The sequence below is a fragment of the Squalius cephalus genome (genome assembly GCF_949319135.1).
Source record: "Squalius cephalus genome assembly, chromosome: 2".
NCBI lineage: Eukaryota > Metazoa > Chordata > Actinopteri > Cypriniformes > Leuciscidae > Squalius > Squalius cephalus.
In genome coordinates this window covers 5,991,696-6,063,784 of record NC_137123.1, presented here as the reverse complement: position 1 = coordinate 6,063,784, position 72,089 = coordinate 5,991,696, and the positions used below count along the sequence as shown (strand labels likewise).

At 36.9% G+C, this 72,089-nt stretch overlaps 4 protein-coding genes and 1 long non-coding RNA gene across 6 annotated transcripts in view; 4 read left to right on the top strand and 1 right to left on the bottom strand.

The window, feature by feature from the left end:
- Positions 1-8,866, top strand: part of LOC307154461 (protein NLRC3-like) — a 143,138-nt gene extending 134,272 nt beyond the window's left edge. Inside the window, exons 9-10 of the mRNA XM_079864429.1 lie at positions 5,441-6,327; positions 8,112-8,866. Coding sequence (XP_079720555.1) covers positions 5,441-5,967 — 527 coding nt within the window. The 3' untranslated portion in view covers positions 5,968-6,327; positions 8,112-8,866. The remainder of the gene's footprint in view (positions 1-5,440; positions 6,328-8,111) is intronic.
- A 3,198-nt stretch (positions 8,867-12,064) lies between these two features.
- On the bottom strand, positions 12,065-16,042 carry LOC307154549 (caspase b-like). 2 transcript variants are annotated; one of them, XR_013820369.1, is made up of 3 exons: positions 15,425-16,042; positions 13,822-14,098; positions 12,065-13,538 (listed from the first exon to the last, which is right to left on the bottom strand). XR_013820369.1 is itself a non-coding variant. In XM_079864565.1 (3 exons), the coding sequence occupies exons 2-3, from the start codon at positions 14,087-14,089 to the stop codon at positions 13,392-13,394; spliced, it is 312 nt and encodes a 103-aa protein (XP_079720691.1). In that variant the 5' UTR covers positions 14,090-14,098; positions 15,425-15,491; the 3' UTR covers positions 12,179-13,391. The 2 variants fall into 2 exon arrangements, 1 of the variants encoding a protein (XP_079720691.1); XM_079864565.1 differs by having other exon boundaries at positions 12,179-13,538; positions 13,925-14,098; positions 15,425-15,491.
- Positions 16,043-28,085: 12,043 nt separating this feature from the next.
- LOC307154459 (protein NLRC3-like) lies at positions 28,086-39,130 on the top strand. The gene is made up of 8 exons (XM_079864423.1): positions 28,086-28,185; positions 29,369-29,563; positions 31,290-31,406; positions 31,631-33,505; positions 34,725-34,898; positions 34,992-35,165; positions 37,267-37,313; positions 37,388-39,130. The coding sequence occupies exons 2-8, from the start codon at positions 29,412-29,414 to the stop codon at positions 37,915-37,917; spliced, it is 3,069 nt and encodes a 1,022-aa protein (XP_079720549.1). The 5' UTR covers positions 28,086-28,185; positions 29,369-29,411; the 3' UTR covers positions 37,918-39,130.
- Positions 39,131-42,776: 3,646 nt separating this feature from the next.
- On the top strand, positions 42,777-51,552 carry LOC307154518 (E3 ubiquitin-protein ligase TRIM35-like). The gene is made up of 8 exons (XM_079864529.1): positions 42,777-42,822; positions 42,977-43,030; positions 43,759-44,187; positions 44,329-44,424; positions 47,456-47,677; positions 47,874-47,896; positions 47,985-48,103; positions 48,176-51,552. Exons 3-8 carry the CDS (start codon positions 43,801-43,803, stop codon positions 48,583-48,585), a joined length of 1,257 nt encoding a protein of 418 aa, XP_079720655.1. The 5' UTR covers positions 42,777-42,822; positions 42,977-43,030; positions 43,759-43,800; the 3' UTR covers positions 48,586-51,552.
- A 13,379-nt stretch (positions 51,553-64,931) lies between these two features.
- LOC307154558 lies at positions 64,932-68,253 on the top strand. Its single transcript, XR_013820376.1, has 2 exons — positions 64,932-65,391; positions 67,864-68,253. It is a non-coding gene; the product is annotated as an uncharacterized lncRNA (long non-coding RNA).
- The last annotated feature ends 3,836 nt before the right edge of the window (positions 68,254-72,089 follow it).

The window sequence follows — 72,089 nt, the reverse complement described above, 5'->3', positions numbered from 1 at the left end:
TAGAGAAGATCTGTGTGGAGGAGTGGGCCAAAATCCCTCCTGCAGTGTGTGCAAACCTGGTGAAAAACTACAGGAAACGTTTGACCTCTGTAATTGCAAACAAAGGCTACTGTACCAAATATTAACATTGATTTTCTCAGGTGTTCAAATACTTATTTGCAGCTGTATCATACAAATAAATAGTTAACCCTCTGAGGTCGGCAAACGCGCCGGCGCGTTTTGCTGGATTTTCTTCACATTGTAGCACTATAAACTTAAATTACTCCGTCATTTGTTCATACAGAAAAAAGAAATATAAAAAAAGAACCTGTGATATATGTCCACTTACAATCAAATCAAAACATTGTGCTTTTTTAAAATAAAGAAAATAAACAGGGTGTGCGTTCTGCCTCTCCGTCACGGTGAACTTTTTTTTCTTGAGCACGTCTATAAACTGAAACAAAACTCAGCGAATACTTGTCACACATTTATGAGCCATATACCTTTATAAACATTTAAGTGTGTACTTTTAAATGATCGGATTCAAACTGAAAACAAATATTCTCTGTTTAAGTAATTTGTATAAAATCAACAAGATGTCCAGCTTCTCAAACGCTTCCTAATTATTTTTAATTTGAACACGCCCACTCGCGCAAAAGATATTCACATGCAAATCTCCACATGGAACGCGATCGCGCTCATTACCTCAAAAACAAAACACCAAAATACTTCACAAGTCTCTGCTTTTCGTCGAGTTTGAAAGGCGCACCGTGAGCTTACATTGGATTTAGGCTACCTCAGAAGAAGAAGAACGCGATTTGAAGACAAGAAAGATGTAAGGTAAGAAATTCTTAGTTTGTTATTGTTGCATAAATTTCACATTGCAGTTGAACTGTTGCTAGATATATGGTGAATATTATAGTACCCGTGTTTACTGTTACCATGTTTGTGGATATCTGCTCAAATGTATATATGTACTGTATATGGTAACCATAATGTTTTATATTTGAGCGCGATCGCGTTTGAATGCATCATATTTTGGATCGCGATCGCGTTTGAAAAGCACCAAACGGCTTCATGTTTTTACTATTATCTCATTTCATATCATCATAACGAATGGAAACATTTGAAGTAACATGATAATCAATATATTTTTCTCTAGCTTAGTTGTTACTGAAATATTTTGGAAGATTTATAGGCTGCTATTGTTATTATTATTTTATGCAGCACTGCGCATAGCCTATGCCTACAAGGCACAACAAACCTGGTGTTCATTATATTATATATTGTTGGAAACATTTATGTGTGTGTGTGTGTGTGTGTGTATTTTGTGAATTTTAAAAAGCAATTTTAACCAGAAAAATCTAAAATGTCTTCCCAAAATCGTGCAGGCCTTTCTCTTGATATCAGTATGTTCACTTTTTTTTTTCTTTCAGGGCCCAGATGCCACTCCTGCTGACTTCAACATTCACATGAGTCTCTGTACATGAACATGGTAAAGTGAAAATCAAACACCTTGGAAATTAAAGGTATGTACAATGTTTTTAGGAATGGCACAAAGGTCTCTGTCTTTGAATAATTGTTTTCAATGAGTGCTTTTTTGTCATTTGTTGTGTATCTTTGGATTATGTTGTGTTGTAAATAAATCCAAAAAATCTAAAAGCCATTCTGTTTTAAATCTCCTCATTCTTTGTGCAAGGTTGCTCAGAATGATAGGGCCTGATAGCTCCTAATAGGGCCATTAGGGGAGGGTCTTTGTCTTTCTCAGGTGTGAAAAGCTTACATATTAATGAGCTCATAAAGCTTTTTCACACAAAACACGTCGTAAAATTTTTAAATCAATATACTTTCTTATCTGAATGAGCAGTCAGGGTGATTTTCACATAGTTTTAGAGCAAATATTCTAGGCTACGTGATACAATTTTCAAAAGTCTTGTGAAGAAATAATCAGTTTGGTTTTCATGACCTTATTTCAGTGAGAATTTTTTTTTGTAATTTCACAAACCACGCATAAATGTCATTATCTCAAAACAACAAACTTTTACACACATGCTGCTGATATATTATTGTAGCAGAGTTTGTGCTGAATACAGTGTAATTAGACTTTAGCCATGAAAATGTCACAAGTAACAGAAATAAGCACAAATGTCAGAGCATGTCAGAACACCTCCAGGGCCCAGAAAACAGCTCAGACCCCAGAGGGTTAAAAAATCATACATTGTGATTTCTGGATTTTTTTTTTTTTAGATTATGTCTCTCACAGTGGACATGCACCTACGATGACAATTTCAGACCCCTCCATGATTTCTAAGTGGGAGAACTTGCAAAATAGCAGGGTGTTCAAATACTTATTTTCCTCACTGTATAAGCTGTGTGAATCGTAGTATGTATTCCTTAGTTTGCATTTATTAAAACCCAATATTCCTGATTGATTCTGTCTGTCTGCTCATGTTACGAAGTCAATGAAAATGTTCGATCTTAAGCTACAAAGCTGATTTGTTACTTTTCAGTAACCTAAATTTTATAAGGACAGGAGAATGGTTTCATGGCCAGAAACTATTCTTCCTAAAATTAGAAGAAAGTGATAACTTTGAGAAGTTGATAAGTTAATCTTACGGCCGTTTTGCTGGACAAACAACTGTTTGATAATTACATTAATTTCCATTAAGGGTTATCTCATAATCGATCTGAAATAGGATTATTGATATATGAATGAGGAATTATAATTCGTTGTGATTGATTATTCATATATATATATATATATATATATATATATATATATCGATCCATTTTCAACTTCGAATAATTTTAATGTAACTGTAATATGCCATATATTAATCATATTCATGATTAATTATTGAAATTCCCTATAGATCATTTGAGCTAATGCTAATGTACTACCCAGTGCGGTTACACAAGACTGTAGTGATGTTACGTTCGTGAACGAATCTTTTAGGTGAACGAATCGTTCTCGTTCACGTAATCCATTGACTCGTATATTTCTCATTCACTGAAATTCCTACGATCGGTCATTCCTGTTTTCAACCTGTCAAGAATGACTAATTAAACCAATAGCGTTCGAGTATGAGATGTGACGGAGCATGTGATTTGTTGGATGTAGTGAACGAATACGCCCTTCACCGACTGTGACCGAGTTGCCGAGTCTGAACGAGAGAGAGACATCTTCTCGTGAACGAACTGGTACATGTCGTTCGTGAACGAAAAGAACCAGTTGTTTGAACGATAATGATGGCGAACCGATAGAGCTGGCTTTGTGTAGTCAGCATATTTGCATCAAAGAAGGAAATTTACACTTTACCATTGTAATGAAAACAGTTTAATAACGCAAACATGGTTAAATATAGGCTAACAAAGACTAATTAACATTGTCATTTTGTACTTGACTGTTTACTTGATTTAAATTTACACTTCTCTTTACCTGCTTTTCTTTTCTTTTGTTTGTGTGTTTTAGACTTAGTTTTGTGGTATTTTGCACTTTGAAAAATTTACTTTACTACTTGTGTTCATTTTGTATTATCAAAAATGAATTAATTACGTTTTATTCATGTCATATGCACTTCTCTAAAAACTAAGACAAACCAAAAAATATGACAGTATTGGTTAGGTCTCATTTGCGTAACGTCAGCAAATAACATTTCAGTTCGGGCTGTGAAGGGGCATGTAATTGATTGGATCTACTGAACGAATATGCCCATCACTGACCGAGATCGCTCTGTTTTGAGTCTGAACGAGAGAGAGATCTCGTTCGTGAACGAATTGATCAAACTGGTACATTTCATTCGTGAATGAGAGTACTGGGTAGATCGGTCATTTAGCATGTGATTCAATCTCATTTAAAGCGCAGTTAATGTGCGTATAATTGTTTATCATATTTAACATACATAACATAACTCAACGTTTAATATAATCACAGATTTATGAATGTGTATGTCTGACCAAACAATTTAAATGTTAATTATGCAAGAAAACCTTGGTTTGGTCATCTGAACCTCTTATTTAGACTTATTTTATTAATTTAGTAAATAAGGCACAAATTTTAACAAAGCCAAATCAGTTTTTTTGTAACAAGTAAATACGTTTGTTAAAACATATCATAAAATACACTCTTTTTCGCCACCTGCTGCAGTATTTATGTAATAGGAAGAAATTGTCACTGAACGAATCAGTGAACGAATCTGAACGAATCATTTTGGTGAACGAACTGAAAATGAACGAGTCTCTGGAAAGAATCAAAATTTCCACCACTACAAGACTGACACCAGGAACAGACTGTCACTTGATGGCTCCCTGTGAGTGATGGGAAGTTCGGATCATTTTACTGACTCGCTTGTTCTACCTCGTTCATTAAAATGAACAAATCTTTTTTCGAGTCATTTTGTTCATTTAAGGATCTTTAAATGTTATACTTTTAACAACCAAATTCCCCGAACACATCCACCTACGCAGTCTTTATCATATTCTGAATTAAGAAATCATTATAATGCAGTCAAAAATCATTTACAGGGAACATAAATAATTACTTTACCTTCCCAGTCTTTCGTTCATTAGTCACGTGACAGACGCAATGAACGTTCATGAACGGATTGAACCCTGCTTCAGACACGAGCCTCCTGCAGAGGTGGTGAAGCAGGCCAGCACTGTGGCATAGGCTGCAATAGGCCTAATGTGTGAAACTTGTGTGTTGTGGTTTTCTGGGGAGGTGGAGTAACTATTATGTGTCCCTTTTGTGTTGAGAATTTTTTTTTGTTTTGATGTTGTTGTTTTACATGTTTGTTATTTAATCACCTCTATCTTTATTTTTTTTATTACATGGCTTGGCTGAATTCCAATGTAGAATGCGGTCTGTTATTTCTTGATAACACACCAATGCTAAGTATAACACACCGCTGCTAAGTATAACACACCGTTGCCATGAAAAACAGCGCGTTGTTATGGACGCAGGATTCTGAGACTATTTTCTTTATCGGAAGCAATACAATCATTTTTTAAATCGATAAACTCCTTTTTAAATCAATATTTTGTGTCAAATTATTGATTTATTTGGTGGGTAGCCATGTAATAAGCGGGATAATGTAGTAGAATGAGGCAGTTGTTATAGCGAATGTCGGGGTCCCGATCAGCCTGTCGGGGTTGTATTCGCTAACAACCGCCTCGCTCTACATTATCCCTTACATAGTGCAATCAATAAATTAATTGTACATTTTGAAAAAAAACTTTTTCCATTCTATGAGTTTTTTTTTTTTTTTTTCTTCGTTTTTTTTTCTTCATAAATCAGGGTTTATACTAAGTAAACAAGGACTGACATTTTTTAAATTAGGGTTAGGGTTACGCGCGCGCACTGATGTCTCATAGTCTCACTCCAGCCAAAGTCCCAAAGTTGGCAACCCTGCACAGAGTCTAAAATTGTCCTTCACTCTTTAATCTCTCTTCTTGTCTTCAGATGCCTGTAATCTCACACTGGATCCAAACACAGCACACACTCAACTCATCCTGTCTGAGAACAACAGAAAGGCAACATGTGTAAAAGAGCAGCAGCCGTATCCTGATCATCCAGACAGATTTGAGCACAATGAGCAGGTTCTGTGTGGAGAGAGTCTGACTGGACGCTGTTACTGGGAGGCTGAATGGAGCGGAAATAAGGCAGATATAGCAGTGGCCTATGAAGGAATCAGCAGGACAGAAAAGAATGACAGTTGGTTTGGATACAGTGACAAATCCTGGAGTCTCTTCTGCACTGATAATGTATTCACTGTCTGGCACAATAATGTGAACAATACCATACCTGCCCCATCACCCTTGTCTAACAGAGTAGGAGTGTATGTGGATGAGTCGGCCGGCACTCTGTCTTTCTACAGCGTCTCTGACACACACACACTCACACACTTACTCACAATCAACACCACATTTACTGAACCCCTCTATGCTGGGTTTAGGGTTTATGACTCAGTGTCTCTGTGTCCAATTTAACAACCTACTGTGAGAGTCAACTGAGACATCACAAGAAAACTTCTTTCTTGGATAAAACATTATACACACTTTAATTCTGGTTTCTTAGGGTCTTGAACATTGAAGTTTTGTTGCTTTTTGTGTAAAGGCTTTTAGGGTCATGTACATACTAATGTACTAATGTGAAATCTGTCTCCGTATGTTTATTTGACTTCAGAAGTGGCCAATCACGTGACTAACATTCACTCATCTGGCTTCAGCAGCGCAGGGATTGGGAATCCATTTACGAGTGCTGCAATATTGCATATACTACTGAAAATAATGTGAGGCAGCTTTTATCAACAACTATATTCATTTTGAAGGTACACAGCAAAATCCCCAGTGTTAAATTAACACTCCTCAGTGTTTATATGTGTCCACACTACAGGGTGTTAAAAATTAACACTGAACAGTGTTGAAGTTAATGAGATAATTAAGTTAACACTGAAGCAGTGTTGAAGTTAATGAGATAATTAAGTGATTAATTAAGTGATGATTGGCTATTAGTGGTGACACCTGATGTTAATAAGCAGAATCATTGAAGGAAAGAGAAAAAACAATAACAGAAAAAAGAGAAACACAAGAACTACTGACTTCGAGTCATTACACATTGTTGCACTTATTATTACCAGTTTGACTTTATTTCTGTCGTACATCGACAAAAGTTCTTGAGATTCAACAGAAGTTTAGACGGTAATGTTTTATGGAATTTTTCTTTTCAAGTTACCATTATGATGGTCAGTGTTTGCTTTAGTTGGGCTCTTGACCCTTTTCATTTTTTAACATGTGTTTTTCTCTGGTTGTTACAACTCTGTGTTTGTAAAGCACATTTGTTACTTCAAGAGAAAACATGACCTGCTCACAATATGTTTTGATGATAATGATATTATCATCATGTAGTGACCTGATTCACTGATGTCATTCAGAGTCTACATCTTTGACTATATTATTGATGTCTCATTTTAGTATTGGTGGTTGTAGCTCTGAGATTCTACAGTTTGAGATCCAACAGCAATATGAAAAATTTTGAAGATACTTTGAGCAAAGAAGTTATTGTGTTAAAACACACAGACATCAAGTATCAGCATATGAGTCTCAACAATGGTGACAATAAACAAACTAGTGACAAACAGATCAACTCTGAACATCACAAAACAAGCTACTAAAGTCAGAACAAAACAATAGCAAAATAAAAGCCAACAGAAAAAACAATGAAACTTACAGGACAATTCAGCTGCATAATTTATTCATGCTGCAATGCATGATGTCAGCCATTGATGCGTTCTGATTGGTGGCTCCCATCATGCACTGCAACATTAAGCATTTGTTTGATTGTCACCATTGTTGAGATTCATATGTAGATTCTTGATGTCTGTGTGTGATTTTAAATCATTCAGATCTTTAAAACATTGCTGGAAGTAACTACTGTAGTGAAAAATTAATAAAACAATTAGATAATCAGTTTATAATGCTGGGTGACATCATTGAATCAGGTCACTAGTAATTACATCATTGAAACATAACCAGGGCTGAATTTCCAAAAGCATCTTAAGACTAACTTGATCACAGACCAACTGCAACAAATGGTCTGTAAGATCAAATTAGGCTTGCGATGTTTTCAGGAAACACAGCCCAAATCATAGTTTCTCTTGCCACAACACATATGCTCTATAAACACAGAGTTGGAGCAACCAGAGAACTACTACTGTTTAATAATAAAGTGTCAAGAGCCCAACTAAAGCAACCACTGACCACCATAATGGTGACATGAAACGAAACATTCCATAAAACATTACCATCTAAACTTCTGTTAAATCTAAATAAGACCGTGTGTAGATGTATGACAGAAATAAAGTCAAACTGGTAATAATAAGTGCAATAATGGCTCGAAGTCAGTAGTTCTTGTGTTTCTCTTTTTTCTGTTCTTGTTTCTCTTTCCTTCAGTGAGTCTGCTTGTTATCATCAGGTGTCACCACCAATGGCCAATCATCACTTAATTAATCACTTAATTATCTCATTAACTTCAACACTGCTTCAGTGTTAACTTAATTAACTCATTAACTTCAACACTGTTCAGTGTTAATTTTTAACACCCTGTAGTGTGGACACATATAAACACTGAGGAGTGTTAATTTAACACTGGGGATTTTGCTGTGTATATACATTAAACTTGACTTTTTGTTAACTACCGTTACGTAAGTTGGCTACAAGGAAAGAAAACTCCATAATAAGCTAGAAGAAAATATATAATTATGTTATATTTATGACTATTTGTGTTGCTAAATTATGTTTTGTTTTCATATGTGAAAACCAATTGCCATTGAAACCTAAAAAAAAGTAAAGCAAGCACCTTAAAATTGTTGAATTATATAAACATTGAATGAGATGAATGAATGAGATTCACAAGACATGTCCACTGAATAATTTCCTGGCATCTGTAATTGTCTTTTTCACCCCTTCTTCTTCTTTTTATTTTTACCTCTCATGAGAATATTTTGGTGCAAAGATTGCACATTTCTTTATTTTGTTGTTTGAAGGCAGAATTCAACTGACTTAATGTAAGCATCTTTATAGGAATTCACACAATCAGGAATTGTGTGTGATGATGGTAACAAAACATTCCCACGTGGATTTAGAATTGGGTTCAAGATTGCTTAACTTATAACATGTGAATTAACCCTAACGTTGCATTGACCCATTAAACTGTTTTGGAAGTGGCCTCTGTCTGAGCGATGCTTTATGCACCACAATGGACCTTCTTTACTTTTTAAATTTTGGAAAATATATTTTTTAGCATATTAATCTATTAATTTCAGGTGCCTGTGACTCTTGACTGAGAAAACCACGAATGTGTAACAAAGCAAAATAAATCCAATAACATTTCATGAAAACTCCTTGTGTGTTCAGATGTGTTTTATTCAATGTTTAAATTATTTGCATACATCAACTGTGGGAAAAGATGAAGGACTTCTGCCTTTACTGTGAGTATGACTTGTTCATTCCTGTAAAACTGCTTAGTTTATCAACATAAGTGACTATTCCCTGTTCTTTTCAGAACATGTGACCCTGAATCCAAGTAAATTATCAAGAACTCTCTACAGATCTTTTTTTTTTAAGGGGTCATGTACTGGATTGTTTTATTATTGTATAATGTTGCATGGGGTGCCCTTATAATGTTAGTATGATTTTTACATCAAAAATTGTCATAATTTATAAATAAAAGCCATTTTTCCAAGCCTGATTTCAGCTTCAGATTTGAATGCTCTGTTTTAAGGGGCGTGTCTGCTGTGAGACTGCAATGCAAACGCCCACTGCTGTGATTGGCTGACATGCTTGCATATGAAATAGCTAGTATTATATGAACTCTCTCGAAAACTTTTACTACGTTTTTACTAGTACAGCTAACGAGATTAACAAATCGTGAAAAGTATCGTTTAAAGCATTATACTTAAATCTATTCCATCACATGAAAGGTTGCAGCATGATGAGCACTGACTGAGCAGATGAAAGACAGTCTGTTGATCGCGTGAATAAAGATCTTATCATTGCAACGCAATTTTTGCACTCTCACAAATGCTTACACCAAATCACAATGCAAACACGATGTGAATACACAGTAAGAGCTTCGTTGCGTAGTGTAACAGTGTCATTATTTCATCACGAGTTTGGTAAGTGTCCAGATAAGCTCTCGCGGCTCGCGCTGTGCTGTTTGATTGACAGCTTGGGCGATTGGAAAGGGATCGTTCTTTGATCGCTTTCTGTATATAATTTAATAACAGTTTAAAAAGGATTATTTTCATAATACTACGAGAAATGATGAAGTTGATCGTTTAGTCACTGATGCATTTACAGTATTGAACGATTTTAAGAGAAATATCTGAACTTGAATAATTACACCGAAATCACTGATCGCAGATCAGGCATTAGAATACACATGGTTACTTGCATGTTGCTGGCAGATCCGTGTCGGGAAATTGTGATTGACTGATTTAATAAAGTTTAACCATGCTGGAATCCGAAGGAAGCTTATGCAGACTGTCTTCTTCCACAAACAGGCACTGCACAATATTTAGTAAATCTTTATTGCTTGGAAGTAGCTCGATCCGGTTTAGCATTTATCATGTCGTCCTATGTTATTTAGCATGTTTGGGCGAATCGGTGGGCGGGGCTAAACAGGCCGTGTTGAAGTAGGCGTTGATCTTCTTTTGTGGAGGCGGTGTTTTATCCTCTTTGACGTCATAGTTCCCCACTTTGAAAAATGAGTCGTTTGCTGAGCCTGATGTCTATAAAAGCTTTTATTGGACTAACAAGGTAGTTTTCAGTTCTGAAACTTACAGGATATTATTATAGTATGATGATCTCTTATATGTCAAAAGCTCAAGGAAACTTTGATTTCTCAGTTCATCACCCCTTTAAGTTACTAGAAGTGTGTGTGTGTGTGTTTGTGTGTGTGTGTGTGTGTGTGTGTGTGTGTGTGCATACAGAGCATGTCACTCATCAGTGTGTTTGTAGTTTGTTCATGTGAGCTGCATGTTCTCATTCTCATATGAATGATTGTTCAGAGTAATGTAATTATATATTGTCTCCTGCAGGGGGAACTAAGGCTTCAGTCAATAATAAAACAATAAATCAAATAAAACAAAATAAAGTCTTGAACAAATCATAACTATCAATTAATTAACCCTTCTTCAGACTGAGCAGAGATTGAGGAATTAAAAATATATATTGTATTTATTTCTCACATGTATGGGATCATTTTAAGCTTGACGATGGTCTCTATTATTCACTGCCATTATATGCACACATGCATTACATTTGCATTACATTACACACATGCAAGTACATTTACTTGAAAAATTATACTTTTGTTGTTCCAAAAAGAAAGAAGGGCTTACGACATTAGAGCAACACCAGGGTGAGTAAATGATCTAACCATTTCACTCTAAAACAGCTCTTTAAAGGTGCTCACTTTACTCACTATAGGCCTATTCACACAGGATTAGTATTATCTGGGGACCTCGTGTGATTTAGAAATTACCCCCCACATCTGAATTTTGTGTGTGGGATAAACGAAGCCTGTGATTTTACTCGAATTTACTGACTCCCATATATGATGTCAATAGGCTATTGTCTGGAAATGTCTTGTCGTGCTGTATGATATAACATAAACAGAATAATGTTCCTTACCTTATGCTGTTACACATGTCATCCATCTCCATCTAATCATTCTTTTTGTTTTTGCTCTTCTGATGATTTCCAGCTTTCTCTTTCTGCAAATTGTATAGTTTTATGGTGTAGGCTATAGCGATATGACCCAGCACCCAAAATACTATCAAAACACTCAGCCTCCATTCTTCACGGAAGATGGATAAAAAACGCACAGGAAACAAAAACCTTGAAAAATAAACGACCCCGCCAAATCACAGAGATGCCGATTCGCACGGGACTAGGGCTCTCAAGTTTTGAAGACAGGCAAGAGTGACAATTTTTTCATTGGTTGTTGCGTTAAATCTTACCCAGATACAATAGTGCTATTTTCTGATTGCTATTGTGTAGTAGCCCCTTTCTTTTTTTGATTGGCTGATAAGTGGCAGGCTCGACTAAGAATTTCAGGGAAGACGCGCTTGAATCCTGCTGGTTTCATAATGAGAGCGGCGCGGCCAGAGAAGTTTTGGGCTCTGCGCATATTAAATATATTATAAATAGTTTTTTCTGCGTGAGAAATACAATGTGTGGCGGGAGTGCGCGACAAAAGACCGAAATGAGTGACTGTCACGCTCAATGCGTGACACTTGAGAGCCCTAGCTGGGACTAATACTATCCCAGGACCTCGGTGTTCGCCGAAATATTTCCGGTCATTTGCGGGGGAATTTTTACTTTACAAATCACAGACATGGCCGATTCGCACGGGATTAAGATCACAGACAACCTCCGCAATTATTACAAATGATTAGAGGTCACCAGGTAATACTAATCCCGTGCGAATAGGGCTTTTGTCCTCATGCAGAAGGTTTAAAACTCAAACTGATCCTCAGAAAGCTGTAAAAGTATACACACACACACACACACACACACACATAATTTGTAGGGGATCTGATTGGCTGCTGCTGGTCTGGAGGTGATCCAGATAAGAGCAGAGGGAAGAAGCTCTCCTTTAATGAGCTTTGACATCAACACACCCACTGATGAAGTCTCAGTCACATCAGAACATTTCTGAGCATCTTTATTACACCAGAGAGCCACTAATACAGACACAAAATACCAGCCCATTAGCAGAAAAAAAATGTTATTAAAGATCATTAATCATTACTCCATCACTACTGTTGATCGAATACAATTTATTTTGATTTGAATACTACAGATATTTTATAATCAGAAAAACAAAGCCTTCCAAGATAGCAAGCAAAGTACTTTATGATGCTGAAAACTGTATCACCTGATCATCTTTGTTTCTGTCTTTCTTTGCAACAAATTATACGTTTCAGTAAACACTGTTACAAAGACCACAAACTCACATAAAAAGCCAAAAGTCAAAGTGACTAACTTAAGCAAATGCTGATCACCATAATGATGACCACACATTTTCAATACAACATCAACATTTAAACCTCAATAAGATTATCAATAAGTTAATTCTCAATAAGAACTTCTGTAGACGTCTGACAGAAATAAAGTCAGTAATAAGTGAAGCTGGTAATGCTGTTTGTGGAGTTGTTTAATCCTCCTCTGCTGAGATCTTCACAGATTTAATGTATTTTATTTGTAGTTGATTTCAGGCTGTCTTTAAAGTCAGTTGTAGTTGTGCTTCATTTCCTGAGAGTGCAAGCATTATGTTGAAACAATGCGGTTAACATTTACATATTAACATTGATTTAACATTGCTTCAATGGTTGCTTGCTATGTTTTTTTTTTTTTTTCATAAATCACTCTCGTTTGCACAGAAACTCACACACTCCGAATATATAGAAATAATGATCCATCAGTTATCTATATTTATCAATCCCCAAACAAAGCATTCACAGCATAACATGCTAAATGAGTAAATGTAAAAAACATAATCATTCATCATCCTCTACCATTAATGATTGGTGTTTAATTTCAACATCCAACACCACATTTTGAAAATAATTATAACAAATAAAAACAACAACATTAAAATGTAACTGCTCAAACAATAATATGTCACCCATTATACGCAATCAGTAAAAATCATAGTTTTATCAAACTAAATTATAAGATCTCATCAGGCATCACGTTAGGAGACTCCCTTGACTTTATTTATTTATGGCTCTATTACGGTAGATGTGACTGTACTTTATCCTCACTGAATTTTAATTTAACTGCAAGACTTAATATTATTGTGGCAGATTGTTGATTAGACCGTGTTTATGTTTTAAAGTCCTTGTTTAGAGATGAAGAAGGGCTGGAGATGGAGTCACGACCCTCATAGATCTCCCAGAAGCCTCTAAGCACCTCACAGTAGCGGAGCCGTCGTCCAAAGACAGACCGTCCCATGTGATCGAGAGAAACTCTTCCTTATCGACCAGAACCCGCTTGAAGAAGAGAGAAAAGAGAGGATGTTTGTTTTATATGAGACAAGCAAATACAGACATCAAAACATACAAAAATATTACATACAGCAATGAGTATAATAAATAATATAGTATATTTAATACCAGAACAAAATACATTTTCATTATATAAAACACAAGCTTGAAAACAATGATCTGACTTGTCAACCGATCTCACAGGTAAATGTTTTTTTTTTTTTTTTGTCTGCATGGAGTCACTACGATATACTTCAGAGAGCAGTACTAAATCATAAACCAGTATTACCTTCCTGAAGTTTCAAATCAAGTTTTTTTGCGAGAGAATTTTGGTTGATGTTCAACAGCACTTGTACTGCAACAGTCCCAGCATTAGTACTGTACTTCTCTACCATGCGATCCACGACATCCTGGCGATCCACGTTCTCCAGCCTTGCCTGAGGAATAGGCTCGATGTCTGATCCTACACCGTTCCACAGGTGCCAGATGAACCGCTTGAAATCTGCATTCACAATCTCCTCAAGAGCGTCCAGAATCAGTTTTTTAGTGGCATCCATTTTCTGTCACTAGGAGAAAAAAAACAGTCTTGATTCAGGAACTATAATTCATTAACTATGCTCTTTAAAGCAGTTCACATAACAAACAAAACTACTGATAATAGTTCACGATGCAGTTACACTCCACTCACAAAACCTGTTCCTTTCAGAAAAGTAGATGAAAGTTGGAGAGCAGGAATTATAAGTGGAGGTTAGGTGAACTCTGAGTTGTAAATTACTAGTGAAAAGAAGTTTACGGAGGATCAGGCCACACATTGACCTCTTAGATCAGTAGATTTCAAACTTATACAATCTGCATGGTTTGCAATGTTGTGTGAAAGGGCTATTTTTAAAAAACTTGTTTTCATATTTCTTTCTCAGTTCAAAATACTTTTGGATGCATCAAGTGAGTGACGACACTTTTTACTGTCAGTCATTTACTGTACATTAAAGGTCAATGTATCCACTGAATCCACTGCTTAATAATAAGGTCAGTTTAACCAATCAGAATGAGCTAGAGAAGAAATTACTTAAATACACAAATTTGACAGAAAATTGTGTACAAATATAACAATTTGCCTACATCAAACAGCTTTCAGTATCTCTTTATTACGTCATGAGGCTTGTTTGTGTACAACAGGTGAAGAGAAACTTTAAAATTGAGTCAAAATATCGAAGAAATACAAATGAATGAACGGCAGGATCAAATAACTATGGTTAACTATGGTTCAAGTCACCTTTAAAAAGCAACCTTTAATTACTTCCCTTCATGTCCTATAGTGATTGAAACATGTCAATCAAACACCTTGTGAAACTTTTAATTGGGTTGATATAATCTCTATATATTTATGAAAACACAACGATAGGTACAGTTGAATTTTATTTAAAGTAAATTATCAAGTACTCTCAGTTATTTTTTAGTCACTAGAACTCTTGTGTAAGTGAACTATAATAACTTAGCATTTGTCAGTATAAAATACTATTCCTATTTCACAATCACTGTTTTTTAAAGTAAATCTAACTCTAAGATTTTGCTGTGTTGCGACATCTTTGACCTACATGATCAAAGTCTTCCTTGCGAGCGCAGAAACAAGACTACGGCACAAATATTGCAACATTCAGTCTTTTAATTATTAAAGAGGTGAATGTTTAAAGTCGAAAGAATGCCATAAATAGGATTTACAGTTAAAAGAAAGTAAGACTAATTGTTGCAGACTTGCTATATTTAATAGGCAACTTTTTGTCTGAGGCATTTAGAATGTCATCTTATTCTCTCAACATCTCTAAGAAATTATATATATATATCAGATATTGAAAACATTTGATAAAGTCAATTATATGGAATTATTTACTTACATCTCTGGTTGAACTAAATTTCGTGTAGAGTCTGTCTGCACTTCCTTGTGCTTCGTTTAAGTGTTTCGCTTTCTCTTAAGGTGTTTCCAGAAATACTTCTTTTTTTTTTTGTTCCTTTCTGTCTCGCCCACGCTCGAGAGTTCAAGCTTTTAAAAAAAATTTCACCTTTTTCCTACAGTACGTCCCATAACGCTTTGCACACATTTTTGTAACAAACTGCAAACAATCATCATTGCTACCCAGTCAACAATTTGATCTCACAGTGGACGTTCCACTAGAAACAAACATTGATGTATTGTTTTAATTTATTACTGTGAAGCTGCTTTGATACAACCTATGTTGTGAAAAGCGCTATATAAATAAACTTGACTTGACTTGACTTGATCTCTCTTTGTGTCTAAATATCACGGCAGTTCAAATGTTTGTGTCTTATTATTCATTTAAAATCCTTCATAGATGATGATGACACTGCTGGATCTCATACTGTATAATCACAGGGCAATTATAACTTAAAATATAAAATGAACAACACCACACAAAGACTGCATACTGAATCTAGGTGATGATTATGTTGTTATCATCAATAACAAACCAACATCATCTGGATACATTTGTATCAGGGATGTGCATGTTTTTCTTACTTCTTATTTTTCTTCAACCCATTATCATTTTAATCGTGATCCACCTTTCTAACTCTAACTCCTCCTCTCTCATAAACATAAGGTTTAAGGTGTTTAGGATCAACATAATTAAACATAAATTCCAGATGTTTACTTTACAAATCTTCAGCTTCAAGTTCCACCCAACTGAGACCTGTAGGCTGACTGGTTAGACATATAGACTGGAATAATTATTCGGCAAGTATGTCTTGGTTTAACTTGGTTCTTGGGTCCACAGAGTTTAATGAAAAAAGGTAGAAATAAAAATAGAACTGCTATATGAGGTAACAATATTCATAGAAATTTACGTGTATGCCTACATTAAACTGACAAATAGAGCACTAGAGAAAAAATGTCCAACTGTTTTAAAGAGTTATTTACATACATTTTCTCTGATCATTTCACATATAAGAAGTCATTGTTCTACAAAACATACTACAAGATTCAGGAAAACCTTGTTAGTCTAAAAAAAGTCCCCAATATTACAAGAAAAACAAGACTGTTTCTACAGGATCAGTTCAACGCCTACTTCTTCATCATCGCCTCTTTGGCTCCGCCCCCTGACACGTGAAAAGACAAGCAGGAAAAACAAGATCACTGGACAAAAAGATGTATGATGGCTTTTGATACCTCCAACTAGGGTTGCCAACTGTATTTTCGGCCTAATTTATTTGTCCCGTACGGGACCTGCCTTGTCTCGATCTAACCACTGACTGATACAACAGCAACGCAACACTTGAGAATGATCACGACACCGGTGATCATCCAATCACAGCCCACACTCACGCGCATCAGATCATACGAATAACAAACTCTAAATTGAGAATTAATTATTCATTTGGGACAAATCATTGTTTGATTTGCGAACAGAATCCTCTGCTGTCTGGTCGCTCCCTGTTCGATCCGGACTCACGCTAACGGCTAATCCCTTTCACTGTCCGGCCGGATTTTGATTTCGATTGATCAGTTTTGGTGAATTCAAACAACGTGATTATTGTTCATGAGTCCAACATCCAGCCACGCAAGAAAACATGAAATCTTCCTGAGGGAATAATATGCTGATGTGATTTACTGCCCAAGAAACATTTCTGATTATTATTAATGTTTTTTTTTTATTTATTTTTTTAAGTCAGGATTCTTTGATGAATAGAAGGTTCAAAGTAGCCTGGGAAAACCCAGACGAACTTCCGGCAAATTTAGATTTGCTCTGCAAGTCAGTCTGGCCAAAAGCCCATTCAAGCCCATTTCCAATCTTTCCAAATCTTGGCACCAATCACAAACGTTGAGGCGGGCTTTACACGATGACGATCGATCTTATTGGTTTTAGATCTATCCAATTGCGCCTAGAGGCATTTGAGCGATGTCCGTTGGTGACGCCCCTTCCCCAGACCCACTCTCGGTTACGACTGAGAAGGGTCTGGTGTCATCCAGGCTAGGTTCAAAGTAGATTTATCAGAAATAAAAAAGATTTTGTAACATTATAAATGTATTACTGTCACTTTTGATTACTTTAATGCGTCCTTGCTGAATAAAAGTAGGCTATTACTTTCTTTAATTTCTTTAAAATGTAGTGGGTAATGTTACAAAAGCTTTCTATTTCAGATAAATGCTATTATTTTTAACTATGGTTTGTGTGTAATGTGGCTTTTTTGTGTGAGCTTAACCCTTTCACACGTAAGTTTAAAATATTCTGGCTGACCCCCCAGCAGGGTTGCCAGGTGCCAGCAAGGTTTTCCAGCCCAAAACCTCGTCAAAAACCGCCCAATTTTTTGTGTGGCTTGTTTCTCGTTTAAACACATTAAAATCATTAACAAGCTTTAAAATGACCCATTTAGAAACAATATTCAATCAAATGAACGCAAAAGTAGGCTACTGACCTCAATCAGACTATTCTACTAAACTATAAGCTTATATTACGGAAAATAATGCGATCAACTTATCGATGAGTCTCTTTATTGTCAATAAAAGTCACTTGGAAAAAAAGCATTCAGTAACATAAAAACAGTGGATATATGGACATAAAAAATAACCCACTTTTTACATTTCAGTTATTTCAAATGGCAACATAAAACATGCATATTAGGGCTTGGAGAAATAAAATCGATTTTTTTTTTTTTTGTGATTTTAAAATCGATTTTTTTTATTACAGATATTAATTCAAATTAAATTGCTTTTTTTTTGATGAGGTTGACCGAAGTTAGCCACATTCGTTTCAACAGAGGATGAAATGTGTCGTTACAGAGCTGCACCATTCTTTAAAAGTCTGTAATCTCGATTCAAACACTCACCTTTGACAAAATCATATCGTAACATTCAAATCTGTGTTGGCGTGCGTGCGTCACTTTAAGGTAGTGGGAGGGAGTGTTGTGAGGTTAGGGGGAACGTCAGCCAGAGTTGTAGTGTGTGTGTGCGTGTGTGAGTGAGTGAGACTGCTGCCTGCTGAACATTGGGTCGCAGGAATAAGGATCTGAAGTGCCGGTGTTTCGGGAACAAAAACCCGCCGAACTGATCCGAAACCAGCCCAACTTTTATCCACCCGCCCAAACCCATTTTTAGGTAAACCTATGGCGTCATTTTTTAGTCAAATGTTATGAGCGTGTAAGACATGCTCACGAGCACATTATGTTATTTCACACGCGCAAAAATGAACCTTCAGCTGGCATGATAAAAGTACTCGCGCACAAATTCAACAACCGAGAGGTGTACAGGTAGCTGCGAGCGAGCGCCTGGCATACTCTCATAGGTTAACTCTGCTTGTACAGTGGAATCCTGCTCGCGCGCAGCGGGCTTCTGCTCGCGGAGTGCTGTTTTGCTCGCGCAGTGGATTTCTGCTCGCTCAGCTGATTTCTGCTCGCTCGAGTCTACATGACTTTTGACAATTTGGGGGCGGAAACCAAGGAGGGCACTGACCCTCTTATGATTGGTCACTTTCATCATGGAAAATCTTTGGAAATCCTAACCCCGCCCACCTTCAGACGCAGCGCGAGTCACTCAGCTCGCTCTGCTACTCCGGCTATCTCTGTATATTTTAGACAACGAAATATGTGATAAAACACCTTACTAACTATTTTCGTTTTCATTTAAAGAAATCTTAAACATGATAGCCACACAAATGTGGTTCATGCAACGCGTATTGATTATATTCACTGCACATAACGTTTGCCTATTTATAAAAACAAAACAAAATATAAAACACAAACCTGCCTCTTTTCGTTTTAAATATAATATAAAAACATTAAACATTTTAATATGGCCCAGGCAATATGTGCATTTGTACTAAACAACAGATTTTGCAGTAAACAACATTAGGCTACAGTTTTAAAAAATTTAAATACAATTATTAGCCTACAATTTAAAATGACAAAACTCAACCCAGTCTCTTTTTGTTAAATTTCAGTTTTATCAATATTAGCCATGATAAAAGTATAAGTAAAAGGTATAAGAAGCTATACAAATAAAGCAAACAATTCAGTCAAACATACAAAGTCAGCGCTCTAGTCTAACCATACAACGATGACCGGGCGCTCGGCGCTCATGTACCCCGCCTGGAACAGCCTTTCCTCGGCTATAGTCGTTCTGACGTTCGCCGCTTTCGCTGGCGTCTCTGTAGTGGTTAAACATGAGATATAATTCGTCTTGTGTATATCTAACGGGCGATTTTTGGTCTCGTGAATCTATAATTTATTCCCTGGCCAATCGTTTTGGCTGAGGGGAAGTTTCATAACTTTATAAGCTATTTAACATTACCTTTGTATGGTTTTATAGAGAGCTGACTTTGTGTGTTTGACTGAATTGTTTGCTTTATTTGTATAGCTTCTTATACCTTTTACTTATACTTTTATAATGGCTAATATTGATAAAACTGAAATTTAACAAAAAGAGACTGGGTTGAGTTTTGTCATTTTAAATTGTAATAATTGTATTTAAAAATTTAAAAACTGTAATGTTGTTTACTGCAAAATCTGTTGTTTAGTACAAATGCACATATTGCCTGGGACATATTAAAATGTTTAATGTTTTTTATATTATATTTAAAACGAAAAGAGGCAGGTTTGTGTTTTATATATATATATATATATTTTTATAAATAGGCAAATGTTATGTGCAGTGAATATAATCAATACGCGTTGCATGAACCACATTTGTGTGGCTATCATGTTTAAGATTTCTTTAAATGAAAACGAAAATAGTTAGTAAGGTGTTTTATCACATATTTCGTTGTCTAAAATATACAGAGATAGCCGGAGTAGCAGAGCGAGCTGAGTGACTCGCGCTGCGTCTGAAGGTGGGCGGGGTTAGGATTTCCCAAGATTTTCCATGATGAAAGTGACCAATCATAAGAGGGTCAGTGCCCTCCTTGGTTTCCGCCCCCAAATTGTCAAAAGTCATGTAGACTCGAGCGAGCAGAAATCAGCTGAGCGAGCAGAAATCCACTGCGCGAGCAAAACAGCACTCCGCGAGCAGAAGCCCGCTGCGCGCGAGCAGGATTCCACTGTACAAGCAGAGTTAACCTATGAGAGTATGCCAGGCGCTCGCTCGCAGCTACCTGTACACCTCTCGGTTGTTGAATTTGTGCGCGAGTACTTTTATCATGCCAGCTGAAGGTTCATTTTTGCGCGTGTGAAATAACATAATGTGCTCGTGAGCATGTCTTACACGCTCATAACATTTGACAAAAAAATGACGCCATACAAACCGCCCAATCTGGCAACCTATGGCGGGTACTCCGTGCCAAAATCAAACATCCGAACGACCGACCGACCGATCGAACGTCTATCCGAACGTCTATCCGAACGTCTTGAACTTTCAAACGGGTGACCCACGTGACGACCTGACGTGACGTCAGCGTCTTCGAATTTGCAGCTTTTTAACCATACAAGTATACAAGCTGATGTGTAAAGGCTATAAATGGACATGATAGGCAATACATATAAATATTGTACCCCAAAAACAACTTTCCTGAATTCTGTGCTTGTGCGGCTATGTGTTTTACTTTCAAAGAGCAGAAATACTGCCTATAAGCTACAGACATTCAATAGTCTTGACCATATAATCATTTTAACTAGTTTTTATTGTTAATTTTATTGCCCAATGTACAAAGTTCCCACTGTCCATAAAAACACTCAAAAGTCGATTATTTTATTTTTTACTTTTTGATCCAGAAGGTTTTCATATTAGATTTATATATTTGGACAGAATGATCTAATGAATGCTCTGCAGTGTTTATGATATTGAGCTGTGTATGATCTGAAAGCATTGTTTGATTTTGAGCACAGATAAAATGGTTTTGAGTAAATGAATGGAAAAGCATCAGATGGTCTCTGAATGTAGTTTGAAGATTTGGTTTTGTATTTAAATTTTTGAGAAAGTGGGTGATGGTTCCAAGAAATGTATTTTAGCAATTCAGGAAAACTGTCCTATAGATTAAAAACATGCATTATTTTTTATACATAATATCAAACAAATAAAGTAGGCCCAATAAAAAGTAAATCTAATCAAGCATGATTTTTTGTTTCAAGAACTTATCTCAACACTTACTAAATTATCATAATCTTTTACAAATAATCATCATAAATGTTAAAGTGGAAAGGTTTATTAAAAACATATGTATAATAGTTCTAATATTACATTTAGACAAGATCAGCTGAATATATCTTATTTTGTAATTAAGGTTCTTTGATTTTCATGTCTGCAACTTATAAACAATGAGCCCCAAAAAATGTAATGATCATTTAAATAAAATCATATGTAACACGTTCCTACATGTGCTTACGTGTTGTTAACGCGTTCCCATGGCGACCGGTCGGAAGCGCGAGTAACTGATCGTCTTCCCAACGTGTTGTTTACGTGTGAAGACACGTGTAACACGTTTTTTTATATATACCTTAGTTTAACTTCTTATTCTTCGATTGTATCCTCTAACTAGTCTACATTTGATTACTGCAATCAATGACTGATTTAGAAAGTGATTTAGAAAGTTATGTATGTAGTATTATTAAAGTTAAATAAAGTTAAATTAAGGCTAAATTATTGACAAACCTGACATGCTTAAACGGTTATTTTGGAAAAACACGATATTCCACATCATTTTTCTCCATCTCCCATTAAATCGGGAATAGATCTTATTGAATAGAAATACGCTGTAGCGTATTCAAATGCAGCAAAAACTGCAATCAGTATCCCATCTGCTTTACCTAAATATAAAAATAATAGGAAATGAATTATATAGGCTACATAAAATATGCTTACCTTTTATCAGACATATTGGCATTTCAAATACAAAGCCGGCCTATATGTCTACTTTATGATACCCTTAAGAGTGTAATGTAACCCAGACTTAATTTCATGAAGTCACTTGTCTCAGGGGGACATGAGGGAGGTCTACAGGTTTTCTAATAATACAAAGCTTAATGCTAAATCCTGAAGTATCAACAAAAAAGGTTCTTAATATGACAGTTTTTTCAACTTGTCACATTTGTTAGAAAAGTATTTTTTATTGTTTATGTTATAACATTTTCAGTAACAATAATTAATATTGTAGATCTTTCCCCCTGAAATATCCTGTAATTGGACCACTAGGAGGTGCTCTACAATTCATTCACAGGTGACCCCCAAAACAGAAACCCTTATTCTCAGCATAACATAACACTTATTAACAAATGACAAATTTTATTCACCTCACAAAACAATACAAAAACTCTTGTAGCCCAAGAGTCAGCAGAGTCAGCAAAGTAAATTTCAGAATGAAGATGAAATCATGGTAAAAATGAACAAAGTAGCCTAGGCAATAGATTATATTGGATAATCTTAACTGTGTCTTTCTCAATGTGTTATTACCATGAAAAGTCAATGGCCAACTAATGACAACATGGTCCATGGCATTGAAGACTTTGAAATTAAAAACCCTTTATCTTATAACGTTTAACTCTTACTTGTAAAACAATCAGTTTGACAAATAAAAAAATAAAAAAGGAAAAATACAACAACATTAATTAAAAGCATACCACTGTAGCCTATACAGTTACAATAGGTGAGTCTGGTGTTTGAAACATTAGAGTCATGAAATACACAGAAAGTCATGATATAGCCTACAGGTGGCAACTTGGTCAGTTCATCACTTAGCCTACAATAGGCTTATTCAGGGAAGTGCAGGAAATGGTTGAGTATTATTTTAGGTATAACATCTGTAGGCATATTTAGTGCCTATCATGTCCATTTATAGCCTTTACACATCAGCTTGTATACTTGTATGGTTAAAAAGCTGCAAATTCGAAGACGCTGACGTCACGTCAGGTCGTCACGTGGGTCACCCGTTTGAAAGTTCAAGACGTTCGGATAGACGTTCAATCGGTCGGTCGGTCGTTTGGATGTTTGATTTTGGCACGGAGTACCCGCCATAGGCAACCCTACCCCAAGGTGACCGTTATTTAGAACGTGTCACTTTATGGTTTCCATAGCGACGCTTCATTGCTTGTCACGTGACACACCGCAGCAGCGACAGAGCTGAATGAATGATGATCTGCTTTTATGTAATTTTTCCCTTTTTATTCAAAATATTCACAAATTTGTTAGCTATGGCATGAAATATCTGATATTCCGATTGTCAAATATATGCAAGTGGAAGTGTTTTGTTGTTTAAACACCTTTATAACGATCACGTTAGTTGAGCTGTAGCCTATGCGCGATGGGCGCCGCCATCTTAGTTTGTGCCGCAGACGCAGTTCAGAGAATCGGATCTGTTGGATTTACAACACGTGAATTCATCCACTTCTCCCGAAATACATGAAAGTAAGTGGCTGGTGAACTGGGAGAAGAATAGAGTAAGCTTTAAAGTTACTTACACAATGTGAATCAATATGAATAAAACGTGTCTAATTATAATGGAAAGGATTATTATTGCCTCTTCTATAGACATCAGTGTGTATTTTATAAACTCTAAATGTATTATATTTTTAGTACTTATGTGAATGTATATGTATAAAACCTAAAATAAACATTATGTGGTTGAAAACACTTAATAGTTGTGATATATGACAGCTCTGAGCGCGCCTCTCTCTGGCTCAGCGCCAGCCAACGCGCGAAAGCACATTTGAATTTAGCAGTTGATCACGTGATGCACTGACCGTTCTAATGCGATCATACGCTCCAGGGACCAGCCTAGACTGATCACACCGGTGTGATCGTACGTGCGAAAGGGTTAAAATTTGTTTTAGAATTATCGTCAAATTGTACATAAATAGGTTAAGCAAAGCAAATGCGTTTATGTCTGAGAAAATTTTCTTTTTTTCTTTTCTGAAGTTTGCAACCCTACCTGGAACCCTAATGGAATGTAGTATTTACCCACCATCTGCCTCTGATGGCTTTCGGTACTACACCAGCCTGCGACCTAGTGTCCCATACTCAGTGCTTACACTCACCGTCTCACTTTCTAACAAATTCAGCTCAGCGTGAGCACAACACTCTATAATCAATGACACTGTCTACACTGCTCAATGAATCTCTTACATCCTGTTTGCACGGTTAGTTATGATGAAAGCATTTGTGAACATAAGAAAATGGCCTTTGTTTTTTAAATTATTACAGCCTTTGTTGTAAAACTCTAACATAAGTGCGGTTTTGGACAACTTTAAAGCTCTCATAAAGTAGATTTTGTGAGGACAAATCTGACAGATTTGTAGCAAGGTCATTTAGTACAGCTTGATATCTATTTATTCCTCTTGTGAGATTTGTGTGGATGATAAGGTCTTCACACATGCTATCCCCACAGTCTCAAACTCATATGACAGAGAGGAGTATCAGGATGGAGTTTGAGAAAAAAAAAAAGGAGGAGAGCAGGATAGCAGCTCTAAATGAAGAAGAGAATGAAAAGGAAGCAAATCTGGAAAGAAGAATTCAAGAAGGAAAACAGTCTCTTTCCGACAGAGTCAGAGAACTGGAAAACCTTTCTGAGGACAATGACATCACCTTCCTGAAGGTCGGTTCACATACACACACACTGTGGTAAATCTTGGACTTCACTCCACACTGAGTTCTTACACAGCTTTATTGCCTTGAAAGTTAATTTCCAACCCGCTTCAACTCACTTGCCCGTGCATTTTCAAGCGATCCTGTAGAGCTTGATTAGCTGCTTAAGGTGTGTTTGATTAGGGTTGGAACTAAACTCTGCAGGACAGGATCAGGGTTGAAAACCTCTTTTTTTTTTTTTTTTTTTTTATGAAATTTAAAATGACTGAATCTATGTGACTAAATCTAGATGTGGATATACCACCAACGTGCTTTTAAAGGTCAGATGACACTGTGCAATTTCAGCAATGTTTTTGTTGAGTACAATAAATCGCATGCAATGTAAAGACAAAGCTCACAATTTATGTGCTCACACTATACGGTCCAATCGTCGAGCTGTGACTTGACTGCTCACACTATACGTATGAAATACACATGCAGGGACCCTCCAAACCCAGAACTGTGTGTCTATTTCAGAAGAAACATGCTTTACAGGAAGAAATGCGCTGCCTTGGTCGTATGTCCATTTCTCTGAGCTGAAACGTCAAAATAAACTAATAAATACAGTATATTATACTTATATATTGTCACCATGGTTTAATTTCTGTTTTCGCGCAGGTGGAGTGAGGTGAAAACACTAGGGCAATCGCTTTGTAGCTCTGCTTCAACAAAGCTAAAATTCGTCCCGAATTTAAAGAACAGTATGGCTGAGAAATCAGCTCAAATTCAGACGAAAACTGCACAGTGTATGACCGGCCAAATTTAACATTGTGTGTTTCTGTGCTGTTTCTCAGAATTATTACAACATTATGAACAGGTATTTTTCACTTTCACGTTACTACTTTACTTTCTAATTATTCATGAGCTTTAAGTAAAATTCAAAACTGATTATGTGAGGTTTGTTTTTTAAGAGCAAAATACACACTTCCAGATGCAGAAGCTCTTATTGATGTTCCTAAATATCTGGGCAACTTGAAGTACCAAGTGTGGGAGAAGATGAAGGGCGTCTGCCCTTACTGTGAGTACTAGATCATTCCTGCACAGTTAATTCCCCGGTGTTAAATTAACACAGAGCGGTGTTCATATGGGAACTACCAGCAGGGTGTTAAAAGAGTTAATTAGAAGATTAAGTAATTAATTGAGTGATGATTGTTCGATTATTGAAGACACCTGATGATAACAAGCAGAATCACTGAAGAAAATAGAAACAAAGAATACCCGTTTATACTTAGATTTAAACTTAGATTCTATAGGCTACTCCACATAAAAATTTGAAAAAATCTGATTGTTTGATGTGAAGACATAATATTAACATTACCTCTGTAGGCCTCTCTGTGGCAGCAGAAACTCTTTATCCCCATCGTCCTGTGAAGATGAGCATTTGGTTGAGGACACTTTATAACACTATTTGTCATAATGGTGTATTAGGCTACTCACGACTGCCTGGGGTTCTGTTGGGACAGGAGGCTTCAAAAGACAGATATTACCATCAGAATCTGTTGGGACCAACAAAAAAAACCATCCCAAAGTAAAATAAATGGATATATCAAAAACAGCCTATATAAAAAATAACACACCTCTTACATTTTATGAAGGCCCTTGGATCTTCGGGAGTGACTGGCTCTGAAGTCCCTCCAGGAATTCCCTCAGCCAAAAATGCTGCTGCACTGCTAGACACTGGATGCTATTAGTTATTTAATTTGTCAAATGTATAGTCAGGTAGCCTACACCCATGATATGCTCAAGCCTTACCTGATTGAATTATGTTTTTATATTTTATTTTCAGCTGCTGCCATGTTCTTTTAATGCCTGCAGGATTGCTCCTACATGAACATTAAAATGAGGTTGAATAACAAACTGTTCTTTCAGTTTCACCTCTTATTTCATTTATTTTATTTTTTTTCATTGATATTATAACAGTTGGGTAAGTTGCAAATGTCATCTTCAACAGTGTAATTAGATTAATGTAATAATGACTATCTTTAGAAAGTATTGGTCTACTTATTACTAATTACTAAATCCCATATCAACCTCAACCACTTGAACAATACAAGGAGAGACAAGAAACTGCACTTTTAATGCTTTCAAATAAACAATATACAATTGCATGAACTATTCTTGAATTGACCAAAGTTTGTAGAGGGAGAAGGTTACATAAAAAATATACCTTTTAAAAATGTATGTTAAATATACATAATTGTTCTATAGACTAATGCAACAGATTTTACTTTAAATTACTGAAGAATTAAGAGTAATCCCTTTAATTGAATTACAGTATTTAGATTACTTGGTAATTAATTACATCCAACACATAACAGTAATTAAAATGTAAACTTACGCATTGACTCGAGCAACAATTTTCTCCCTAGCTAACTCTCTGTCCTTCGCTGCTGGAGCTGATATTTAAAAAATAATTATAATGTTCGTACTCTCCATATGCTTGCAGAAGCTCATCCAGTTCTGCTGGTGAGAAATATGCAGACCTCTTTTTGTCTTGCCCTTTTCCCATGGTGACTCATAATATCTGCGCTCCATTGATAATGGCTTTTTATAGTTGTGGTGAACGCGCTTAACTCAGTGTCAGTCTACTCAGAGTTGATTGAACTAACCCATTTCAGCTGTTCTGTAACCGAAAACTCAAGAGTTTCCCATCTCAGGGTAAGTCAACTAGTTCAAGTTTTAACTCAGAGTTGGTTGAACCTCCTTTCTGAAACAGGCCCCAGGTAACCTAAAAATGCTTATTGTGCTATCATCAAAATAAAGGTTTTATTCAAGTCACCCATCCCCAAACACACACACACACACACACACACACACACACACACACACACACACACACACACACACACACACACACACACACACAGGTATATGACTACAGTCCTCTGCGACTACAGTCCATCTGCGATGACTCTTTGCGCCACTAGAGGGAGTGAGTTTGTTATTCATACGAGTGTGGAGTTACAAGTAAACAAGACACACCTTCACCAGGTAGAGACACACAGAAACGAAAGTAAAAGAGAAGGAAGAGAAGAGACGCCATTCCGAGGCTTTAAACCTGTTAACTGTGTGGATATTTAAACGGTCGCATATTGTGTGGTGAGTTCAGAATGTACTTCATGTTATCATGCAGTGATATAACAATGTTCCGCCATTTAGGTTTATGTTCCTCTTTACATGGGATTTAAAACACAAATATTTCGACATTAGAATCGAACCAAAATGGCGGAAACGTTGACGAATATCATATATTCAGATATTTTTAGATCAGGTAACAGCAAAAAAAAAAAAAAAAAAAAAAAAAAAAAAAACATTTTGAATTTGAAGATATTTCTCCATCAGAATTTTTTTTTATACAAATGCATTATTGTGTGAATGATCAAATTAGAGGCAACATTAATAATATTATTATTGTATATATATGTTCACATGTAATGAACCAGTGAATGTTGTTTCTGTTGCACAAATACAAGTAAATGAGGCGTGATTGTCATGACGCACTATATATATTCTATGCAGCAGAATCAACAATCACTGGTAAACTGGTAAATTTGACACATTCTGGCTGCAGTATTCAGCACTGCTTTTGCCAGATCACTAGTATTAGACTGCTAAAAGTATTAAAGACTGATGTAAATTATGTTCTTAAAATAAATGTAAATTATTACATTTCAAACTGTACAGTTACTATCACACACACACACACACACACACACACAGGTGTGATTAAATGTTAGTTTGTCTCTGCAGATTATTGTTTTGTCATGTGACAGTGTCAGTCTGAAATACACAATTAAGTTAAAAGTCTATTTGTTTAAGTAAAAGCAATTATGTTCATGATGGCCAAAATAATCTGTAATGAATGGACAGTGCCTTTCACAACGGTATAAGGAAATTTGAAATCACAGCATATGGCTTTAATGTTTTTGTGACTGGGCATGTTTATCCAAAACCCTAATAATTAAAATGTTCTGTTGTTTATTTGCTTGATGAAGAAGAGGACAGAAGTGTCTTTTATTGAACAGTTGGACACGCATGTTCTGTTAAAGGTTCATTAAAGGGTTAAATGGGCATTAAAAAGGTTCTTTACAAGGTTTAAACCTATTGACATATTTAGAATAATAACAAGTATTCCTAAAAAAACTTTAAATTACCATATTTTTTAGTTTACAATGAGATATATTTGTATGTGTTCATTATAATATGGGGAAAGTCAACGTTCTATTAAGATTATCATTGTACTACAGAAAACTATTTTAAAATAACTGTTTCTTCACAAAAGGTCTGACATCTGTTTTGAGAAATGAGAGCAGGAGAAATCTAAAATGAGTTTCCATACTGAAAGACAAGATGAGGACACTGCCTCTAAAATGAGTTCTCCATCTCCTGGATCCAGCTGTGAGTCTGTGAAGAGTGATCAATCCATGAGGAATCTTCCGTCTGGATCCAGTGATGCAACAATGACCTCTGACCCCAGGTGAGACACTGGCCATTTCAGCATTAACAGATGCTTTTATTCAAAGTGATTTACAGTGTATTCCAGAAGCCTGCAGTGGGTGAGTACTGATACTGAACCTTCACAGAGAAGCACACAATCACTTTCCTGAATTTTTATTGTCACTGTTCTTCACTGGAGGAATGATCTTCCCAACTTTCCCATACAGATGAGTCGCTTACAATTTAAGACGTGTCTAAAAAATTATCTTTGAGTAGGCTACTAAACCAGCTAGTGGAGCCCAAAACCCCATTTAAACATGCGTAACAACACGCAAACACACACACACACACCTAAAACAAAACAGTCAGGATAGTTCACCATAAAACGAAAATTAATTCACCCTGGTGTTCTAATGCTGTTTGCCCTTCTTTGTTTTATGACCACAAAAGGAGAATTTTATTTCCTGCTCGTGCTCGTCCATTTAATGGCTGTGAATAGCGACCAGCATAATTTTTTTCAAAAAGACACAACGGTATCACAGAATGATCCTATGTGATACGTGCCGTATATAGGCTATATTAAGTGTTCTGGTATATGATATGAAATTTTATGTAGCCTATTATTTAACAAAAATCCTGACCTTGCCTGATGGTCTGTTCTTGACTGCACGTTCATGAGACAGCACCGCAGTTCACTCCGACTCGCCCAGAAAAACACACAATTTGCGAGAAATCAAGATTAACAAAAATACAACACAAAAGATAGGCCTAATCCATATTTTCCTCGGGTGAATACCTGTTGTGTTTGACATAACAAGTAGTTTACAATCTGTCAAATGTCATTCTTATATTTAGCCTAACTCAGTGAAGAAAGTTCCTTGACTTTTTGGGGGGTTTTCTTTGTATTTACTTAACGAATGAATGAAATAATGAATTAATCACATATCTATATTATTTGGTTCGGCTGCTAAATTGAAAAAAGCTATAGATTAGAGGTAAAGGTTGGTGACTTGATCATTACACCAAAACAGGAAGTAAAGTATCTGGGATGTGTATTAGACAATAAATTGACAGGAAAAAATATGGCTGTTTTACTTTATTCAAAAATATGTAATAGGATAACATTTTTAGCAAGACAGGCGGCTTTACTAAATACTCAAACTTCAAAAATGTTAGCTGGAGCATTAGTGCAGGCACACTATGATTATGCTGCAACATTTTGGTTTAGTGGTAGTATGAAACAAACCAAAAATAAATTGCAGACTGCTCAAAATAAGCTATACAGGGTAATACTGAAAGCACATCCACAGTTACATCTAAATGACAAACATTTTAGAGAGCTTGATTTTTTAAAAGTTGAAAAAGGGGTAACATTTCTTAAATTGGTTTTGGCGTTTAAAATAATAAAGAAAAGTGCTCCAAGGTACCTGATAGATTATGCAAATAATGCAAATAAGCCTTTGGCTTTTCCGTGTATTTTATCCTCGACAGTTTTTGAAATGATGTATGATCCCTCTTTGTACAAATTTTCTGTTTCAATATTGTCTAATAAATCAATAAATCAATCAAAATACTTCATCTCTTTCATCTCTCATGTTACTGTCTCTGTTGGATGAACTGTTTGTATTACTTAATTGTAAATGGCTTTAGATGAAAAGTGTCTGCTAAATTAATAAATATGTGTAAATATATTGAGCATTCTAGTTATGCGGCACAGCTAGTGCTCCAAAATTCCATTTTGTTTGTTTGTCATTTGTCTGCATCAGCAGGAGGGAGAGACTGAGATCAGAGTCTCCAGAACCCAGCGGTGTGTCTCTGAAGAGTAACGACTCCATGATGCTTCCCGTTAATTTCAGTGATGGACCAGTGCCCTTTGATCCTCCGTTAGTATGAACCTTTACATGCTGATTTATTGTAGTCCATCTAAAATGAAAAATTATTTTAATGAAAAAAGTCAAAATTCCGAAAAAAATACAAATTTGAGTATGCAACATAAGCTTAACATGAAGAGGGGTCTAACATCATATATGGTAACCAATATATTTCTGATGTTATTTAATGGTCATTCTAATGACTGCAATTGCTGACCTTTACTTTTTAATTACAGCAGGGCGGAGATACAAGAGCTGATCAGATCTGTGCCATTCTCTACATCCCACTATCAGGACAAAACTGAAGCAGTCCTGCAGAGACACATACTGGAGACTGGAGATCTGCAGAGAGTCAAAGACATGCACAAAACCAGCATGAAGCACAAGTATGAGAGATTATTTGAGGGACATAAACTCCAAGAGAATGAAACCCTCCTGAACAGGATCTACACACAGCTCTACATCATAGAGGGAGAGAGTGAAGGAGTGAATGAAGAACATGAGGTTTTACAGATGGAGAAAACAGCCAGAACACAACACTCACAAGACACTCCAATTGACTGCAATGACATCTTTAAAGCCTCACCTGAACCAGGACATGAGAAGAAAGACCATATCAAGACTGTTCTTACTAAAGGCATCGCTGGAATCGGGAAAACCGTCTCTGTGCAGAAGTTCATTCTGGACTGGGCCGAGGGAAAAGCCAATCAGGATGTAGATTTCATGTTTGTGCTTCCATTTAGAGAGCTAAACTTGACAGGAGATCATCAGTACAGTCTTCACAGACTTCTGCTGGACTTTCATCCTGAACTTCAAGATCTGGACTCAAAGATTTATGAGGAGTGTAAAGTCGTGTTCATCTTTGATGGTCTGGATGAAAGCAGAATGACACTGATGTTTTCAGACACTAATACAGTTTCTGATGTGACTGAGACTTCATCAGTGGGTGAGTTGATGTCAAACCTCATTAAAGGAGATCTGCTTCCCTCTGCTCTCATCTGGATCACTTCCAGACCAGCAGCAGCCAATCAGATCCCCTCCAAATACATCAACCGTCTGACAGAGATTCAGGGATTCAATGAGTCTCAGAAAGAGCAATATTTCAGGAAGAGAATCAGTGACGATCATAAAGCCAGCAGAATCATCTCACACATCAGAAGAGCAAGAAGCCTCAACATCATGTGCCACATACCCGTCTTCTGCTGTATCTCGTCCACTGTGCTTCAAAAGCTCCTGGAAGAAGATCTGAGTGCAGAAATCCCTCAAACTCTGACTGAAATGTACATCCACTTCCTGCTGATTCAGATCAACATGAGGAATCAGAAGTATGAAGAGAGAGATCCAGAGAAACTCCTGCAGTCCAACAGAGAAGTGATTGTGAAACTTGCTGAAGTGGCTTTCAAACAGCTGATGAAGGGCAATGTGATGTTCTATGAGGAGGACCTGAGAGAGAGCGGCATAGACATCACTGACGCCTCAGTGTATTCTGGGATTTGCACTGAGATCTTTAAGGAGGAATCTGTGATTCATCAGAGGAAAGTCTACAGCTTCATTCATCTGAGCATCCAGGAGTTTCTTGCTGCATTCTATGCATTTTATCATTATGCAATCAAATGTGTTGACACATTGCAGTTTTTTGATGTAGTGCATAATCTGCATAGGGAAACAGTAGATAAAGCTCTTGAGAGTAAGAATGGACAGCTGGATCTGTTCCTGCGGTTCCTGCTGGGCGTATCACTCGAGTTCAATCAGAGACTCTTACAGGATCTACTGACACACACAGAGAACAGCTCAGAGAGCATCTGGAGAACCACACAGTACATTAAAGAGAAGATCAAAGATGGACATGGTCTCTCCACTGAAAGATCCATCAATCTGTTCCTCTGTCTGCTGGAAGTGAAAGATCAGACTCTGTCCAGAGAAATTCAGGAGTTTGTGAAATCAGACAAACACTTAGAGAAGAAACTCTCTCCTGCTCACTGCTCAACAATCGCCTACATGCTTCAGATGTCAGAGGAGGTGCTGGATGAGCTGGACCTCAAGAAATACAACACATCAGATGAGGGGAGAGGAAGACTGATACCAGCTGTGATCAACTGCAGGAAAGCTCTGTGAGTGTTTTTTTTTCTCTCTTGTATACTCATTTAAGTTACTTAATATTTGTATTAGGGCTGTCAAAGTTAGCGCGTTAATAACGCGTTAACGCAAAATCATATTAACGGCACTAATTTTTTTAACGTGCGATTAACGCAGCGCGTATTTTCTTTTTGACCCGTGGCCCAACCCCTAGTTGGAGAAATGGAGATACACAGTGTTGCTAACTTAGCGACTTTGCAGACCCCTTTAGCGATTTTTTTCCCTTCAACAAAGCGGCCAAACCTTATTTAGTTTCTGAGAATCTACTGCTCTCTCAGCACGCGCGCGCGCGCACCTCTCTCTCTCTCTCGCTCTCTCTCTCTCTCTCTCTCTCTGCGTCTCGCGCGGAGGAGCAGCGCTTTAACTCAGTTAAGCACAGATATTATGTTGCTTCTCTATTTTTACAAGTATAGCCGAAATCAGAGCACAGATATTGTCTTTATCTTATGTGAATTTGATTTCACCAGACGACGGCTCGATTATCAGAATTTTTGTGCAGATTAACTTAACATCTTGGAAGGGAGAGCTGGTTATGTCTTAATGGGTCGCGTTTTAGTCACCATTTCAAATTCATTCCGTTGTTTGACAACAGAAACAGTAAAATATACCAATGAAAACAGTTTTATTGAGAATTTAGCTTCATCAAAATGGGCACAGAGAGAGACAAACTACAATGTAATAGGCTAAAAAATAATAAATGTACATTTAGCATTTTCAGAAGAGCTGCCCTGTCATGCAAAAATCTAAACATGTTTGTGTTAGTAAATTGCTCAGTGCAAAGAAAGAGAAGTAATGGTAACCTGCCATTTTTTTGTTCTTTCTACGTGTCTAATAGACATGAACAAGTTCTTTGAAAAACATCTGTGACCTTTGAAACATCTCATCCTTATGCTCTATATTGACTATGGTTTCAATAATAAACATACATTTGCATAAAGCATCTATATTTATCCATGCCCACGTTGATTAGAGTATTACAAACTTGAAAAGTATTAATTTAAGGTACATTTAGAACAATAAAAAAAATGTGCGATTAAATGCGATTAATCGCGAGTTAACTCATGACAATATGCGATTAATCGCGATTAAAAAAATTAATCGATTGACAGCCCTAATTTGTATATAACTTAAGTTAGATACATTTTAACTGTTAGAGAATTTACTGACATAAAATTGTGTTCTGCTCTCTTTTAGTCTTGCTGGCTGTAATCTCAGTTGCCAGTCCTGTAAAATTGTGGCATCCGCCCTTCAATCTTCAAACTCGTTCCTGAGAGAGCTGGATCTGAGTAACAATGACCTGCAGAATTCAGGAGTGAAGCTGCTCTCTGATGGACTAAAGAGTCCAAACTGTCAGCTGGAGATACTGAGGTGTGTAAGAACATATAAGGGATATATATACACTCAACCGGTCATAATTTTGATGTGTGTTTGTTGATGATCTGACTGTGTGTGTGTCTGTAGGTTGTCTGGCTGTATGGTGACAGAGGAAGGCTGTGGTTATGTGTCTTCAGCTCTGAGTTCAAACCCCTCACACCTGAGAGAGCTGGATCTGAGCTACAATCACCCAGGACAATCAGGAGTTCAGCTGCTCAAAGACAAACTGAAGGATCCAAACTACAAACTGCAGACACTCAAGTATGTGAGCTAGTTATGACTCATATGTTTCCTAAAAGGGATATTTTGTAAAGATAATGCTTTATGAAATGTTGTGCTCCCATAATTTTTATTTTGCTTACTTTTCTCTGATTTAATACAGAAAAATCCATAAAACTCATGTAAGAACAACATTTTTTAATCTGTTATATCCAACTTTAGAGGTGTAAAACTAGAGGTTTTAATTTAATTCAGCTTTTTATAAAATTACTACACAAACAGTTTTATTTTTTCACAATATAAGAAACGAGTGTAGTTACCAATTTCAGATCAAATCTGCAGAATGTTCATAAAGTGCACAATGAATCAGTGTCAACCATGCTCCTGGAGGTCTACCTTCCAGCAGACTTCTGTTCTAACCCCTTGACTTCACAAACCTGCCTGTAATTTTCATGTAAACTTGATTAGCTGTATCAGGTGTGTTTGATTGTGGTTGGAGCTGAACTCTGCTGGACAGTAACTCTCCAGGAGCAGGGTTAACTAGCCCTGCTGTAAATATTGAAAGCTTATTTATATACTTTCTTGAAAAGCTAAAAAAAAAAAGTCTGGTAAACATCTTCGAACTACCATAGGTCCGATTACGTAATAGGTAGGTGTGGCTCTGAGGCTCTGCATTTTTTTGACATGGAAATCTTCTCTGGTTCATTTCTACTGTTCAGTCCATCCTTTGCATGTCTTCTGTTGACACGCCCCCCACAGAAGAGAGAGGTGTGGTGAGCAGTTGCTCATTGTCATTTAAAGAGACATTCACCGAAACGGGTCGCTGTGAACAGAGCTGTTATTGAGGAGGTAAAAAGGGTGTTGTTTTACACAACCTTTAAGGAATTTTAACCAAAGTATGTTCTACACTTTACATGAAGACCAGAGGTGTGTAATCCAGGGGTTAGAAAGTAAAAGTCCTGCCATATGTTTATTCCACCCATGAACTCAGCAGCTGATATCACTAATTAGTTCTATCTCCTGGCTGAATTAGCAAATCTACCAATCTACCAAATCTACCTCTAATATATAATATATTTAATATGCCGCAGCGCCCAAAATTTCTCTGGCCACGCCGCTCTCACTATGGAACCGGTTTCTTGCCTCTTCACGATGACTCGCTTAATTTAGTCCTAATTTGTAAGTTGCTTTGGACAAAAGCGTCTGCTAAATGACTAAATGTAAATGCATCAATCGTCAAAGTTTCGTTCCCCCTCAGAGGAAACCACTGGAGCTCCGAGCATCACTTTGAGCACAGAGTAAAAGTCATGATCTCCTGTTTTAATGTTACAACAAATTCACAACTTGTTTGACACAAACAGTGACAACTTGACTGCTGTTTGAGAATGTTTCCCAGATAATCAGCATCAGTTCTGTAACTTAGCCAACAGAGTGTCTGTAACTTAGCCAACAGTTTTACAGCCTGTTCACTGACAACACCTGCTCAGAACAAGTAGTCTAGGTCTAGTCATATTTTTGTTATCACACGATGACTGACATATTGTCACATTATAAACATCTCTCTCTCCAAATAGGCTTAATAATTTTATTAGCACTAAATAAATTAAAGTTTATTGCATAGTCGATGTTATAGGTCACTTTTAAAATCATGTCATATTTTATAATTATATCCTGGCCATGGATGCATTAATCATTGCATCTGTCTTTTAAAGATGTCAGGTAAAAAGCAACTAAGCATCCTCTCATTGGCCCTGAGAGGAAAGCCCCCTAAAAAGGCCAGGTTAAAGGATGCTGATTGCAGCCGGCAAACAACTGGGTCAAAGATGGCAGATTTTACCCAACCAGAAAAGCCTCTGCAGTAAAAACATTGCTAATTATTACATTGGCTGATCAGCTTGCAATGTAAGGCTCATGAAATGCTCATGAAAGGAACATGAAATGTATCGCTTTCCATTGTCATGCGCCCTCATTCCTGTTGCGTTTCTCAATTTGGCAAATTGTGTGAGCATCGATTCTGAGGACAGGGTGGGAGAAACAACTCTCTCCAATATTTTGATTATGGACTGCAGTACCCATTTCAACAGCTAGCAGCCAATATTACATACTGCACCTTTACACATTATTTGTTTTTATCTCTTCTCAGTTTGGATCATGGAGGAAATTTCAGGATCACACCAGGACTGCGGAAATGTAAGTCCTCACACACATGCAAACCTCTGCATTCTTAATGCCATAGCTGTTCTGATCTGATTTTCTGTGTTCAGATGCTTGTGATCTCACTCTGGATCCAAACACAGCACACACTCGTCTCTCTCTGTCTGATGGGAACAAAAAAACAACATGTGAGAGAGAGCATCAGCCGTATCCTGTTCACCCAGAGAGATTTGAGCTCCAGGAGCAGGTGCTGTGTAAAGAGAGTCTGACTGGACGCTGTTACTGGGAGGCTGAAGGGACTGGATGGGGTCATGTAGCAGTGACATATAAAGGAATCAACAGGAAAGGAGGAAGTGAATGTCGGTTTGGACTCAATGAAAAGTCCTGGAATATTTACTGTTGTGATGATATTTACTCTGTCTGGCACAATAATAAGAGAAAGAACATTCCTGTCCCTTCATCTTGTTCTAATAGAGTAGGAGTGTATGTGGACGTGTCGGCCGGCACTCTGTCTTTCTACAGCGTCTCTGACACACACACACTCACACACTTACACACATTCAACACCACATTCACTGAACCCCTCTATGCTGGGTTTAGAGTTTATAATGATTCTTCAGTGTCTTTGTGTCAGATTTAACAGCCTCCTGTGATGAACCAAAACGACACATATGTAAACACATTTTAAGTCACTTCATGACATGTAAATCCACAATTATCTGAAATAAAGTCAGAATAAGGAGATATATAGTCACAATTGTGACATGACGGAATCAAACAAATTCAACATAAAGTGTACATGAAGGCCAACCTCCACAGTGCTAATAAGAGATGTGATTGGTCAGATTTGCTTTTATGAATAAATTACTGGACCTATCAGAATATTTTGTGAATATGCAAATAGCTCTGTAAACTATATCGCTCATATCATATCGAATTTCTGATTGGCTAACACAGACTTACACCCTCTGTCAAACAGGAAATATTAGGTTAATCCATTTGAGGTAATCGTTATATATTTCCTTTATAGTTTCTAAGAAATACATGAGAGGCGAGAGTAAGATAAACCAGGTGCTTGCTGTTTTTTATAGCACTACTACAAACTCTACGCGTTTACACAAAGAAACACAGAAGGGCCAATTTTCATTTCATAAACACACAACAGTAGTCAAGCTGTTTTTTATGTTATATTTAAATACATAACATTTATTGTTAAATAATTTATAGATAGATAGATAGATATTATTTAACATTTCATAACTTTTGAATATTTTTTGCTGTCCTGATTTGTCACTGAAGTTTCTGAAGGGTCTGACCACACGCCACTGATATCCGGTCTCTGGTCTGTTATTGTGTGAGTCAGTGGAGACTTCTGGGAGTCAGAGATGATGGTCTGTAGAAACTCTGGCTCTTCATTTGATCTCGTAAAGCTACTGTAGATATGGTCACAGTTTCAGAGCATCCTCAGTCTCAGTTTCATCCTGCTGGATTGTTCGGAAAGATCCATTTTATGGTTTTGTTGTAAGTTGTACCTCACTCTGTGTTTAACACTATTGTCTTTGCAAAATTATGCCAAAACTACAATTCTGAGTTATTCATTGTCTTTGATTTGGTTCAACCTTGACTTGTTACATTTTATAGTTACCTCTTTTATATCTCTTAATTGTTTTTTTTCTGTGTGGTTTTATTCGAGTCCAAATACATTGCAAAAAATATAAATTAATTTGAATGAATCTAAGTAACTAAGTAAGTATCTTCTAAGCATCAGATCAGGAGAAAATGTCTCTGTAATGTAACATCTGTACAGTGTAGCACTGTTACTGGTTTTGTTCAATAAATCTTTGCACATAATGAATGGACTGTGTGTGATGTTACATCTGTAAAGTTCAGATTGAGGACTGAGAGATTCAGACACTAAACATTGAGATGATGCAGTGATTAGTGTGTGTTTAAAGCAGACGTCACACACTGTCTGCTCTCCTCTATTTCATGTGTCTCTCTGATTCTCAGTCTGTTTTCATTCTTCATTGGTTCCTCTCTCATGTCCTGAATGGATGTGTTGTTGGAGTCTCTGCTGCTGGACGGGGGTCAAAAGTCAATGAAGAAAGAAAATTACGGACATTCAAGCTAAAACATTGGGTATTTCAATGTTGTCTATTTTGTGATAAATTCATAAGTTCTTTCCCAGCAGGCACAGGATATAGACTACAACGTCGGTCAGACGTTGGATTTTGGTTGAAAATGAAAGTCGGGTTGACGTCTAAATCCAATGTTTGTTTGACGTCAAGCTCCAACGTTGGGCAGTCGTTGAATTTTGGGTTGAATAAACCAAACAAAAAGGTGAAATGCATGGCCGTACACTTATTACCAGCTTCACTTAAAACTAACCAGATTTAATTTTCGGTTTAATGAAATCATGTTTTGTATTTTAAAGTCACCATAATGGTGGTTAGCGTTTGCTTTAGTTGTGCTCTTGACCCTTGATTTTTTAATGTAAAAAAATTTCTGGCTGCCACAATTGTGTGTTTATAAAGCACAATTGTTATAGCTAAAAAAAGCCATGAGATCAGGTTATGATGAGGATATCATCATGTAATTGTCTGAATCCCTGATCTTATTCAGTGTTTAATGTTTTGATTATATAGGACTTGTGGTTTTAATATTGTTTTATTCATAATTTAAGTAATTTGATTCAACAGCATATCTAGCAGTGTTGTTTGGTTTTTAAAAACTATTTAGTGCACCAAAAAAGGTAATCTATGTCATTACTTAGACGCACACAGACATCAAGAAACAGCATAATTTATTTTAGATATGGGTGAGTTTTGATTGGTGGTACCCAGCATGCACTGCATGAAGCATTTCATTGATTGTCACCATTGTTGAGAGTCATACACTGATTGTTGATGTCTAAGTAATAATTTAAAATAAAAAAAAGTTTAATGCACTAAATGTTTTTTTAAATCCTTTATATTATTTGATAAACAACATTGCTCTCATGCTGTAAAATAAAATGGATTCTACTATAAAACAGCATTAAAAACACAAGTTCCATATAATCAAAACATTAGACTCTGAATAAGATCAGGGATTCAGGCAATTACATGATGACGATTTCATCATCAATAAAAAGCCAACATCATCTGACCTCATTTTCTATAGGCTCTTTTGCCACAACAAATGTGCTTTATAAACACACAATTATAGCAGCCAGAGAAAATTTTATACTATAAAGTCAAGGGTCAAGAGTCCAACTAAAGCAAACGCTAACCACCATCATGGTGACTTTAAAATACAATTAATGCTGTTTGTGGAGTTGTTTAATCCTCCTCTGCTGAGATCTTCACAGATTTAATGTGCTGCCATGCATGTCACATGTTTTTGCGGTGCTTATTCCAACCAAAATTCAACATCTGTCTGGATCTGACTGCAGTAGATGTGAAAGAAATGTATAAAAATGATGTTATTTAAGCCAGCGCAAATACCTGTTTACATCCTGTTTTTCGGTTGAAGTCCAAAGTAGTCGATTGCCGAGTTCACGCGCGTGATCATAGGTAACTAAACCTATGCGCGTGAACTCGGCAATCGACTACTTTGGACTTCAACCGAAAAACAGGATGTAAACAGGTATTTGCGCTGGCTTAAATAACATCATTTTTATACATTTCTTTCACATCTACTGCAGTCAGATCCACTCGTGTTCACTCAGAAGGAATCACTCACATTTTCTGTGCACTTGTAATGACACATCAAGGATGTTAAGAGGCTAAAAGCAGGTTTAGTACTTGCCCTATTGAAGTCAACAGGGTGCAAATTTTAAAAATAGAATAACTCGGTGTAGGCAACACCAATTTTTGTCGTTGTTCTCTGTATTGACAGCACTCCAAATGTACAATAAAATGAGCTCAATGTTAAAATTGACCGGAGTTCTCCTTTAAGCACTTAGAAACTAAATGCAAAAAAGTTATAAACCTGATGAGAGCTGTGGCTGGATGTGACTGGGGTGCAGAAAGGCCGTCATTAATTAACATCTATAGGGCTTGCCTGAGGTCATCAATAGACTATGGTTGCGTAGTTTATGGTGCAGCGGCAAAAACAATATTGGAAAAAATTAATAGATTACAGTATAAAGCATTACGTGTATGCATCGGAGTTGTTAAGACAACCCCCATTAATGCTATACTCATAGAAGCAGGAGAGATACCTTTGGAGTTGAGAAGAGAGAAACTGGCGATGGCGTATTGGATTAGATTGAAAGGAAGTGGGAAAGAAAACCCAGCAAAAGAAATAATACAGGAATGTTGGGAGTATTCCAAGTTTCAGGGGCTTGGTTTTGGATGGACAAGAGAAATGAGAGTGAGGGAATATGAAAAGGAAGCCTTAAATTTCACCACGGCCAATCCAGTTAGTAGAATTCCACCATGGCTCTTTCCAGAAGTAAAGGTTGATATTAGTATATTGGAAAAGAAAAGAGAATGGAGAATGGAGGAAATAGGAGTTAAAACAAACCTTTACATAAGAAACAGTTACTATAATTATTTAAAGATTTTTACAGATGGATCCAAGAATAAACAGGAATGTGTGGGAGTTGGAATATATATACCAGAATTTAAAATTCATTTATCCAAAAGACTATCTGACCGGTTATCAGTGTACACAGCAGAAATAGTAGCAGTCATTATTGCACTACAGTGGGTTGAAGAGGTCAGACCTGATAGGGTGGTACTGTGCACAGACTCTTTGGCCGTAATTAAAAGTATTCAGGCAGTAACATCAATAAGAGAGGATCTATTAATATAACTTTTTAACAGTTTATTTAGATTACATCGGGGCGGTATAGATATTCAGTTTTGTTGGGTGCCAGCACATGAGGGGGTTAAAGGGAACGAGATGGCAGATAAACTGGCCAAAGAGGCACTGCTAAAAGTAAATATAATTACAATTCCACTAGGAAAAGGCGAAGGTAAAGCAGTGGTAAAAAGGAAAGGTCTTGAAATATGGCAGAAACGATGGGAGGAAGACAGGAAAGGTAGGAGATATTATAAAATACAAAAAAGTGTCAGTATAAAGAATTACATGGAAAAGACCAGGCGTGAGGAAATTGTAATGACAAGACTGAGAGTGGATTACACAGGGCTGAATGGCACATTATTTTTAATAGGGAAAAGGAATAGTGAGAACTGTGAAAACTGTGGGGTTAAAGAAAATGTTGAACATGTAATATTGTACTGTACATTGAATGAAGTGGAAAGACAGGTGCTTAAAGATAAGGTTCAGGAGGCAGGGCGGGAGTGGAATCTGGTAGGGATACTGGGATCAGAAGGAGAAGGAGAAGGAGAAGGAATAAGAATCACTGGGAAGGCTCTATTTACTTTTTTAAAAGACTCAGGGTTATGGAGTAGAATTTAAAATGACATGATAATACACACTCCAGTACAGTAGGTGGCGGCATGCACCTAAACGTTGTTTGCAGTCCGCCATTAAATAAGAGAAGAAGAAGAAGAAGAAGAAGTTCGCAAAACTGTATGGCACATATATTTGCAGTGTACGGTAGTTTCTCTTTTATAAACAAAGACAAACTTTGAATGTTGGCTTTAATAAAATCTTTCCTGGACCTTCAAGAAAGTGTAGTTTGAAGGTTGTATAGGCCTTATGTAGATCAAATATTCAGTAACTAATTGTGTCTTCTACTTGGACAGAAAGATGAAGACTTACTTAACAATTCAAAATGCTGTGGCTTAATTGACATAAAGGTACGTACTTAGAATGGCATAATGCACTGCATAATGTGTTTTTAGAAAGGCAGCTTAATGAACTTGGACACTCTTTTGAAATCATTCATATGGTAAGCTGGGTGTTCAACAGAAAATATAATAATACATGAGAATATGTAACTATAATATTATAAACTAAATATATAGCTATAATGTAGCATGTCTGGTCTAGGGTGGAAATGCTATTTAACTTATTAAACAACAACAATTTCCTGGTGTCTTATTCCATTGTTTCATATTCAGTCTTGTGCATTAAAACAGCTTTTAAGCAAAACTCACCTGAGAATGATATGCTGCTCTGTGCCATTAGACGGAGAATGTTTATTTTTTTATTTATTTTTTATAAACTTAACCAGAAACAAAAGAAAAAGAGTGAGAAAAAATAGATACATTTTTGAGGTTTTAAACCTGTGATCATGGGTGCATATTTAAAGGGCTGCATATTTTGTGGTAGGTTTAGAACTTATTATTATTTCTTATGCATTCATAAAAATTAGCTGCTATTTGGAGTTCTGTGGGCTTTACTAGTGCTAACACACATACATTAAGATTCAGTCATGATCCACCTGTCTAACTCTAACTCCTCCTCTCTCATAAAAATGGGAGGGGCATATATGAGGAAGTCTAAAACCTTTACTTTGTCTTGTTTGTTTTCTCTCTCGGTTTGTTCCTGAGTTTTTTTTTTTGTTTGTTTTGTTTTTTTTTAGTCTCAGGGAATAACCTATTCTTCGTCTTTTGTCTCTGTCTTCATGGCTGCCTCCCTGTTGGGCAATCTGTCGTGTGCCGTGTGCACTGAGCTCTTCACTGACCCTGTGTTATTGAGCTGTGGTCACAGTTTCTGTCGTCAGTGCATTAATGATCACTGGACCTCGAGCAGATCCAGAAACTGTCCCGTCTGTCGACAGCTTTCACCTCAGCAACCGGTGTCCAATCTGAGCCTGAGGAACACCTGTGAGTCTTACCTGAGAGAGAACAACTCGAGGAAGGAGAATGCAGAACTAAAGTGTCAGATACATAGAAAGATGATTGAGCTGTTCTGTCAAACAGATGAACAGGTTTTATGTTCAGAGTGTAAGAAACATGAGCATGAATGGCATGAAACACAGCCGCTAAAACAGGCTGTCCGACAACGAAAGGTGAGAAATTTTGTTCTTAGCAGATACTTTTTTATGTAATTATTAAATGCTTGGAAATGTCAGCCCAGTTCATTACCAAGTAAATTACGAATGGGTTTTAAAGTAACAGGTGTTAATGAATATTTGTGTTTATCTTTAAAGGGGAAGCTGAAAGATGCCCTTCGTTCAGCAAAAAATACATTGTTGTCATTACAGAATGGTACGTCACGGGAAAGCAAAATCTCCAGGCACATTAAGGTGAGGTTAATGTTTAGGATTAACATAATTAAACAAATTCCACAGATGTTTACTTTACAAAACGTTAACTGGCTTTTCAAGTTAAACCCAACTGAGGAATGTAGGCTGTCGTATGAAATATGGGATATAGACTGGAATAGTTATGTCTTGGTTTAACTTTATCCTTGGGTCCACAGAATTTAATGACAAAAGGGTAGAAATAAAAATGGAAATGCAATAAAAAGTAACAGTATTACAACCCGAATTACGGAAAAGTTGGGCCATTTTTTAAATTTGAATAAAATGAAAACAAAAAGACTTTCAAATCACAAGAACCAGTATTTTATTCACAATAGAACATAGATAACACAACAAATGTTTAAACGGAGACATTTTACAATGTTATGCACAAAATGAGCTCATTTCAAATTGAATGGCTGAAAAAGCAAGACATTTTGAAAAAATTCAGCTTGGAGAACATCTAGCAACTAATTAAGTTAATTGATATCAGGTCTGTAACATGATTAGCTATAAAAGGGATGTCTTAGAGAGGCAGTAAAGATGGGCAGAGGCTCTAATCTGTGAAAGACTGTGTAAAAAGATTGTGGAATACTTTCAAAACAATGTTCCTCTACGTCAAATTGCAAAGGCTTTGCAAATCTCATCATATACAGTGCGTAACATCACCAAAAGATTCAGAGAAACTGGAGTAATCTCTGTGCGTAAGGGACAAGGCTGAAGACCTTTATTGGATGCCCATGGTCTTCGGGCCCTCAGACGCATCACTCATCGGCATGATTGTGTCGATGACATTACTAAATGGGCCCAGGAATACTTCCAGAAACCACTGTTGGTAAACACAATCCGCCGTGCCATCAGCAGATGCCAACTAACGCCATATGTGAACATGGTCCAGAAGCGCCGTCTTGTCCTGTGGGCCAAGGCTCATTTAAAATGGACTATTTCAACGTGGAATAGTGTTCTATGGTCAGATGAGTCCAAATTTGACATTCATTTGTTGGAAATCTCGGTCGCCGTGTCCTCCGGGCTAAAGAGGAGGGAGACCTTCCAGCGTGTTATCAGCGTTCAGTTCAAAAGCCAGCATCTCTGATGGTATGGGGGTGCATAAGTGGGCATATGGGCAGCTTGCTGTCAGGGTTTTGTCACTTCTTTTTGGGTTAGATCTTGGGTTGGTGACAGAGCTCTGGCATTCCCGGTTTGTCATGTGTTTGTGTATAGTCTGGTTTGTTGTGAGCACATGGCTTGTCATGCATTTCCTTGTGCCATGTGCTCTCCTGTCAATTGTCTAGCCCCTTCCATCTTGTTACCTGATTATTGATTAATTTGCCCCACCTGCTTTCCCCGTTACCCTCTTTTGTTTGCTTCCCTATTTAGTCTCACTGTGTTTGCAGTCCTGTGCTGGTTCGTTATCTATGTTTCCCTTATGTTCTGTTCCTGCCGATGCCAGTCCTGTTTTCCCCCACGGGGAGTTTTTGTTGTTAGTTTTGTTTTGTTTATTTATGTTATTTAATAAAAGATCCTTACCTGCACTTGAATCCTCCTCTCACTAACTCACCATTCCATGACACTTGCATGTTTTGGAAGGCTCTATGAATGCTGTAAGGTAGATAAAGGTTTTAGAGCAACATATGCTCCCCTCCAGACAACGTCTATTTCAGGGAAGGCCTTGTGTATTTCAGCAGGACAATGCAAAACCACACACTACATGTATTACAACAGCATGGCTTCGTCGTATTAGAGTCCGGGTGCTGAACTGGCCTGATCTTTCACCTATAGAGAACATTTGGCTCATCATTAAACAAAAAATATATCAAAGACGGCCACAAACTCTTCAGCAGCAGGAAATCTATATAAGGCAGGAATGGGACCAAATTCCAACTTCAAAACTCCAGACACTCATAACCTCGATGCCCAAGCGTTTTCAGACTGTTTTTAAAAGAAGAGGAGATGCTACACCGTGGTAAACATGACCCCTTCCCAACTTTTCTGAGACCTGTAGCAGGCATCACATTTGAAATTAGCTCATTTAGTGGATAAAAGTGTGAAATTTCTCCGTTAAAACATTTGTCATTTTTGTTCTATTGTCTTCATGTGATTTGAAAGTCTGTTAGTTTTCATTTTATTCAAAAAAAAAAAAAAAAAAACATCCCAACTTTTCCTTAATTCGGGTTGTAATAAAAATGTAAGTGCGCCTACATTAAATTGACAAATAAGGCACAGGGGAAAAGAGATGTCCAACATTTTGAAAGGGTTATGGACTCGAAGTAGCTGTGCAGGGGTCATGAATTTGAAAATTTTCCCTAATCATTTAACATAAAAGAGGTCATTGTTCTATAGAAAGAAAAACAAACTGTAAGATTCAGAAAACCTTGTCCAAAAACAGCTTTTATTGAAACCAAGCTGCTAAATGGCTTGTTTGGTACTTGCTTCCCACTATTATATAATAGCAATACCGTCGCTACAGAATCAGTTCAACGCCTACTTCTTCATCATCGCCTCTTTGGCTCCGCCCACTGACATGTGAAAAGACAAGCAGAAAAAACAGGATCACTGGACTAAAAGTAACATACCTTCCACAGGATCCTAATGTGTCCAAGCGGTCAACCTCACACTGTTCCTCTTAGTAGCATGGAAATCATCTATTATTTAAAATATTTAAATTATATAAAAGAAGTGATAAAAAATTATCCCTCTATATTATAATTGCTGGAGCTGTCAATCATTTCAGTTCAGCGTGAGCACAAAGTTCTGCTCTTTTGCCAAAACGACATTGTAATCAATGACACTGTCTACACCGCTCAATTAATCTCTTACTTACATCCTGTTTGCACTGTTAGTTATGATGAAAAGCATTCGTGAATGTAAAAAAGTTGCCTTTTTTTTAATTATCACAGTTTTTGATAGTTGCAGTTTTAACTGGTCATCTTTGTGATGACAGATGTAAACTTAAGGAGTCTCACAGATTTGTTAGTTCATTGTTACAGCATGGGAGATATGAATGATTAGGTTTTCACACATGCTATCCCCACAGTCTCAAACTCAGATGACAGAGAGGAGTATCCGGATGGGTTTTGAGAAACTCCATCAGTTCCTCAGAAAGGAGGAGGAGAGAAGGGTTTCATCTCTAAATGATGAAGAGAATGAAAAGGGAGAAAAGATAGAAAGGAGAATACAAGAAGGAATTCTGTCTTTCTCTGACATAGTCAGAGAACTGGAAGAGCGAATTGAGGATGAGGACATCACCTTCCTGAAGGTTCTCTCTCACACACACACACACACACACACACTTTTCTAGCATTACTTTTTACAAAATGGATTCAACATTAGTGTAAATCGTTTTACATAGTGCATTAGTGCATCAGTGTTACATATTCTCAGTGTAAATAAACCTTAGTTCATTATTGTTACTTTATGATGGGTACTCTCTTTGTTTTGTTTTTTTTTCTTAGAATTATTATACCATTATGAACAGGTATTTTTCATTTCCAATTTTCCAATTTTTTTCTAAATGTTGATGAGAATTAATTAAAATTCATTAATCTGTGGTGTGTTTGTTTTAGAGCTAAATACACACTCCCAGATGCAGAACTGAGTTCAGAAGCTCTTATTGATGTTCCCAAACATCTGGGCAACTTGAAGTACCAAGTGTGGGAGAAGATGAAGGACGTCTGCCCTTACTGTGAGTGCTAGATCATTCCTGAAAGAACTGCTTAGCTTTTCAACTTATGTGACTATTCCTTGTTCTCCTCAGATCCTGTGATCCTGAACCCAAACACATCTCCACCAGACGTCTCTGTGTCAGATGATCTGACCTCTGTGACCTCATGTTTCCATCGGCAGAACGAACCCAACCCTCTTCCTCTGCACAGGAACCGGATGGTGTTGGGAACTGTGGGATACAGTGATGGTGTTCACACATGGGATATTGAAGTGGGAAACAGTCGGCACTGGAGCCTTGGAGTGTGTCTTGGATTGGAGGGAAAACCTCCTACACAACCTTTGACCCCTGAAAACGGCTTCTGGGGTCTCAGACGTGATGGAGATTCATACATAGAGATGGCGGCTGGAATGTCAAGATTAAACATGAAGGGAAATCCAGCGGTAGTGAGAGTAAAGCTTGATTATTGTCATGTGAATTTTTTCCAGGACTCACGTGACTAGAAACCCTTGAGGAAGGTGAGCTTTTCTGATGCCAGGAGAAATTCATATATTGCAGGATTTACTCTGCCGTTAGAAAAGAATGTCTTTCCATTTGTGATCCCGGAGGATCAGTCCATCCCTCTGCGTGTTGTTCCAGCTAAAGTAATTGTGACTGTTGAACAGAAACTGTCATTCATGGAGAGACATAAAGTCTTGATCTTCATTTGTTTTGGTTTTGTAATGGCTATATTGATGATTCTGGCATGGAAGAAAGAGCAAATGAATATCTGAGGAAAAGAAAAAAGGTTCATCCTGCTGGATTGTCACAAACTGCTACTGTTAGGTCAATGTGTTTTCTCTCTTTTCAATAGACCTTAGGATAATATTTCATTTCTGAGGGAACAAAAGTACAGTTTATTCACTGGATTATTTTGTTGTTCAATGTTCAAAATTCAATGTGGCATCTCATACCTATAGACTAAGGTCTATGTATTAGGCAGATATTAGGCACCACTTAATGATTGATATTTGCATAATTTAAATGAGATAATCTCCTGCAACACTGATTTTGTGCTTTTTTGTTTATTATATTGTCTGCAAAATCATTTAAGCTAAAACTGCAGAATCATATATTTTATATCATAAAATTGTTGTCCATTCTATATTTATAACGTTTTTTCTTAATGGTTTGGATTGGTCTTGTTGAGACATTTGGTCATGTGACCTAAAAATGTTCTTCATCTGGGTAGGGTTGCACCAGCCGTTCGTAAGTTCTTTCTTAAATTGGAACGTAAAGTCCACACTAGAGGCTTAGTAACTACTAGCTAGTTTGTAACTAACTCTGAACTTTATTCCGTTGCACCATTTGTTCGTAAGGCAGAACGTAGCTAGTAGGTCGTAAGCTCTCCATAAAGTAATGCGTAGTCGCATAATATGACGTTTAGCCTCGATGATCCAATAGCAGCCTTCAAATACATGAGCAGAAGTTGTGTTGAAATGCTGTGAATGTCAGTTTATCCTTCATTCTTTTGCCTCACGTTACTAACGGTAAAAATAAGTTTCCATTAAATACGATACTTGATCATGAATAGCATAAGTGTTTTTGTAAATTACATTCAGAAACTGTATTTGAAATGAAATGAATAAGGATCAATAAATAAATATTGATACAAAAAACATAAGAAATTACGTTTATTGTTTATGACTGATATTTGACATGCACATGGACCGATGCACACAGCGGCGCGCTGTTTAGGACAGGTTCGTGTTAAAGAGCCGCTAACAAAGTAATCTTTTCACATAATGTTCTCTCTCTTAAAATGTAAGTGAGTGTAAATGTCAGCATAATCATATATGTCTAAAGAATTGAAGTCTGTCAGGTAAAAGAAGAGCTTATTGATGCAGTTCAGTCTGTCTGATATTTTATTCCATCCGTTACTCCTGATCGGAGGCTGCCGTAAATATTTAGTTTATACGTAGAGTTACGCTTCAACTAAGTTTAATGGTGCAACGCAAAAATATTTAGAAGTGCGTAAGTCGTAACTTAGTGTCCATTTACGTCAAAACTAGGCTAAGTTATAACTTACGCACAGCTGGTGCAACCGAAACTTCCAGGTTTTTTTTTATATTTACATTTACATTTATTCATTAGCAGATGCTTTTATCCAAAGCGACTTGCAAATGAGAACAATAGAAGCAGTTAAACTAACAATAGGACAACAATATGCAAGTGCTATGACTAATTTTCAGTTTAGGAAGGAAAGCTACGACTTACAGATTTACCGTGAAAGTTTCCTCCTTCCGTCCTTTGTCTCAAGTCAGGCCGTTCCAAAGTCCAATAATCCGTGTAGGAGCCATTTTAATGCAATTATATATTTGTCCATTGGGGGTGCTCTGACATTGGCATATTAGGAGCACATGGGTAATTAGACAACAGGTGTATTGGTAGTGGGGAAGCACACAGTTTTTGACCGTGTTAAGCCATGTTCTATGTGAAATATTATGCTGACCGTGCTTCAAAGATTGCGTTGGATTGTATTTAATGGTGCTTAACCATGCTTCACTGGGAAAGAGTGATGTTCAAGGACATATGGAATATGGACAATGTTCGTGCGATGTATTATGCAAGGTATGGACTTTGATTCTTTGAACAGCAAAGACTGAGACACTACAAGAAGCTAACTGGAAGCAACGTTAAACAATTAGAGCACAATAAATAAAAGACATTGGTTGCATCTTATATCTGTGTTCATGGAGTTTATACGTGTTGACTACTTGCTCACTCCTATTACCAGTACAACAGCAGCTTAATGAAAAGCTGTTACATTAAGTCAAAAACTTCTTCCAATGGACTGTGAGCATAAGCCAGGACGCCACTTCAGAGACAGAGGCTTCGTTTAGTATGAGTTCTTCAGCATCAAGGATTCGTTTCATGGATATCTGATTTCGTCGTGGAAATGTGATTAATTGTTCCTGTTGGATTCGTAGTGGATTTATTTCACTTTTCCGGTTGGATTCATACTGGATTCACTGTTCCTGTTGGATTGTTTGTTGCTGGGACAACGCTTGATTCAGCAGCGGATTAAAAGGTACTGTTGCAACAACAAATTTTAATGGCCATTGACTCTGTGTGCACACTTGCCAAAGGTTACACATTTATTCTTTGTACTGCATGGGTTTTTGAGTACTGTGTGTAATATGGACAAGCAGTGTTTGGCCGCGGAGGAATCCGCTGTGGCAAAGGTTTGTAATGAAAATGAACCTGAAATGCAAAAAAGGACAATTAAACTCGCAGCAAAGGCTTTGGTGGAAAGACTTGATTCATTGCAAAAACTGAGAAAGGCAAAGCTTAACAAAGCACACAAAATGATTGAGACTATTACAAGCTTGATGCAAAGTAACAAAGAATATGAGTCTGAAGTACGAAACATGTATGAAAACTTCAATGATTTGTGTTTAGGGGCTAAGGAAACGCATGATGCATTGTTGACTGTATTGCCTGATAATGAAATTGAGAAACATGATATATGGTTCAAGGCAAAACTGATTTCCATTAATGAGTTTACTGAACATGTGAATGTATGGCTGTCTGCACCTGTAATATCTGAAGGGGTTGATGTAAATGTTATTGATGATGTAGTTCCTGAGGACAGTGTTTCAAATGCATCAAAAGTTACCACTGTATTTAGTAACTGTAGTTCAAGCAGCAGAATTTCTTCCACTTTATCAGCATGCATACAGGCAGAGGCAGAGAAAGCTGCACTTGTAGCACGTGCCACTGCATTAAAAACTAAACATGCAATTGAAACACAACAGGAGGAATTGAGGAAAAAAATGGAACAACTGGAATTAGATTCTGAAATTGCAGCATCCACTGCAAAAATTGCTGTTTTGAGGACAATCGACAGTCATAGCAAATGCTCACGTACTGGCAGTTCACATTCTAAAGGAAAAGGATCAACAAAGGCTCAGATTTCAAGGGATGTGACAGGAAATGAAGTTCTTTATTCCACAAGACCAAAGGTGTTAAATCCACAAGTTACTGAATATGTGCCAGTGAGTGAAATACCAATGGATACAGCTAGAGTTATCAGCAGCATTCACTCAACACAATCAGCTGGTGCTTCCTGTAACAGCACAAAACGATCAATATTAATGCAGCCTAAAAAAGTGTTGAACATTCAAGAAAGCAGTACTTACCAACAACAGGACTCATGTTCTTTTACTCAACGTTCCAGAGATAATATGACAACATCTCAAGCTGTGAACTGTCTTCCATCTCAAGGTGAACCCTTGTATGAGATTCTGAAAAGGCAAGAAGAATTAACAACATATCTGGTACATCAAGTTCAACCTCAAACGCTTCCCAAAAGAGAGATTCCAATCTTTGATGGTAATCCACTTCAATATGTGCCATTCATTAGAGCTTTTGAGCACAGTGTTGAAGAAAAGACTCGGAATAAAAGGGACTGCTTGTATTTTCTGGAGCAATTCACGACAGGACAACCCAGAGTACTGGTTCAAAGTTGCCAACATCTTGATCCAGAAGTAGGTTATTTATTAGCCAAGAAACTTCTGAAGGAGCAATTCGGTGATGAATTCCAGATTGCAGCTGCATACATGGAAAGGGCTTTGAGTTGGCCATCATTAAGGACTGAGGATGCACAAGGTCTTCATGCATATTCATTGTTTTTGCGTGCATGTTGTAAAATCATTGATAATATCTCTTATATGCAAGAACTAAACATGCCAAGTAATATGAGAACTGTGGTAATGAAGCTACCTTTCAAATTGAGAGAACGCTGGAGAGAACAAGCTTGTGAGATAATGGAGTTGAATCAAGGTAGAGCAAAATTCTCACACATTGTGGACTTCATCGAACGACAAGCAAAGATGGCATCAGATCCTGTGTTTGGATGCATTCAGGATAAGCAACCAAGTACGGTTAGCAGGACATTCAAGGGAAACAGTTTTGCTACAAATGTTACAAATGTTAATTCAGCTCCAAGGAGATATGTAACATCACAATTGAGAAACCATTCCGTATACAAGACCAATGATAACACAACTTGCTTGTTCTGTCAAGAAAATCATGTTTTAAAAGGGTGTGACATTTTTAAAAATAAGTCACAACAAGAAAAGCTTGACTTTTTAAAAGAAACAGGAGTTTGTTTCAGCTGTTTGAAGTCTGGACATATAAGTAGGGAATGTGACGACCGTCTTGTGTGTGAAGTTTGTAATCAGACACATCCGACAGTGTTGCACATACATCGCAAGCCAGTTGTGGAGGACAAGGGGCAAAAGAGTAGCCTAGTGTCTGCGCAAACTTGTGGACATACAGGGGCCGGTAACGAAAAATGCCTTCTGTCAATCATTCCAGTGCAAGTAAAATCATCCAAAGGAGACAAAATAATTAAAACGTATGCTTTTCTGGATCCTGGGAGTTCAGCTACATTTTGCTCCAAGCAGTTGATGGATGAACTGAACATCAGAGGTAAAAGGGTTAACATTTTTCTGCGCACTATGGGACAAGAGCAGTCTGTATCTTGTAATGTGGTAACTGGTTTGGAGATAAGTGGAATCAACAACAGTAATTTCTTTTCCCTTCCGGAAGTGTATACTCAGAAGAAGATGCCTGTCAACTCAGATAACATTGTAACACAGGAGGAAATTTCCAAATGGCCATATCTGGACAGAGTGAAACTTACACACATTGAGGCTAATGTTGATTTACTCATTGGAGCCAATGCGTCCCAAGTGATGGAGCCATGGGAAGTAATAAATGGTTATGGTAATGGACCCTATGCCATTAGAACCCTACTGGGGTGGGTTGTTAGTGGACTTTCAGAGAGGAGCAGTGACTGCAGGAATGATACTGGCACACCTTTTGTTACTGTCAACAGGATTTCTATTGGAAGGCTTGAGAAATTGCTTCAACATCAGTATAATTGCGACTTCAATGAAAACATGGTGGATAAGAAAGAGATGTCCAGAGAGGATCTGAAGTTTATAGAAATAATGGACAAGTCAGTTAAGGTAAAGGATGGACATTACAATCTCAAGTTACCATTTCGAACTAATGATGTGATATTGCCTAACAACTTGTGTGTCGCCAAGCAAAGGTGCAATGGTTTGAAAAGGAAATTTGAAAAGAACAAACAGTTTCATGAGGAATATACACGTTTCCTTTCTGATGTTCTAGAGAAAGGTTATGCTGAGAAGGTGCCAGAAGATCAGTTAGATCGTGATGATGGTAAGGTTTGGTATGTTCCTCATCATGGAGTGTTCCATCCAAAAAAGGGAACATTGAGAGTTGTATTTGATTGTGGAGCAACATTTAAGGATGCATCACTTAACAACCAACTGTTGCAAGGTCCCAACCTTACAAATTCACTTCTGGGAGTTTTGATACGATTCAGACAGGAGCCCATAGCATTGATGGCTGACATTCAAGCTATGTTTCATCAGGTTAAGGTGTCTAAAGAGGATGTTGACTTTCTTCGGTTTCTATGGTGGTCTGATGGAGACTTAAAACAGGAAGTTTCTACTTACCGAATGACAGTTCGGAGCTGTATCCTCTCCAAGTTGTGCCTGTTATGCATTAAAACAAACTGCAACGGACAATCAATCACTCTTTTCAACAGAAGTGATTAAAACAGTCTTTGAAAGTTTCTATGTGGATGATTGTTTGAAGAGTGTCTCTTCGGAGGAGGCAGCTGTCAGCATGGTACAGGATCTTACTGCTCTTTGTCAAAAGGGTGGTTTTTCTTTGATCAAGTGGATCAGTAACAGTCGCAAGGTACTGCAATCAGTTCCAGAGGAATCCAGAAGCAAAGACGTCCAGTGTTTGGATTTAGCTAAGGATAAGTTACCTGTGGAAAGAACTTTGGGTCTTCAGTGGTGTACAGAGGTGGATGTGTTTCAATTTAGAATGCAGTTGAAAGCCCAACAATGTACAAGAAGAGGAATCTTGTCTACTGTTTGTTCTGTGTATGATCCTATGGGATTTCTCGCTCCTATTATGCTACCTGCCAAGTTACTCCTACAGGAGATGTGTAGACAGAATCTGAGTTGGGATGAGAATATACCCCCAAGACTTCAAACACAGTGGAATAGTTGGATTTCTGATTTGGATAAATTGTCAGAGTTCCAAGTGGACCGATGTCTAAAACCCACAGATTTTGGACAAATCATGCATGCCTGTTTACATCATTTTTCTGATGCCTGTGAAAGAGGATATGGCATGGTTACTTATCTCAAGCTGATCAACAGTGAGGACAAAGTGCATGTGACATTTCTGCTCAGTAAGGCCAGAGTAGTGCCTCTTAAACCGATAACCATTCCTCGTCTGGAACTAACAGCAGCTGTACTCGCTGCTAAAGTGGACCAAATGCTGAGAACAGAGCTAAGACTTACATTGGAGAGTTCAGTTTTTTGGACTGACAGCCAGACTGTGCTCAAGTACATCAAAAATGAGGACAAGCGCTTTCAGACTTTTGTTGCAAATAGGGTCTCTTACATAAGAGAAAGGACACAACCCCAGCAATGGAGATATGTTTCCACAAAGGAAAATCCTGCAGATCATGCTTCACGTGGAATGCAGATCAAAACCTTTGGGCAAAGCAAAAGATGGATTGAAGGTCCTAGTTTCCTTTGGACATCAGAAGATTATCAACCACTTCCAACAGAAGAACACAACATTCAGGAGGATGATCCTGAGATCAAAAGAGAGCATAAGGTAAATGCTTTTATTCTGCAAGGTACATCAAATTCTACCAATTACTTTATCACCTACTTCTCAGAGTGGAAAAGACTGAAAGTGGCAGTTGCTTGGATGCTCAAATTGAGAAAAGTGCTAGATAGGCTACGTCTCAAAAGGAAGGAATTACTGGCATTGGATTGCAATGTTACTAAATCTACCTTGGAGGGGCAAATTAAGTTATTTAAAGCAACACAGGGTGGACAGTCTGTGTCTTTGGAGGATCTCTGTGAAGCTGAAAAGGCTATTGTTCGCTTCAGTCAACAACAACAATTTCAAGATGAAATTGAACAACTGAAGAGTGGTTCTAATGGAGTCAAGATGAATAGCAGTCTATATAGACTGGATCCTGTAATGGACAATGAACTCATAAGGGTAGGAGGAAGGCTTAGGAAGGCAGCTATGCCTATTGAATCCAAACACCCCATCATATTGTCTAAGAGTCAGCACATTTCACATCTTCTACTTCGTCACATTCATGAACAATTGGGCCATTGTGGTAGGAATCATATGTTATCCAAGTTAAGACAAACATACTGGATTACCAATGCCAATGCTGCTGCAAGAAAAATCATATCCAAATGTGTTGTATGTAGGCGTTATAGAGGGAAGACAGGTGAGCAAAAGATGTCAGACCTTCCCCTTGAACGAATTACCCCTGATCTTCCACCTTTTACAAACACTGGAGTGGATTACTTTGGTCCTATCGAAGTAAGAAGAGGACGTAGTAATGTGAAGCGATACGGAGTAATTTTCACTTGTATGGCAACTAGAGCAGTGCATTTAGAAGTAGCTTACTCCTTGGACACTGATGGATGTATAAATGCTTTAAGGAGATTTGTTGCTCGAAGAGGTCAAGTAGCTCACATTAGGTCTGATAATGGAACAAATTTCATTGGTGCCAACAGAGAGTTGAAGGAGGCTCTTACTGTGTGGAATATCAAGCAAATTGAAAAGGAGTTACTTCAAGTAGGGGTGCAGTGGAGCTTTAATCCACCTGCAGGCTCCCATTGTGGAGGTGCGTGGGAGCGCATCATTCGCATGGTGAGAAATATTCTTTGTTCTGTACTTCGCCAACAGACGCTGGATGATGAATCATTCCATACTATTCTGTGTGAAATAGAATCCATTCTAAATGACCGTCCGATTACAAAGCTTTCCAGTGATTCCAATGATCTTGAGGCCCTCACCCCTAATCATCTTCTTCTTATGCAAGGCAAGCCTGCTTTACCACCTGGACTTTTTGAAAAGACCGATCTGTACGTGAAAAGAAGATAAAGGCAAGTTCAGTATTTAGCTGACCTTTTCTGGAAAAGATGGATACGGGAGTATCTACCTCTGTTACAAAAACGTCAAAAGTGGACAAAGGAACGACAAAGTTTTGTTCCTGGCGACATTGTTCTTTTACTGGATCCTACTGCACCTCGTGGATCATGGCCACTTGGTAGAGTACTGGAAACTTTTCCAGATGATAAAGGTTTAGTACGTACTGTAAAGATTAAAACCAAAGGTAGTGTTCTGGAACGACCTGTTAGAAAGCTTTGTCTTTTATTGGAGTCAAATGATTGAGGTGACAATGTTTCAATAATGTCCTGAATTTAAGACCAAATGTCTGTATATGTTGCTTTAATTGTTGTGGCTCCTTTATGTATGTTTTTTGTAATTGTTATGTCTTCCTGCCATGAGCAATTAAGGGGCCGGTGTGTAGGAGCCATTTTAATGCAATTATATATTTGTCCATTGGGGGTGCTCTGACATTGGCATATTAGGAGCACATGGGTAATTAGACAACAGGTGTATTGGTAGTGGGGAAGCACACAGTTTTTGACTGTGTTAAGCCATGTTCTATGTGAAATATTATGCTGACCGTGCTTCAAAGATTGCGTTGGATTGTATTTAATGGTGCTTAACCATGCTTCACTGGGAAAGAGTGATGTTCAAGGACATATGGAATATGGACAATGTTCGTGCGATGTATTATGCAAGGTATGGACTTTGATTCTTTGAACAGCAAAGACTGAGACACTACAAGAAGCTAACTGGAAGCAACGTTAAACAATTAGAGCACAATAAATAAAAGACATTGGTTGCATCTTATATCTGTGTTCATGGAGTTTATACGTGTTGACTACTTGCTCACTCCTATTACCAGTACAACAGCAGCTTAATGAAAAGCTGTTACAATCCGTGCAGAGCGAGTTTTTTTTACTAAAATGTAGGTTTCCACTGAATGAAGCCCTAGCTTGACAATTTGTCCACTCCCCAGAATCCACATCAATAAATCCACAGAACCACTCGTGAAAAAATGTATCCGTTTACTCAGCAAACAAAACATCAGCACAGGAATATTACAGAAAATAAAAATGATTAATTAACGACAAAAAAGGGGGAGAGAGAGAAAAATGGTCAAAAAACTGTGTGGCTCCACTCTCTGCTTGCCTGACTGTTCACTCAGATAACTTCACAACTCTCACGAGAGTATTCCAAGCAATTAAAGGTGCATGCAGTTAAAGGTAAAAATGCAACAACAGTCCTCTATTCCCAAAATATGACCAATGTAATATAAATGCACTCTAAATTATCCACACACATTTTAGATAATTACACAATTAACTCCTTGCATTACTGTAAATATTAACTGCATCAACCTGTAAATACTGTAAGTATTTCCTTCAATTTCCTCCACATAACTGAATCATGTAAATTACTATTTAACGCGTAATTTAAAATGATTTATCAGTTAACTGCATTTAGGCTCCTACACGGTGTAACAGTGGTTTTACTGGTTTTGTTCAATAAATCTTTGCACATGATTAATCACATTCTCCGTCTTTCATGCTCTGTAAAGTTCAGATTGAGGACTGAGAGATTCAGACACTCAACACTGAGATGATGCAGTGATTTAGTGTGTGTTTAAAGCAGACGACACACACTCACACACTGTCTGCTCTCCTCTATTTCATGTGTCTCTCTGATTCTCAGTCTGTTTTCATTCTTCATTGGTTCCTCTCTCATGTCCTGAATGGATGTGTTGTTGGAGTCTCTGCTGCTGGACGGGGGTCAAAAGTCAATGAAGAAAGAAAATGACAGACATTCAAGCTAAAACATTGGGTATTTAAATGCTGTCTATTGTGTGAGAAATTCATACGTTCTTTGTTACAATGTATAACATAAACAGGCTTCTGCTCTTATACACAGTGGTGGAAAGTAACTAATTACAAATACTTTCGTTACAGTACTTGAGTAGATTTTTTTATTTTTTCTACTTTCTTGAGTATAATTAAATTGTGGTACTTTTACTTTTACTTGAGTAGAATTAAAATAAAGTATTCAACTTCGCTACATTTATTTTTCATCAAAAGTACAGAGTACTTTGACAAAGGTGCCGACGGAGCAACAGAGCGAGCTTACATTTCACAAACACTTTTCAAACTACTGCGTGCGGTGGAGGCTGAGCCCTCAGCCCTGTGCTTCAGCCAATAACAGACAGTTCTGAAGCGCTTCAGCCAATAACAGACAGGTCTGACTCGGGTGCAAAACCAATCAAAACTTCCAGTTCAGGTGGGGCGGCGGGGCATTCAAACCGCACTTTGACATTCAATCACTGGCGCTCGTGTTTAGAATCCGTATTGCTAACGTTTCAATATTTTATTGAATATAAGTGAGCTATGCTCATATTCTGAATTTAAAATGTAATTGTGGCAACTCCTGAAATGGGTCATCCCATTGATATTACCAGAGCATTGAGCAGTTGAAGTAAATAAAAAAAGATAGCAAGTGCTTGTAAGCACTTCGTCTTGGCGCAGTAATATCTTCACCAGAGGGAGCGGGGGCCGGTGAGAGGATTTTTCACGAGTGAAGATATTACTGCGCCAAGACGAAGTGCTTACAAGCACTTGCAATGGTATTCCGCCATACAATATAGTTATCCATTTTACACGCTTAGAAAAGCGCAACGTTTTGTTTTGTGTCACCGTCCTAGGTCGAGTTACACTACGCGAGTAACTGTATTTAAATAGGGAAAACGTGGAGGTGTTTGGTTGTTTCTCTGCTTGGCCCATATTGAATGAACTGGGCTTTCAAAGTGTCACCGCGCGCCTGAGCGATTAAGTGCACGCACTGAGACGAGAGAGGTATGTATCAACTCGTCTTAGTTAAGGGAAAAACATAGTTTAATATGAAAACACGGTGGAGTATTCCTTTAAGGGGGGCGTTTTCCCCCACTCTACCCTATATGTATCTAGTATGAATAACAAATTGCTTTTTCTGTGTCCATATTTGACTAATAATAATGAAAAAAAGTGCACTTCAAATGAACATTTCTTTGACAAATGTTAAATCTTTAATAGTCTTTAATAATAAATATATGTCCACATTAAAAACTTAATACATGCAAGTAATTATGACTGAAAACATCCAGCAACTAGGGAATACATATCCATATGTTTATACAGGTATATAGGGCAATACAGCCATCTACTGGTTACACAACAGTATTACAGATGATAAATAAAGGTAAATATTTAGTGCTGTAAAATCCCTTAAATAGCCTATATATATAATAAATATTTTAAGTCTGCAACTTGTTATTGTATGGGGAGTTCAAAGCAGTTTGTATTGTTAGATTATAATACATTTCCTCTCTCATTTTCCAAGGAGTGGAGCAACTTTTCCATAAACAAAATTCTGATGCTGACACAGAGGATAGAGTGATAGTACCAGAGATCCACTGTCCCTATCAGACAATAATCTTACTTTGTTCAGACACATCACCTTTGAATGACTGGGATCTTGATCTTCAGACACCTGATTTATTTTAATATAAACTAGCAAATATTTCAATTTCCTCTAGATTAAAACAAACATAGTTCGCAAGTACACAAGAGGTTTCACTTTATTCTTGTTTAATCTATGCTGATCTTGGATTAGCATACCAATAGCATATGAATGTTGAGGGGATAGTTCACCCAAAAATACAATTCTCACTTATTTTACTCACCCTCATGCTGTCCCAGATGCATTTTACTTTATTTCTACAGATAAACACGAATTAAGATTGTAAGGAAAGTAATCCATCTCTGCGAGTCCTAAAGACACTTTAAACCACACACAGTGAGCGTGAAGGTAATCCATGCGACCTCAGTGGATGAATCAATGCCTTCTGAAGTCAAACAATAGGCTAGATAAAATAATAATAATGTAAACTGTTTTAACTATTAAAAATCTTACGTACATGGGTTACAATCCACTTGTATTATGGACTCTCAGAGATGGATTATTTCCTTAAAACTCTTTGTCTATGTTTATGTGAAGAAGAAAGTCATATACATCTGGGATGACATGAAGGAGAGTAAATGATGAGAGAATGCTCATGTTTTGGGTGGACTATCCTTGTACTGCTTGTGTCCAGTCACTGCTGTGTTACTTGTACTGCAACAGGAACTGCTCAAAGAATCATTGCAACATTTAAAATGTATATGAATTTTTAAAATGTATTCTGTATTTGTAATTGTGCATTTTGTATAGTAATGTATATGAGAATACTGTGCATTACATGTATATTATGCAGTTAATGTTTTGTGGATTCTGGTCTTTCCTGTCACAACATAATTGCATCCAAGACCTTCACTCTGATACTTGTGTATATGCTTTAGTGACAAAGAATGTACATTTATTTGAATTCATATTTTCAATTACATTAATTTAACTGGTTGTATAAGTCACGATTGAAACGGTTGATGATTGTTAAAATATATTTAAATTAAATGAAAATGTTAATTAAATGAAATAACTAAATATAATTATCAATTTTAAAAAAATGGCAACAAGAACATTCTTTGTGTGACATATGTAATGAAATGCCCTTTGAGGTCTGTATCTGACAGCAGGCCACGAATTTTCATTTTGTTTAAATACCTCTTATTTAAGTGATCATTCATTTTGATGGTGTAAACGTATATCATGCTAACAATGAGTAGTGTGATGGCCATGGTTGCCAACCTTGATTACCTGGTTGAAGTTTGACTTTCTTGACGGCTGAATATATCACATACGTTTGCTAATATTCTCTTTAAATTGTAACAGCTGAACCTAATCAGAGCCTATATGCAAAATAATCATCAGGAATAAACAAATATTCTCCGAAAACATTGGACACCACAATATTTTAAGTATTATATACAGACAGTACTTTAATGTGCAATTACACCTGAATAGATCTCTTGTGCTCCTAAAAGCTTCTGCCAACTAAGTAGTAGCAGCAGGTAAATACAGATAAAATTAAAAAACAAACATAACTTATCACTAAAATGAAATAGAAAGCTGCGATTACAGACGCGCACATCCACACATAAACACACCACTGACGTCTTCACTTCCAGGTCACGAAGCTATCAATCAAAAGCTCAGTAACCAATGAGAACACACTGCTACTAGCCCCGCCCCCACGAGAGAAATGTGTCAGAACGGCGAACGAAAACTCTGGGAGCGTAAACGAAAACTTCAGAAGCGTAAATGAAAACTCTGGAAGCGCATTTGTAAGTTCAGATCAGCGATTGAAATATGAGAAATAGTTAGCAAAACATGCAGTGTACACAGTAAATTCCCCAGTGTTAAATTAACACTGCTCAGAGCACATATGGTCCCACTCTACATGGTGTTAAAGTAACACTAAATCAGTGTTAAAGTTAATGAGACAATTAAGTGATTAATTGAGTGATGATTGAGCATTATTGAAGACACCTGATGTTAACAAGCAGAATCACTGAAGGAGAAAATCTCAAATTGTAAGCCACCGTTATGGTGATGGGTGTTTGCTTTAGTTGGGCTCTTGACCCTTAAATTATTAACTTTAATATTTGCTTGATTGCTGTATCTGACTTGCTGCAACTGCCAGATGAACAAAGAAAAAAAGTGATCTGATTGTGTTGGGTTATGTTATGACAATCATCATTTGAACTTTATGTTTTTGATTTATGTTGTTGGTTACAGCATAACTGTGATTCTGCATAAATATCCAGAATTTTAGATATAATATAAAGGATTTCTTAAAAGTTTTTTAAAAAAGAAATATTTCTTTTAGGCACACACAGACATAAAGATTCAGTCTATGCATCTCAACAATGGTGACAATTGGGAAAAGTAAATTACAGACAATTCAGATCATAATTTATTCATACTGCACTGCATAATGGGAGCCATTAATGAGTTGTGATTGGTGGCAGCCACTGCAACATGCTTTATTACTGTCACCATTGTTGAGATTCACAGGCTGATTATTGATGTCTGTGTTTCTAAATTAATACACTTGAAATTGTTTTGATCAGAACAATTCTATTAAATATATTAGATTATAAGAAAAATGCTGATAATCATATACTGTAGAATCAAAAAGCTGTTGCTAACAAGTTACACCAAACTATCTCAATAAATTTCATTTTCGGATCACAGCATGATTATGTCAAAACATAACCAACACTATCAGATCACACTTTTTCTTTGTTCATTTGACTGTTATAAATCAATAACAGCAAACAAACAAAGTCTAAAGTTAATAATATACAGTAAGGGTCAAGAGCCCAACTAAAGCAAACACCCATCACCATAACGGTGGCTTACAATTTGTGATTTTCTCCTTCAGTGATTCTGCTTGTTTTCATCAGGTGTCTTCAATAATGCTCAATCCTCACTCAATTGATCACTTAATTGTCTCATTAACTTTAACACTGCTTTAGTGTTACTTTAACACCATGTAGAGTGGGACCATATGTGCTCTGATCAGTGTTGATTTAACACTGGGGAATTTACTGTGTATTAAAAACGAAGTCAAAAAATGTGCCTGCGATTTATTCTTTTTCAGTTTTAGAGATAATTTATTTAGTTTCAATTTATATTTTCATTAGTTTCTTGAAAAGCTACGTTCATTTTTATTGGCACAAGAATAGCTCCATAGGTTCTTGGGTCCACAGAGTTTAATGAAAAAAAGGTAGAAATAAAAATAGAACTGCTATATAAAGTAACAATATTCATAGAAGCTGAAGTGTATAGATGCCTACATTAAATTGACAAATAGAGCACTAGAAAAAATGTCCAGCTGTTTTAAAGGGTTATTTACATACATTTTCTCTGATCATTTCACATATAAGAGGCCATTGTTCTGACACGTGAAAAGACAAGCAGGAAAAACAAGATCACTGGACAAAAAGATGTATGATGGCTTTTGATGCTGTGACGGGTGCGTAGCTGACCTCACATATTTAACTCTACCATGATTTAAATTGGTTATTTTGAAGTTGAATTTTAACATGGTTTGTTACTTTATTTAAATCCCCTTAGTATAAGAAACAAACACAGGATCCGTTAACAAGTTAAGTTTATTCAAGTTTGAATGCACAGAAGGGTGCACACTTCTTAGATTCTTCTTTGCTTTTTAACTCTAGCTGAGTCCTAGATACCTCTGGTCCATGGAGTGAACGTGTGTTCAGCAAACACAGGGAGAGGTGGGGATTCAGCCTCCAGACTTATGCCGTTCCAGAGGAAGTTGGACTGTACCATCATGATCTGATCGGAGGGGGATCTTTTATTTCATTTCATTCAGTTTCATTTTTGGTTTGTTTGGAGTAGTTTTTGTATTGTACTTAAAGTATTTGATTGTATTATGTTAGGTACGATACAGTGGATATTTAGTTGTAAATATTATTGTTAATTGGGGAAAGTTTTATTTGATATTTACCTTTATTTTTGTTTGGTAGAGGCTAAAGGAGTATATCTAGCAGTGGTGAATATCAGAGGGGAGTCAGAACATGTGTTGATTCATTGCACAGAATACAACAGAGAAAGAATACATTTTACCAAATCATTAAGCTACGTAGGTATTAATACATTGTCAGTAAATAGCATATTTCAAAACGCACAGAAAGAGGCAAGGGTTTATAGTGCTTTAATGAGGTATCTAAGGGAAACAGAATATAGTTTAATATATAATTTTTTATAGATCTTTTTTTTTAATCAGAATGATTTGATTATTTGATTATTTGCTTCACTCGGTTAACGCTTCACACTCATGTCCAGTTGGTGGCGGTAAATGCACCTTTTAGCTGGTTTGACAACTGCCATAAAACTCTGAAAGAAGAAGAAGAGGGGAGTCAGATTTGCCCAGCCATAGGCTGCGTTCGAAACCGCATACTTCCCTACTATTTAGTATGGGAAAAAGAGTAGGCGAGCGAAAAAGTATGTACGAATCCAAAAGAGTAGGCGAGAATTACCTGGGCGACGTACTAATTATCGCGAGATTCGGACTTAAGTGCGTTCGAATATGCCTACTTTCCTACTATATAGGCGAAAACAGTACGTGAAGGAAGCAGTACGTTAGAAACATCAGTATTCATAAAAGAGTAGGCGAGAAGTTCCCGGATGGCTTACTGATTCTGGACAGATTTTTGAGTGCTCAACCGATGGATACTCTTCTATCCCAGGAGGCCACGCGAGAGGATACGTCATGAAAAAGAAGAAGAAGGATAGGTCATACTCGAACGTGACGGAAAGGATGACGGACGAGACTGTTTTCAAATGTGAGTTTTACAAATCAAATGATCGCATGTGTTGAACTACTGTACAGTAAACTGTTGAATTGTTGAAGGTGTAAAGACGCTATATATTTGTGATTTTGCTGTAATTCACATTTTATTATGGTTTAGGATGAGCAGCTTACATATAGCTAACAGAGAAGCTCCAGTAAGGACACATACGTCTCCAAAGTGGATTTGCATACATTTTAAACCGTATACATCTTAAATACAATTACTAAATGTCTATTTAATATCTGGCAAGAAACTCTTCTATAAGAATTGCAGATTACTACGTCTAATATGAAATAGGCATCTGAGTGATGTGTGCTATTATGTAGAACCAATCTATAAAGTAACTAAACATAAGTTATCTATTTTATTTGTCCATTAGTACTGTTGATAAATTAACCCTTTCATGCATGAATTATGATAACCTCAGTCAGGATTTTTTTCCTATGTGTTTTTATTGCTCTTAGGGCATGAAAAACAAGAATTGATTTTTATTTTTTTTTTTTTACAAATTTTTCAAAGAGATCTTCAGACGTCCACTTGAGTGGACAGCATGCGGTTGGTTTAAACTGAAGATATACTGTATTAAATATAAGACAATAATCAAACAGATAAAGTATGTGTATTTAACAAACTAATCAATGCAATTATATCAAATAATGTGACAACTATAACATATATACAAAAAATATAAATGCAAAATATTGCAATGGCTTCATACAACTTCATACAAGTTGCACTTCGCGTATCAGAACATGAGGATGTGATTCCATCAGAATGTTCTACAGCCTGTCAAGGTACAACTGTGGAAACCACTCAGATGCTCCCTCCAGTGCACCAGAGTATGGAGATTTACCCTTATTAGCTGATAATTCTGATTATGTTCAAGATGGACATGCACATTTCTATCATAGCCCTCCTCTGAGAAAACCTAGCGATACGTTTTTTCAATCTCATCTGAAATGATCAGTGTTGGGGGTAACGCATTACAAGTAACATGCATAACGCATTCAGATTACTTTTTTATGTTACAAGTAAAGTAATGTGTTACAAGTAACATGCATTACCTAATCAGATTACTTTTTGATCTAACAAGTAATTAACTACAAGTAATGTGCATTACCTAATCAGATTACTTTTTGATGTAACGAGTAAAGAAACGCATTACAAGTAACATGCATTACGTAATCAGATTACTTTTTGATGTTATGAGTAAAAAAACACATTACAATAACGCACATTACATAATCAGATTACTTTTTGATGTTATGAGAAAGGAAACGCATTACAAGTAACATGCATTATGTAATCAGATTACTTTTTGATGTTATGAGTAAAGAAACGCATTAAAAGTAACATGCATTACGTAATCAGATTACTTTTTGATGTTATTAGTAAAAAAACGCATTACAATAACATGCATTATAAAATCAGATTACTTTTTGATCTAACAAGTAAAGTAATGCATTACAAGTGTCATACATTATGTAATCACATGACTTTTTTTCGATGTCAATGAAAATTACATTCTAATAATACAAATACATTTATTTACAGTAGAAAAAGTCAATGCATATTAAGTTAAGTTTTAAATTTCAAAAACAATATTCACATTATAATTATGAATTGTAGCTGAAATATAGCCATTGCATGCATGACGTCCACTACAGTGGACATGTGATTAATCAGAGTTTTCTCTCAATCTAAAATCAAAACTTGGAAAATTTTACTGTGATATGACTCATTAGATATTGCTTTATGCTGCAATATTTTTTTTACCTACAAGAGTCTCCTAGGATAGAAGGAATGGGTGGATATTCTGGAGCAACTTGGCATGTCTGACTGACCCTTGGTCATCTTGGTTTGGAGGGGGAAAAAATCGAAACACAAAGGCTTGCCACTTGGTTGCAATTTATAGGATGATGCACCAGGGTCCAATGAAGAGATTGATGTGCAACTTTGCCATAAAAACCCGTGCAAATTCAAGAAAATGCTTTTTTAATAGCTGTCCACTGTAGTGACCACTATGCGTGAAAGGGTTAAGGAACATTTATGTAGGATAAAAAGTTAAAACAACCTCAACATGTAAATGTAGTGTTGAGCTCATAAATCACAGAGGGATGTAAGTCTGGTCTGGATGTTACAGGGACAGATGAACAGATGTGTGTTTATCCCGTGGAGAGTGGCTCATGAAGCTGAATGCTGCCATCAAAGGCTTTGTGACATTACAGAAATGAATAACAACAACTATTTAAATATTAAGTTGTAGTTTATTTTAATTATTGTAATTTCAAACTGAGCTACTACAGCACTTTTCTGATTCTTGATTTCTGTGCATTTGCTGCACAGCTTTTGTGGTGGAGCAGGACCTGCAAGGGAAGATGATGGCGGCATTTGTGGAAAAAAAGCATTTTTGTCTTCTAAAAATAATGACTGCTTTTGTGTTATGTTTGTGCATTTTTGCAGCATCTGAAATGTCAGCAGACTGGTGTGAGTACTGAGGATGAGGAGCCCAGAGCTGAATCCTGGAGATGGTGCCATGGATGAGACCCTCCATCACTCCACCTGCCCTTATGAGAACCTCCATCACTCCACCTGCCCTCATGAGACCCTCCACCTGCCCTCATGAGACCCTCCATCACTCCACCTGCCCTTATTGCCTCAGATTGTGAAGCACAACACATCACGCAACAACCTCAGGCACGAAGGCACGGCTCACCTCTGGCGCTCAGCTGATTCATCAGAATAAAGCCGCAGAATGGGAACCGCTGTGTTGAGATGGCAGAAGGATGTGGGGTTCAGCACCTGTAGTCTACATACATGATTGTAGTTTGAATAAAGCTTTGTTTCATGTGTTGACTTGTATATGCATTTGTTTATTGTGTGATGGTGACTTTCATTCATTCTTTTACTAATTTATTAATATTTCTCATTGTTGTCAGTAAATAAAATACAATTAATTCATGCTTTATTTATTGTTTGAATGAAAATGTAGGTATGTTCGCTATATACACATCTAGAGTGTATTCATGCATAGCTATTTCAAATGACATACATTACATTTTGTTTGTTTTATTGAATTATATCATTTTCAGTAAAAAGTAATATAATTAATTGGTCAGCATTTATCGTTGTTATTATTGTATGTTTTGGGGTGGGATAGCAATGCAATTCGTTCTGGGGTAGTGTTAATTTTTAATAATGATACTTAAATTTTTCGAGTATAAAATCAACAGTTTTCTCCAATCTTCGCACAGCAGCCATTTGTGCAGACATTACAAACGCTGAGGAAAACCGTTCTAGGTAGGGCTGTCGAGTTACTGATGTTATGAGGTATATGTGTATATCTATCTATCTATCTATATATATATATATATATATATATATATCTCAATCATGGGTTTGCAAACATGAGATTTTATACACAGGAAAAAACCTGTAAGGTTGAATATCTAAATATATATTTTCTTAAATAATTAATTATATAATACATTTAAAAAATGCATTTTCTGTTATTTATAGGCCTGAGGGATGAAACGAGAGTTAAATTTAACAAGAAAAAGAGGAAAACATAAAGCAGTAAGCCACTTTTGCTTATGGATGAAAATATTTGGATATAAAATAAAGAAATTAACAACATATTCAAGAGATGACAATTTTGGGATTTCGTAATAAAAATAAATATCGTTAAGGATAAAACGGTGGGTCACATTAGTAGGGTATAAGAACTTAAATCAACCCTAAATGTACTCACAAAATAAATGGGCAGCAGTTTCTTCAAAAAGTCCACAAAAGGAGCAAGTTTAATCAATATCATGATATTTACAGACAGATTAATTAAACGTGTCGTTCAAATCTTTTAAGTTGTTGCGCTTGTGATAACGCGTCGTAGGTCACATGATAACGTCAACATGGCAGATGTCCGGTTCTCATTCATACTCAACGAGATTTGGCTATAAAGTACCTACTCTTTTAGCGCTCGTTAAGTAAGTACTTATTGAAATTAAGTACCTACTCATTGAGTATGCGGTTTCGAACGCAGCCATTGTAACATCATGATCTGCTGACCTTAGTGGAATGCATCTTAAGTCTTTTTAAATGGACTTTATTTTGGAAATTATTTTCATTACATCTGCCCCTGTATATAATTTTTGGAAGAAATAAATCTTCTCATCTGTACACTACCTGTCATGCCTGTTCTTGGCCACACCACCACAGATACCTCCAACTAGGGTTGCCAACTGTATTTTGGGCCTAATTTATTTGTCCCGTACGGGACCTCCCTTGTCTCGATTAAATAGATTGCTACGCTGATCTGACTGATACAACAGCAACACAACACTTGAGAATGATCACGACACCGGTCATCATCCAATCACAGTTCACACTCACGCGCATCAGACCATACGGATAACAAACTCTAAATTGAGAATTGGGACAAATCACTGTTTGATTTGCGAACAGAATCCTCTGCTGTCTGGTTGCTCCCTGTTCGATCCGGACTTGCGCTAACGGCTAATCCCTTTCACTGTCCGGCCGGGTTTTGATTTCGGCATATCAGTTTTAGTGAATTCAAACAACGTGATTATTGTTCATGAGTCCAACATCCAGCCAACGCAAGAAAACATGAAATCTTCCTGAGTGAATAATATGCTGATGTGATTTACTGCCCAAGAAACATTTCTGATTATTATTAATGTTTTTATTTTTTATTTTTAAAAAGTCAGGATTCTTGATGAATAGAAGGTTCAAAGTAGCCTGGGAAAACCCAGACGAACTTTTGGCAAATTTAGATTTGCTCTGCAAGTCAGTCTGGCCAAAAGCCCATTCAAGCCCATTTCCAATCTTTCCAAATCTTGGCACCAATCACAACTTTGAGACGGGCTTTACACGATGACGATCGATCTGATTGGTTTTAGATCTATCCAATTGCGCCTAGAGGCATTTGAGCGACGTCCGTTGGTGACGCCCCTTCCCCAGACCCACTCTCGGTTACGACTGAGAAGGGTCTGGTGTCATCCAGGCTAGGTTCAAAGTAGATTTATCCGAAATAAAAAAGCTTTTGTAACATTATAAATGTATTACTGTCACTTTTGATTAATTTAATGCGTCCTTGCTGAATAAATGTAGGCTATTACTTTCTTTAATTTCTTTAAAATGTAGTATATAATGTTACAAAAGCTTTCTATTTCAGATTAATGCTATTATATTTAACTATGGTTTGTGTGTATTGTGACTTTTTTGTGTGACCTTAAAATTCGTTTTAGAATTAACGTCAAATTGTACATAAATAGGTTAATCAAAACAAATGTGTTTATGTCTGAGAATTTTTTTTTTTTTTTTTTTTTTCTGAAGTTTGCAACCCTACCTGGAACCCTATGGAGTGTAGTATTTACCCACCATCTGCCTCTGATGGCTTTCGGTACTACACCAGCCTGCGACCTAGTGTCCCATACTCAGTGCTTACACTCACCGTCTCACTTTCTATACAAGAAGAGATAAAAAAAAATCACTTCAGCTCTATAATCAACAACACTGTTTACACTGCTCAATGAATCTCTTACATCCTGTTTGCACGGTTAGTTATGATGAAAGCATTCGTAAACATAAGAAAATGGCCTTTGTTTTTTTTTTATTACAGCCTTTGTTGTAAAAACCTACTAACATTATAAGTGCAGTTTTGGACAACTTTAAAGCTCTCATTAAGTAGATTTTGTGAGGACAAATCTGAAGATTTGTAGCAAGGTCATTGAGTACAGCTTGATATCTATTTATAACTCTTGTGAGATTTGTGTGGATGATAAGGTTTTCACACATGCTATCCACACAGTCTCAAACTCATATGACAGAGAGGAGTATCAGGAGGGAGTTTGAGAAAAATGAGAATGAAAAGGAAGCAAATCTGGAAAGAAGAATTCAAGAAGGAAAACAGTCTCTCTCTGACCGAGTCAAAGAACTGGAAAACTTTTCTGAGGACAATGGCATCACCTTCCTGATGGTCGGTTCACATGCACACACACACACACTGTGGTAAATCTTGGACTTCGCTCCACACTGAGTTCTTGCAGCTTTATTGCCTTGAAAGTTAATTTCCAACCTGCTTCAACTCACTTGCCCGTGCATTTTCAAGCGATCCTGTAGAGCTTGATTAGCTGCTTCAGGTGTGTTTGATTAGGGTTGGAACTAAACTCTGCAGGACAGGATCAGGGTTGAAAACCTCTTTTTTTTTATGAAATTTAAAATGACTGAATCTATGTGACTAAATCTAGATGTGGATATACCACCAAAGTGCTTTTAAAGGTCAGATGACACTGTGTGATTTCAGCAGTGTTTTTGTTAAGTACAGTAAATCGCATGCAATGTAAAGACAAAGCTCACAATTTATGTGCTCACACTATACGGTCCAATCGTCGAGCTGTGACTTGACTGCTCACACTATACGTATGAAATACACATGCAGGGACTCTCCAAACCCAGAACTGTGTGTCTATTTCAGAAGAAACATGCTTACGGGGGGAAACGCGCTGCCTTGGTCGTATGTCCATTTCTCTGAGCTGAAACGTCAAAATAAACTAATAAATACAGTATATTATACTTATTGTCACCATGGTTTAATTTCTGTTTTCGCGCAGGTGGAGTGAGGTGAAAAACACTAGGGCAATCGCTTTGTAGCTCTGCTTCAACAAAGCTAT

Coding starts and splice junctions, on each gene's coding strand:
- LOC307154549 (XM_079864565.1), bottom strand. CDS start 14,089: ATGGATGCCACTAAAAAACTGATTCTGGACGCTCTTGAGGAGATTGTG. Junction 13,539..13,924: donor AGGATGTCGTGGATCGCATG/GTAGAGAAGTAC, acceptor CTCTTCTTCAAG/CGGGTTCTGGTCGATAAGGA.
- LOC307154459 (XM_079864423.1), top strand. CDS start 29,412: ATGAGTTTCCATACTGAAAGACAAGATGAGGACACTGCCTCTAAAATG. Junction 29,564..31,289: donor ACAATGACCTCTGACCCCAG/GTGAGACACTGG, acceptor TGTCTGCATCAG/CAGGAGGGAGAGACTGAGAT. Junction 31,407..31,630: donor CCAGTGCCCTTTGATCCTCC/GTTAGTATGAAC, acceptor TTTTAATTACAG/CAGGGCGGAGATACAAGAGC.
- LOC307154518 (XM_079864529.1), top strand. CDS start 43,801: ATGGCTGCCTCCCTGTTGGGCAATCTGTCGTGTGCCGTGTGCACTGAG. Junction 44,188..44,328: donor AGGCTGTCCGACAACGAAAG/GTGAGAAATTTT, acceptor TTATCTTTAAAG/GGGAAGCTGAAAGATGCCCT. Junction 47,678..47,873: donor AGGACATCACCTTCCTGAAG/GTTCTCTCTCAC, acceptor TTTTTTTCTTAG/AATTATTATACCATTATGAA.